General features: G+C 41.8%; 1 protein-coding gene and 1 pseudogene across 2 annotated transcripts; both read left to right on the forward strand.

Annotated features, from left to right (window-relative positions):
* Positions 1 to 32772: 32772 nt before the first annotated feature.
* LOC311140663 (visual system homeobox 1-like) lies at positions 32773 to 34713 on the forward strand (the record flags this gene model as incomplete). Its single annotated transcript, XM_084175830.1, has 5 exons — positions 32773 to 33169; positions 33531 to 33609; positions 33747 to 33870; positions 33997 to 34189; positions 34454 to 34713. 5 exons carry the CDS (start codon positions 32773 to 32775, stop codon positions 34711 to 34713), a joined length of 1053 nt encoding a protein of 350 aa, XP_084031956.1.
* Positions 34714 to 38350: 3637 nt separating this feature from the next.
* On the forward strand, positions 38351 to 60686 carry LOC311116650 (acetyl-coenzyme A synthetase 2-like, mitochondrial; annotated as a pseudogene). The gene is made up of 5 exons: positions 38351 to 38425; positions 40398 to 40501; positions 58622 to 58939; positions 59264 to 59360; positions 60479 to 60686. The product of its transcript is annotated as an acetyl-coenzyme A synthetase 2-like, mitochondrial (transcript).
* The last annotated feature ends 262 nt before the right edge of the window (positions 60687 to 60948 follow it).

The raw sequence follows: 60948 nt of genomic DNA on the forward strand, positions 1-60948 counted from the left end.
TTCTCCAAAAAGTACAATCTTTGTCCTCATGTGCAGTTGCAAAGCGTAGTCTGGCTTTTTTATGGCGGTTTTGGAGCAGTGGCTTCTTCCTTGCTGAGCGGCCTTTCAGGTTATGTCATTATAGGACTCGTTTTACTGTGGATATAGATACTTTTGTACCTGTTTCCTCCAGCATCTTCACAAGGTCCTTTGCTGTTGTTCTGGAATTGATTTGCACTTTTCACACCAAAGTACGTTCATCTCTAGGAGACAGAACGCTTCTCCTTCCTGAGCGGTATGATGGCTGCGTGGTCCCATGGTGTTTATACTTGCGTACTATTGTTTGTACAGATGAACGTGGTACCTTCAGGCATTTGGAAATTGCTCCAAAGGATGAACCAGACTTGTGGAGGTCTACAATGAGATCTTGGCTGATTTCTTTTGATTTTCCCATGATGTCAAGCAAAGAGACACTGAGTTTGAAGGTGGGCCTTGAAATACTTCCACAGGTACACCTCCAATTGACTCAAATTATGTCAATTAGCCTATCAGACGCTTCTAAAGCCATGACGTCATTTTCTGGAATTTTCCAAGCTGTTTAAAGGCACATCAACTTAGTGTATGTAAACCTCTGACCCACTGGAATTGTGATACAGTGAATTATAAGTGAAATAATCTGTCTGTAAACTATTTTTGGAAAAATTACTTGTGTCATGAAAAATGTATGCACTAACTGTAAGTCGCTCTGAATAAGAGCGTCTGCTAAATGACTAAAATGTAAAATGTAAAAATGTGTAATGCACAAAGTAGATGTCCTAACCGACTTGCCCAAACTATTGTTTGTTAACAAGACATTTGTGAAGTGGTAGACAGGGAATTTTTACTAGGATTAAATATCAGGAATTGTGAAAAACTGAGTTGAAATGTATTTGGCTAGGGTGTATGTAAACCTCCGACTTCAACTGTATCATACCCCTTCAGAAAGCCCTGCAACGATTTCCACTGCTACGCAGATGATACACAACTTTAAATTTCAGTGTCACCAGAGGACTGTATTAGTGATTTATATACTTGGAATGCTCACAACTTCCTCCAGCCAAATCAAGACAAGACCGATGTACTTATTGTTGGAGCTAAATCACAGAGAGAGAATCTGGCCGCACATTTTAATTCACGGGCAATAAAGATAAAACACCAGGTAAAAAACCTAGGTGTTATTTTAGATTCTGAACTAAATTTTGAATCACACATTAGGACTGTGACCAAAATAGCTGTTTACCACCTGATGAACATTGCCAAGGTACGGCCGTTTCTCCCTCAGGCTGATACAGAGAGACTCATCCATGCTTTTATTACAAGCAGGCTTGACTACTGTAATGGTCTCCTGTCTGGTCTACCCAAGAAAGCCATTGGTCAACTGCAAAACATACAGAATGCTGCAGCACGGGTACTGATCAAGACCAGATGGAGAGCACACATTACACTGGTTTAAGGAGTTTTATGATTATTTTATTGGTTTTTAAATCAATCCACGATTGTGCACCCCAATTCATGTCAGACATGCTTTTAAGTTATGTACCCAGTAGGTCCCTTAGGTCCTCTGGCACTGGCCTTTTAACTATCCCATAGACTAGGACCAAGAGGCATGGTGAGGCAGCCTTTAGTTATTATGCCCTCAGCCTCTGGAATAGCCTGCCAGAGAACCTGAGGGGGGCCAAAACTGTGGACATATTTAAAAGAGATCCTAAAACACATTTGTTTTTAGCTTTGCTTTTTCTTAGGGTTCTTTTTAGTCTTAGAGTTTTTGTAATTCTTTAGTTTTTTATCTTATGTTTGTTGTGCAGTAAATATATGCTTTTATTTTCATTTTTTTCATTTTTTTTTTCTTTCTGTGAAGCACATTGCGTTGCATTCCATGTCTGAAATGTGCTGTATAAATAAAGCTTGATTTGATTTGAATACCCCATAATGACAAAGTGAAAACATGTTTTTAGACATTTTTGCAAATTTATTGAAAATTAAATACAGAAATATCTCATTTACATAAGTATTCACACCCCTGAGTCAGTACATGGTAGAATGACCTTTGGCAGCTATTACAGCTGTGTGTCTTTCTGGGTAAGTCTCTAAGAGCTTTGCACACATAGATTGTACAGTATTTGCACATTATTCTTTTAAAAATTCTTCAAGCTCTGTCAAGTTGGTTGTTGATCATTGCTATACAGCCATTTTCAAGTCTTGCCATGGGTTTTCAAGCCGATTTAAGTCAAAACTGTAACTAGGCCACTCAGGAACATTCAATTAATCTTGGTAAGCAACTCCAGTGTATATTTGGCCTTCTGTTTTAGGTCATTGTCCTGCTGAAAGGTGAATTTGTCTCAGCAGACTGAACCAGGTTTTCCTCTAGGATTTTGCCTGTGCTTAGCTCTATTCCATTTATTTTTATCCTAAAAATGGCCCTAGTCCTTGCCGATGACAAGCATACCCATAACATGATGCAGCCACCACCATGCTTGAAAATAAGAAGAGTGGTACTCAGTGATGTGTTGTGTTGTATTTCCCCCAAACATAATGCTTTGTATTCAGGACATAAAGTTAATTTCTTTGCCACATTTTTTTTGCAGTTTGACTTTAGTGCCTTATTGCAAACAGGATGCATCTTTTGGAATATTTTTATTCTGTACAGGCTTCCACATTAAAATTATATGCATAAACTACGAAGTTCAGCACTAAATCACAAGAGCATTGGGATATACTTTGAAAAGTTTGAATGAATGACTCATGACTGAGAACTGCTTTGAATAATCTTTATTTTTTGCTCAAATAACTTGGTCTATTGTTGAATTGTGGCATGGGAGTCACTGGAAAGTTGCATCTGAAACACAAAATATAATGTACACATTACTTTTGTGCACTTAACATCTGTAAATGATGTCTTTGAACATCAAATTGATACTTACAGTGTAGATTCCTTCACCTCCATTTTCAGACTCGTTGACATTTACCCTGTTGATAATGCAGAGACAGAGAGTCAGTGAAACAATTCCACACAATATGAAGAATAAATTAAGGGTTAATGTTCATGAACATATTTCATTGGGAACAGGCTAGCTAAATTATACAAAATACTTCTTACATTGGCTAGGGTCTGTCCATTGGCAGCTGAGGCTCCAGACCAGAAGGATCCACTGCAGGGGGGAAAATGTGATTATTCTTTGCTATAAATAATCTAGCTAACTAACTAGCTAGCTAGCCAGTTCTATCAGACACCCAACCCTCACTAAAGCTAGCTAAGTTAGCTAGCTAGCAAGCAACACATTGCTTGTCTAGCCAAGAACATTTAACAATAACTTTGGCAATTAAATTATATCTAATACAGACATGACATTAATTCTACTGAACTCCACTCAATTTCAATGTTCAAAACAATTATTTATTACCTTGGTCAGTCACACTGCATGTTGGTGGCACAATAAAGAAGGAGCTTGTCAAGGGGTGCTGAAGGTGGGTGTGGTGCATGAATCAAGCGCAAGACGCAGAAGCTCAGTCCAAAAGACTTTAGTGCAATATTCACGTAGAAAATAAGCACAATAAGCCCGAAGGCGAAATAACGGCGCACACAGGCGTCAAACAAACGGCGCACTAACATGTGCAAAAAACCTCTCCAAAACACTGGAGGGAAGTACGTAGCTCCAACACGAAACAGAAGAGCAATCACACACAAAGACAAACACACACAACGAGAACTAAATAGGACACTAACGAGGACTAACAAGACACAGGTGTACAACATCAAGACAAAACCAAACGAACATGAAACATAGATCGGTGGCAGCTAGTACTCCGGAGACGACGACCGCCGAAGGCTGCCTGAACCAGGAGGAGGAGCAGCCTCGGCCGAAACCGTGACAGAGCTAGGTAGCTAGCTGTGTTAGCAAGCTCGATGAAAACCTTGCAGTTGAATAAATTATCTTCTTCCTCTGTCACCCACCAGGTTAAAAACACATTTTAATGTTATGAATGTATAATCAAATAAAATGCCCTTATCCACAAGAAAGATTTTAGGCGGTGACAGCTGCTCTTCTTCTGAAGAAATTTCTAAATTGCAATTGCTGCTGTAGTTGCTTACCAATATTAATTGAATGTTCCTGAGTGGCCTAGTTACAGTTGGAGGCGTGTCTGGGGGCGGGGCTCGGGAACATTTCAAATTGTGATTGTATGTAGAATACTATCATTATGTGATCTTGCAGACAGTGATTCAGCTTTGATCTAAGTTTATTAAACGAGCACCTTTCGCCAAAGTAGCCTGTTCTCATATGCGTAAAGTAGAGAATATACACATGCACAGAATGTGATCCACACATGTGCAGAAGCTTCGGGATCTTTAAACCGGCGGACTAAAGATCCCCAAAAAGTTGGATCCACAGCCATGGCCTTCAAGTTATCTAGAAGGGTGAGTGACTGTAACTGTGTACTGTTTTGGCAGAGTGAATGTACAAACGCTTGCCACATGCGAAAACACACACAAGAGACACCTACATTAAACAACCCCCCAATACAACTCTCATCTGGCTTCCGTCATGGCCACTGCATTTCTTAATGACCATGCCTCTCAGATAAATGTATATTCTGGTTGCTTTACCAGAGTATTTTGTTGATGCATTGAGCACCATTAAACCATTACTATAATATCCCATAGATGGTATATAAGCAGTGACGTTGTTAGCATTTAGTCATTGAATTCAAACAAATGTATGGGGCGCTGAGACTCTGTAGACCAAAATCCTTTGGGCTTATATGAAATTCAGCAAATACAATTGGTAAAATAAGCGGCAGTGATAAAGCAGCAATCAAAACTCCCCCAGTTTAATCATGCAGTAGATTTAGGCCAAAAAATTTTTTTTGCACATAGCATATATCCTACGCAAATAATTGAAACAACTTAGATAACAATTTGTATAAAACCAGTAAAAGCATTGTGACCTTTAATATCAGGACAATAACAGAAAATACATTTCACTGGTAAATCTGTTTGAATCAGTTTAAATCAGAAAAGCTGATTAAACTGTAAAACATAACTTTCCCCAGGAAACGTGCTAAATGATTTGTGTTGCCTTAAGGTCAAGGGTCAAATTACAGATCAATTGTCACCCCAAGTGTCGATCAGTATGGGACACTTCCACAATAAGCAAGTGCCTTGACTCAACTTGAAGCCTAGCCCCTTTAAATTTGAGTTGTTTCATTACATGTTAATTTAATTGTTTTTCACTTAAATTACATGATTACCGCAACGACCCAGGGAATCAAATCACTTAATGCATTACTGTCTACAGGATGATGTATTCAGGCCAGGCACTCAACCTCCTTGAGCCAAATGACTGTTGATATTTGCTTTTAATTTAAGCAATTCCAATCCAGTACAAGACTCATTAACGTGCCAGTAGATTAACTCATTCGAAGCAGAGGTTATCCTCCCCTTAATGCCTTTTTCATGAAGGATAATCCGAGTTAACTTGGATTTTGGGCCTACAATGAGATAAGCAGCAAATATTAAGTGATGGCCAAATAAATAAGATGCCTCCTGATGCAACCTGTGGTGTGGGTCCTGGCTTTTGTTGTCTGATCTCACAGAGGATGATTGTTTTTGCAATTTACAGTAATTCCACTGGAGGCATTCAATTTGCTTAATTTGTAATGTGTGTTATTGTCAGTCATTGTAGCTCAGAGCTCAGAGGTGATACACTGTATTTAGGAAAAACATAATGATTTTTGAGGTAGCCATTTCTGTGACATACTAATGTATAGGTTGTGACTTTTGTGTATGCGACATGCTGACTTTACTATAAACTGTGGGGAAATACATGGACTTGAACAATTAGAGTATTAAAGAATGGGGACCCATTTACCTTTCCCAGTGTAAAATGGTGTAAAAAAAAAAAAGTGGTGTTTGAGTGTGGTCTTTTCTTTTCACTATTGTAGCTCCTTCCTTGATAACATAGTCATGACTAAAACACATTTTGAGTCACTACGGAATGAAATAAATTATCATATCATGGATACAACCAATTCTGACCAGGCATCTGGTGGGGCACCGGGAGGATGTCAAGGAGCATATGCATTACATTAGCTGGGAAACAACTGGTTCACCTCGGGGAGGGAGAGGGTCGTAGAACCAACTGTGCTACTTCTGTTCTCCCTGTTCGAGGACTGCATGCCCCACTGCACAGCCACATAGGCTCTAGAACACAGGCCAATGCTACTCTATGCATAGATGGTAGAAGATGGCCATGCACTCTGACATCTGTGTTAGAAAGTCCAGTTTAGCCACAGACAGTGTAATGTGTCTATGGAAAAAAACTTTGCAATAAGAAGGGTAATACGTTATTTCTATTTCTACGGGGAGTACAAAAGAGAGATGTGTAAAACCAACATGATGATAGTGTAAACTCAAATGTATTCTGGAGGAAATGAAATGAGAATGGCAACTGCATTGACAGTGAAGCTTTTGGCCTTCATGTAACAGTGCAAACAATATAATTAATACATGTAATTAACAATGTCCTTTGCAGACTCTTTTCTTTGCAGCATTCATTTTGGAACAGTTTATTTGAAAATGTTTAAAAAAAAGAGAAATACAAAAAAAATCCCATGTGCTCTCATTGGCCACCAAGCATCTATGAAACAGCTCATAGTTGTATTTTAGATTACACAGACTTTTAGGAAATACTGACCTGAACGCCCACTTGGAGGTTAAATTCATTGTCATTAATTGTGAATTAATGTTTGTATTTTAAACCGATTTTCTTCTTATTTTCCTTTCCCCCTCTTTTCCAATCTGTTCTTAGCCTCATTTGCTCTAATCCTGCCACACAGTTGGTGGGGAAGGACGAAGCGGGCCTGTAAGACAGAGACAAACGTTAATGGGAGGCATTACTGCTCTGGACACTTTACACACATCACCCAGTAACCCCCCTCTTCCCCTGCTTCCCTTATCCCCCCCTCCCTCTGGTCTGTATTGAGGTAGTAACAGCCAGGGAATGATGAATGGCTCATAAACTCCCGATAGTACCCACCAAGGATCATCTTCAGTGTCTTTAAAGGTGAAAATGAGCTATATTCAAGCCTAATGTATATTTTGCGCTTAATGTTGTTGTTTTTGAGAGATTTCAATAGTCATTATTGCAAAAGAGAAAAACAAATTCAAGCTCACTTGTACAGAATTCCCTGATCGGTGATGTGGATGTGGGGTAGGGCATTCGTGGCAGGTGTGCCCTCTACCCAACTTGAGGACGTGAGGACGGAGGGCACTCGTGGCAGGAGTGCCCTCTATATAACTATATACAGTGGGGAAAAAAAGTATTTAGTCAGCCACCAATTGTGCAAGTTCTCCCACTTAAAAAGATGAGAGAGGCCTGTAATTTTCATCATAGGTACACGTCAACTATGACAGACAAAATTAGGGAAAAAAATCCAGAAAATCACATTGTAGGATTTTTAATGAATTTATTGGCATATGATGGTGGAAAATAAGTATTTGGTCAATAACAAAAGTTTCTCAATACTTTGTTATATACCCTTTGTTGGCAATGACACAGGTCAAACGTTTTCTGTAAGTCTTCACAAGGTTTTCACACACTGTTGCTGGTATTTTGGCCCATTCCTCCATGCAGATCTCCTCTAGAGCAGTGATGTTTTGCGGCTGTCGCTGGGCAACACAGACTTTCAACTCCCTCCAAAGATTTTCTATGGGGTTGAGATCTGGAGACTGGCTAGGCCACTCCAGGACCTTGAAATGCTTCTTACGAAGCCACTCCTTCGTTGCCTGGGCGGTGTGTTTGGGATCATTGTCATGCTGAAAGACCCAGCCACGTTTCATCTTCAATGCCCTTGCTGGTGGAAGGAGGGTTTCACTCAAAATCTCACGATACATGGCCCCATTCATTCTTTCCTTTACACGGATCAGTCGTCCTGGTCCCTTTGCAGAAAAACAGCCCCAAAGCATGATGTTTCCAACCCCATGCTTCACAGTAGGTATGGTGTTCTTTGGATGCAACTCAGCATTCTTTGTCCTCCAAACATGACGAGTTGAGTTTTTACCAGAAAGTTATATTTTGGTTTCATCTGACCATATGACATTCTCCCAATCCTCTTCTGGATCATCCAAATGCACTTCAGACGGGCCTGGACATGTACTGGCTTAAGCAGGGGGACACGTCTCGCACTGCAGGATTTGAGTCCCTGGCGGCGTAGTGTGTTACTGATGGTTGGCTTTGTTACTTTGGTCCCAGCTCTCTGCAGGTCATTCACTAGGTCCCCCCATGTGGTTCTGGGATTTTTGCTCACCGTTCTTGTGATCATTTTGACCCCACGGGGTGAGATCTTGCGTGGAGCCCCAGATCGAGGGAGATTATCAGTGGTCTTGTATGTCTTCCATTTCCTAATAATTGCTCCCACAGTTGATTTCTTCAAACCAAGCTGCTTACCTATTGCAGATTCAGTCTTCCCAGCCTGGTGCAGGTCTACAATTTTGTTTTTGGTGTCCTTTGACAGCTCTTTGGTCTTGGCCATTGTGAAGTTTGGAGTGTGACTGTTTGAGGTTGTGGACAGGTGTATTTTATACTGATAACAAGTTCAAACAGGTGCCATTAATACAGGTAACGAGTGGAGGACAGAGGAGCCTCTGAAAGAAGAAGTTACAGGTCCGTGAGAGCCAGAAATCTTGCTTGTTTGTAGGTGACCAAATACTTATTTTCCACCATAATTTGCAAATAAATTCATTAAAAATCCTACAATGGGATTTTCTGGATTTTTTTTCCTCAATTTGTCTGTCATAGTTGACGTGTACCTATGATGAAAATTACAGGCCTCTCTCATCTTTTTAAGTGGGAGAACTTGCACAATTGGTGGCTGACTAAATACTTTTTTTCCCCACTGTATGGCCATGCAGGTATTTATATGTGCTTCCTTTCAATCCGGATCCTTCACCCAGACAGAGTTGAGCAATTGAGCACGCCAAACAATTCTCACAACAAGAAACCGATATGCATCATTGAAATAGAAACCATACAAACATACTCTAAAGACCTACCGGCTAGTCCATCCTAATCAAAGCCAACCAAGTCACTATTCAAGACCGGCTACAACTGTTAATTCCATGCCATGTACCATCTTCCTAATCTGAATATATAAAGACATTCATAATTGCATCTCTGCCTCCGCCTGCTCTCTATCCGGAGTCTCACAGTAGATGAGCATCATCATAACCCTCACCTAAACCTCAATCATTTACACTTTTCAGAACTCCCTTGGAGGTTACATTGCTTCACGGTTTCCTGGAGACTAACCCAGGTCCCTGGTAGTCTGGCTGTCTGGCCTTGGGGAAATAGGGGGCTACTGCCTGCCCACTGCCCCACATGGACATATCCAAAGTGGCAGATTGAAGACAGGAGCACGGGTCTTCATTTACTGAGGAGGAGGAGGAGGAGGAGGAGGAAGAGGAGTGGCTGAGTTGGGTCAATGTTTTTAATCATCAAATGATAACACAAGACATCTGCTGCAAGAGCCTCAGTGCCACGGGCCTGGCGTCACGTCGAGGAGTGTGCCAGGCTCCCCTAATCGCACCAAGGAATTGCTTTATTCCTCGATATTCCTGTGCGTTCACAGTTTAATCCCAATACACAGCTCCCCCTCCCCCCCACATACTATTTAATAATCTTGTGTAAATACTGCTGTATATACAGGTATTATCAAAAAATTCAATGACTGGTGCAATCTGTTGTGAAAATAAATCCCCCAACCTCACAGCATCAGTTTGCTCAGTTTTTGAAAAAAGAGAGGTATAAAATATTTTTATCATGATGCTAAGCATAAAGAAACATGGCTTAGTCTTTGCATGCAACCTGATAGATGTGGAACAAAACCCAGATTTGTGTCATTGTCAGAGAATGGAGTATTAGATACTAATAACTCAGTAATCCATCAGAAAAATTGCACTTTTCTATTCTTCTTCACTCGCAACATGGACCATATGCCTGATACTGAACCATATGTGATATTTTCTACCAGACAGAAAAGGGGCAATAGCAAAAAAATCTAACATAATCCGCTGACTTTTTATATCACAGTTATTGTTTGAATCAAGGGCAGATTTTGTTTAAATTTTCTTTGTAATACTCTTAAGGTTCCTCCCTATCACTTTCACCCAGTCTTCACCCAGTTAAAGCTGGACCCTCGCCCTTTGAGCTTGGGGGGGGGGGGGGGGGGGGGGGGGGGGGGCACTAAGCTAACATATTGATTTGTTTTAAGATGATCATACCATGGATTATTTAGCTATTTGGTTTTGAATTTTAGGACCCCTTTAGGTTTATACAGTGGTGTGAAAAAGTGTTTGCCCCCTTTCTGATTTGTTATTTGTTTGCATGTTTGTTACACTTAAATGTTTCAGATCATCAAACAAATTTAAATATTAGTAAAAGATAACACAAGTAAACACAAAATGCAGTTTTGAAATGAAGGTTGTTATTATTAAGGGAAAACAAAATCCAAATCTACATGGCCCTGTGTGAAAAAGTGTTTGCCCACCCCTGTTATAACACAACTCAACTGTGGTTTATCACACCTGAGTTCAATTCCTCTAGCCACACCCAGGCCTGATTACTGCCACACCTGTTCTCAATCAAGGAATCACTTAAATAGGACCTGCCTGACAAAGTGAAGTAGACCAAAAGATTCTCAAAAGCTAGACATCATGCCGAGAAATCCAAAAAATCCTGAAGGAGAATGTCCGGCCATCTGTTCGTGACCTCAAGCTGAAGCGAACTTGGGTTCTGCAGCAGGACAATGATCAAAAACACACCAGCAAGTCCATTTCTGAATGGCTGAAGAAAAACAAAATGAAGACTTTGGAGTGGCCTAGTCAAAGTCCTGACCTGAATCCTATTGAGATGCTGTGGCATGACCTTAAAAACGCAGTTCATGCTCGAAAACCCGCCAATGTGGCTGAATTACAACAATTCTGCAAAGATGAGTGGACCAAAATTCCTCCACAGCGCTGTAAAAGACTCATTGCAAGTTATCGCAAACACTTGATTGCAGTTGTTGCTGCTAAGCGTGGCCCAACCAGTTATTAAGTTGTAGGGGGCAATCACTTTTTCACACAGGGCCATGTGGGTTTGGATTTTGTTTTCCCTTAATAATAACAACCTTCATTTCAAAACTGCATTTTGTGTTTACTTGTGTTATCTTTGACTAATATTTAAATTTGTTTGTGTCACAGATTCAGCTGAGGCTGCTCGTCCTCCTTGCTCGGGCAGGCTTCGGCGTTCGTCGTCCCCAGAGTACTAGCTACTACCGATCGATGTTTTGGTGTTTGTCTTGTTTGGTCTTTATTGTTTACACCTGTTTCCCATTATGATACATTGTATTCCCTTTAAGTACCCCAGTCTCTCATTGTTTATTGTGTGTGATTGTTTTCCGTGAGGTCGGCAGTTGCTGTTTGTATGCGCGTATTGTTCCTCCCTGTTAGGAGGTTTTGTTTTGTATGTTCCTTTACTGTGCTAGTAAAGTACGTCTGCCAGTAGCTCAGTGTCCTGCGCTTGACTTCGTTCACCGCATACACGTCACCTTGACAGAATCACACACCACACATGGAGTCAGCAGGAGCGGCGGTGCCAGCTGGATCAAAGGAAGAACCCGCGGACGTCCGGTTTCAGGGCTGTCCATTCCATCCCCCAGCACTTCCGAGCCGACCCCTATGGAGCTCGGAGGTGCTGGTGCTAGGGAGACCAGGAGAGAGACCAGGAGAGAGGCCGTCCCCTGCACCAACTGTGGCCGCAGAGGACACACTGCTGGTCGGTGCTGGGGAGGGTCTCCTAGGAATCGAGGCAGTAGGCAGCGCACTGATGAGTCATTCCAGGTGAGTAGGCACCCAACTCACCCAGAGCTCTCTGTTGCGCATATGTGTATTAAAGTTGTGTTTCCCAAGGTTTCTCCTCACTCCCAGCATAAGGCGCTAGTAGATTCTTTTTATTATTTATTATTATTATTATTTATTATTATTTATTATTATTTATTATTATTTATTATTATTTATTATTTAGATTCAGGCGCAGCTGGGAATTTCATCGATCGCCAATTCACCTATAAGTTAGGTATTCCTATTGTACCCGTTGATGTGCCCTTCCCCATCCATGCCCTAGATAGCCACCCTTTGGGGTCAGGATTGATTAGGGAAGTCACAGCGCCTCTCAGGATGAAAACGCAGGAGGGCCATGAGGAGATAATTTGTTTGTATTTGATTGATTCTCCTGCGTTTCCCATGGTGTTGGGGCTTCCCTGGTTAACATCTCATGACCCCAATATTTCATGGCAACATAGGGCTCTCAAGGGATGGTCTGATCAGTGTTTCGGGCGGTGTGTAGGTGTTTCCGTAGGGGCAACGACGGTGGAAAGCCCGAACCAAGTTCCCACCATGCACATTCCACCTGAGTATGCCGATTTGGCACTCGCCTTCTGTAAAAAGAAGGCGACTCAATTACCACCTCATCGACAGGGGGATTGTGCGATAGACCTCCAAGTAGGCGCTGTGCTTCCTCGTAGTCATGTGTATCCTCTGTCTCAGGAGGAGACGGCGGCTATGGAGACATATGTCACCGAATCTCTGAGACAGGGATACATACGGCTGTCCACTTCCCCTGCGTCATCGAGTTTCTTTTTTTTTTGAAGAAGGATGGGGGTTTACGCCCGTGTATTGATTACCGTGGTTTCAATCAGATCACAATCAAATACAGCTATCCTCTCCCTCTGATTGCTAGTACGGAGTCATTACAGGGGGCGCGATTCTTTACAAAATTGGATCTCAGGAGCGCGTACAACCTGGTGCGCATTAGGGAGGGAGATGAGTGGAAGACAGCATTCAGTACCACCTTGGGTCACTATGAGTACCTCGTCATGCCATACGGTTTAATGAATGCTCCTTCAGTCTTCCAATCGTTCGTGGATGAGATTTTCCGGGACTTGCATGGACAGGGTGTAGTGGTGTATATTGATGACATTCTAATATACTCTGCTACACGAGCCGAGCATGTGTCCCTGGTGCGTCGGGTGCTTGGTAGACTGTTGGAGCATGACCTGTATGCGAAGGCGGAGAAATGTCTGTTCTTCCAGGAGTCCATCTCCTTCCCGGGACATTGGTTGTCGGCGTCAGGGGTGGAGATGGAGATTGACCGCGTTTCAGCCGTGCGTAATTGGCAGACTCCCACCACGGTGAAGGATTTGCAGCGGTTCTTGGGTTTTGCCAATTACTACCGGAGGTTTATCCGGGGCTTTGAACAGGTAGCAGTACTGTCTCAGCGCTCGGGTACGCCAGCAAAACTCCGCCCCTGTGCTTTCTATTCTAAGAAGCTCAGTCCGGCGGAGCGCAATTATGACGTGGGGGACAGGGAGCTGTTAGCTGTGGTTCAAGCCCTGAAGGTGTGGAGGCATTGGCTTGAGGGGGCTAAACATCCTTTTCTCATTCTGACTGACCATCGTAACCTGGAGTACATCCGGGCAGCAAGGAGGCTGAACCCTCGCCAGGCAAGGTGGGCTATGTTTTTTACCCGATTTGTATTTAAGCTCACCTATAGACCAGGGTCACAGAACGCTAAGGCATACGCCCTGTCCCGACTATATGACACAGAGGAGAGGTCCATTGAGCCCACTCCCATACTTCCAGAGTCTTGTCTGGTGGCACCGGGGGTGTGGGAGGTTGATGCGAACATCGAGCGGGCGTTACGTACCGATCCTACTCCCCCACAGTGTCCAGAGGGTCGGAAGTACGTGCCGCTCGAGGTTCGTGATCGATTGATATATTGGGCTCACATGTCACCCTCCTCTGGTCATCCTGGTATTGGTCGGACAGTGCACTGCCTTAGTGGGAAGTACTGGTGGCCCACTTTAGCTAAGGACGTGAGGGTTTATGTTTCCTCCTGCTCGGTGTGCGCCCAGTGTAAGGCGCCTAGACACCTGCCCAGAGGGAAGTTACAACCCCTACCCGTTCCACAACGGCCGTGGTCTCACCTATCGGTGGATTTTGTCACGGACCTTCCCCCTTCCCAGGGGAACACGACGATCTTGGTCGTTGTGGATCGGTTTTCGAAGGCCTGCCGTCTCATTCCTATGCCAGGTCTCCCTACAGCCCTACAAACTGCTAACGCCCTGTTTACACACGTCTTCCGGCACTACGGGGTACCTGAGGATATAGTGTCTGATCGGGGTCCCCAGTTCACCTCTAGAGTCTGGAGGGCGTTTATGGAACGTCTGGGGGTCTCGATTAGCCTTACCTCAGGTTTTCACCCCGAGAGTAATGGGCAGGTGGAGAGAGTGAACCAGGATGTGGGTAGGTTTCTGAGGTCCTATTGCCAGGACCGGCAGGGGGAGTGGTCGGGATATATACCCTGGGCAGAGATAGCTCAAAACTCACTCTGCCACTCCTCCACTAACCTTATGCCTTTTCAGTGTGTGCTAGGGTATCAGCCGGTCCTGGCACCTTGGCATCAGAGCCAGATCGAAGCCCCTGCGGTGGACGAGTGGTTTCGGCGCTCGGAAGAAACCGGGGTTCTGTCACGATCGTCAAAAGGAGGAGACCAAAGCGCAGCGTGTTGAGCGAACATTGTAGACTTTATTATAAAGAAACCACGATCAAAACAACAAACCAAATATGACGAAAGTGAAGTTCAATACTGATAATGACTAACAGCAACAAGGAAACAAAAACCCACAAAACCAAGGTGAAACCACACAGTATAAATATGGCTCCCAATCAGAGATAACGAGCCGACAGCTGACACTCGTTACCTCCGATTGGGAGTCATATGACTAAATCAACATGAAAACCAAACATAGAAATGAAACAACTAGATCCCACATTGAACTACACCCAAACGAAAATGACAACCCTGGCTCACTACTAAGAGTCCCGGAGCCAGAACGTCACAGTACCCCCCCCTAAAGGCGCGGACTGCGACCGCGCCTCACAACCCCACAATAGGGGAGGGCTGGGTGGGTGTTGCTCCCCGGAGGCGGTTCCGGCTCCGGGCTTGACCACCACCCCACTATAGTTACTACCCGCTTTCTTAACCTCCTCCCAATGACCACCCTCCACTTAAACCCACCTGGATTAAGGGGCAGCACCGGACTAAGAGGCAGCACCAGGCTGAGGGACAGCACCGGACTACGGGGCAGCACTGGACTAAGGGGCAGCACTGGACTAAGGGGCAGCACCTGACTAAATGGCGGATCCTGGCTGGCTGGCTCTGGCGGATCCTGGCTGGACGGCTCTGGCGGATCCTGGCTGGACGGCTCTGGCGGATCCTGGCTGGACGGCTCATGGCTGGCTGACGGATCTGGCTGCTCATGGCTGGCTGACGGATCTGGCTGCTCATGGCTGGCTGACGGATCTGGCTGCTCATGGCAGGCGGAAGGCTCTGGCTGATCCCGTCTGGCGGAAGGCTCTGGCTGATCCCGTCTGGCGGAAGGCTCTGGCTGATCCGGTCTGACGGAAGGCTCTGGCTGCTCCTGTCTGGCGGAAGGCTCTGGCTGATCCTGTCTGGCGGAAGGCTCTGGCTGATCCTGTCTGGCCGAAGGCTCTGGCTGATCCTGTCTGGCGGAAGGCTCTGGCTGATCCTGTCTGGCGGACGGCGCTGAAGGCTCATGGCAGACGGGCGGCTTTGCAGGCTCAGTACAGACGGGCAGTTCAGACGGCGTTGGGCAGACGGACAGTTCAGACGGCGTTGGGCAGCCGGGCAGTTCAGGCGCCGTTGGGCAGACGGGCAGTTCAGACGGCGTTGGGCAGACGGACAGTTCAGGCCCCGTTGGGCAGACGGCAGACTCTGGCCGTCTGAGGCGCACCGTAGGCCTGGTGCGTGGTGCCGGAACTGGCGGTACCGGGCTGAGGACACGCATCTCAGGGCTAGTGCGGGGAGAAGCAACAGGGCATGCTTGGCCCTGGGGACGCACCGTAGGCCTGATGCGTGGTGCCGGAACTGGAGGTACCGGGCTGAGGACACGCATCTCAGGGCTAGTGCGGGAAGCAGCAACAGGGCATGCTTGGCCCTGGGGACGCACATAAGGCCTAGTGCGGAGAGCAGCAACAGGGCATGCTGGACCCTGGGGACGCACATGAGGCCTAGTGCGGAGAGCAGGAACAGGCCGGGCTGGGCTGGCGACGCGCACCGTATCTCTGGTGCGAGAGGCCGGAACAGGCCGGGCCGGGCTGGCGAAGCGCACCGTATCCCTGGTGCGTGGAGTAGGAACAGGCCGGGCTGTGCTGGCGACGCGCACCGTATCCCTGGTGCGAGTGGCCGGAACAGGCCGGGCTGGCGAAGCGCACCGTATCCCTGGTGCGTGGAGTAGGAACAGGCCGGGCTGAGCTGGCGACGCGCACCGTATCCCTGGTGCGAGTGGCCGGAACAGGCCGGGCCGGGCTGGCGAAGCGCACCGTATCCCTGGTGCGAGTGGCCGGAACAGGCCGGGCTGGGCAGGCGACGCGCACCGTAGGCTTCGTATGAGGCTCAGGAACAGGCCGGGCTGGGCTGGCGACGCGCACCGTACACTTAGTGCGAGGGGCCGGAACAGGCCGTACCGTACTGGGGACACACACTACTGACTGTACCTCGGGATTAGGAACGGGCCGGACCGGACTGGTTACACACCCCAGTACCTCTCGCCGTGCCTCTACACCTTCCTTCCCTGCTTTTCCCAGTAGCCCCCTTAACCTGGTAGCCTCCTGAATCCGTCCCTTCTCTGCCTCCGTCAGCCCCCTTAACCTGGTAGCCTTCTGAATCTGCCTTGTGGCAGCCTCCTGCTGCTCAGTCGCCCCAGCCATGTGCCCCCCCCAAAAAACTTTTTGGGGTTGCCTCTCGTCCTTCCGACGATGGCCCTGCCGATGCCGTTGCTCCTCTCGCCGTCGCCTCTCCACCGTCTCGTTCCATGGTCGGCGATCCATACCATCCAGGATCTCCTCCCAAGTCCAGGACCCTTTACCGTCCAACAGTTCCATCCATGTCCAGACCCTTTGCTCCTGGACGCGCTGCTTGGTCCTTTTATGGTGGGTTTTTCTGTCACGATCGTCAAAAGGAGGAGACCAAAGCGCAGCGTGTTGAGCGAACATCGTAGACTTTATTATAAAGAAACCACGATCAAAACAACAAACCAAATATGACGAAAGTGAAGTTCAATACTGATAATGACTAACAGCAACAAGGAAACAAAAACCCACAAAACCAAGGTGAAACCACACAGTATAAATATGGCTCCCAATCAGAGATAACGAGCCGACAGCTGACACTCGTTACCTCCGATTGGGAGTCATATGACTAAATCAACATGAAAACCAAACATAGAAATGAAACAACTAGATCCCACATAGAACTACACCCAAACGAAAATGACAACCCTGGCTCACTACTAAGAGTCCCGGAGCCAGAACGTCACAGGTTCTCTACCATGTCCCCATGCCTAGCCCCTTCTCTGTGATAGAACGTTGGGGAGGCCACCTCTCTACATAAATACTGTTTTAAGGAACATGTAGGGCTACTGTATAGGAAAAAGGTAGGGGGGATTCATTTCATAAAGTTCATAGAAATGAATAACAAAATAAAAATCCAATAGAAATGTCCTAAAAAATAAATAGTTGAAAGCGACAGTTCTTTAAGTGTCCTTTTAGAGCAGGGATGGGCAACTTTGATGTGGGTGGGAGACACAAAAGATCTGAACTCATCATGAGGGGCTGCAGTTGCTGACGGCTCTGCGTACCCACTTTCCAAGGAGTGCACATTTTGTTTCTTATCTATTCCAGCCCAGAACCCCATCTAGCAGGCGTCGCTATTGTCCATTTCTAAGCTTGCCAATCGCTGAAAAACATAAAAAAAGAAGAGGACAACACAGAATTAGAATTGGAGACATGCTGTTTTGATTTTGAACATTCATTGTGTGGACTAAAGATCCATTGAACTGAGTACCCAACTCAATGGTCCACTCAAAATGGCTAAACTCCGGTGTTTGAGTGTGTTTTTTAAATACCTTTTAATGGCGGCTGATATCTTGATTACTAAAAGGTCTCGACATTTCCTGTGACTCTTCAGATAATCAAAATAATGACTCCAGTCACAGCTCAGCCGTAAGCAGCGACCCCGTAGTCCACCATTGGTTCTCTTCACCATTCAACTGACTACCCAACTCAAAGATCCACTCAAAATGGCTAAACTCCAGTCTTTTTTTTTTATGAGCATTTGATGGCGGCTGCCATGGAGTACCATGAGGAGATTGCCCGATCCAATGAGGAGAATAACCGGCTATGAAGATGCTGCGGATCCCACCAGAGATACAATGATGTAGAATAGACTCCCTCCAGTTCTCTCTCGCTGTGTCTGAGGAGGTTACCTCTGAGCAGCAGCACTGTGATAAGGACTGGAGCCCGAGTCTGGTGCAGGAGGACCAAGAGCACACACAAATTAAGGAGGAACAGGAGGAACTCATGACCAGTCAGGAGGAAGAGCAGCTTCAAGGGCTCTTTGACACCAAAGGCTCCATATTCACTCTTTCCCGGGGTGAAAGTTAATGTGTTCAGGAGGACCCGCTTCAGTCCTTTACTCTTCCCCAAACCCAGACTGTGGAGAACAGAGAGTGTTTTAGAGTGACTCTAAACCATGTCATTCTCAAATCTTTTGGCACTGTGACCCAACTAAAGGGTCTCAACATATCCTTTGACCATCCAGATAATCAAAGCAATGCCTCCCGTCACAGCTCAGCCGTAAGCAGTGACCCAGTGGGACTTGACATCAACCCATCATTGGATCTCGACCGACCATTGGATCCCAACTTACCATTGGATCCCAAACCACCATTGGATCCCAACACACCATTGAGGAAACCCAGCACTGAACCCAGCACCACGTTTGACTTTGGCAAATGCTTCACTCAGACTGTCCGGCTGAAGACGCACTCGAGGATTCACTCATAGGATAAAACCACTTAAATGTGGTGACTGTGGAAAAAGATTCAATAGCAAGAAGACCTTGAACAGGCATATACAGGCCAACACAGGAACGAAACCATTTAGCTGTGGTGACAGCGGAAAAAGCTTCAATTGCAAGGGGAAACTAATTGTGCATATACTGACTCACACAGGAGAGAACCATTTAGCTGTGGGGACTGGGGGAAAGCTTCAATCTATAGGCGGCCCTGAAGGCCCTGAAGATGCACATACTAAGTCACACAGGAGAGCAACCATTTAGCTGTGGTGACTGCGGAAAATGCTTTACTCGCAAGGTTAACCTTAACAGGCATATGCTGACTCACACAGGAGAGAAACCATTTATCTGTGGTGACTGCGGGAAAAGCTTTAGTCACAGAGAGTACCTTAACAATTATATACATCCTCACACAGGACAGAAACCGTTTATCTGTGGGGATTACGGGAAAGGCTTCAATAGCAAGGAGTATCTGAACAGGCATATACTGACTCATACAGAAGATAAAAATATTCAACTGTGCTGACTGTGGGAAAAGCTTCAAGAGGAAGAGACACCTAACTGAACATAATGACTCACACAGGATACTTTCTTTTACTGTAATTGTGCTGACGGCGGGAAAAGCTTCAGACACACATTTGACCTGAACAGTCATGTACTGTTTATCCACAAAGACAACAGGACGAAAATGGAAAGAAAAAGAAAAATACAAAGAACGTCTGTCAAGAGATGGAACAAAAAGGCAGGATCAACACTGTAAGGAATGCAAATCAACACCTCTTTCTTGCTGTGGGTTTCAAATAAATTGATGTGTTATGATATTACTTTTGAAAAATGTTCAATGTAAAAAAAAAGTACAAGGATATGCTGGATCCAGCTGGACTGCAAATACAATTTTATGGCCCTATTCAATCAAGATTTTATGATTTCAGTTTTTTGCAACAAAGGACTGCCCCTTTGGATCCATACACTCAAGAAAGTAAAAAATTAATGTCAATTCAAACATGGTAGAATCATTTTATTGGATTTATCCTAGAAACGTACTGGTTTTGAATTGTGTTATTAATGTTAAGCTACTTTTTTGCACTTTTCTTGAAATGCATATGAAAAGTATTATATAATGTGGTTCAGTTTCAAAGGCCAATATAGTTTTAGTTGTGCAAAAATGTGATCCTTGTCTGACGTTTGCAGTTTTCTTACTTGACCTCATTCTAATGTTATGGAAGACAGTTGTAGTAGCATAGTCAGTTTGGACAATTTTTTATTCTACAAGTGGTCATACATTTCCGTATTGTTTCCTCAAATGCCAATTAGTATTTTGCATACATAAATGTTATTCAGACACTTTTGGAGGAAAATGTTGGTTAATTGAAGAGATTGGAAATTAGCATATGTGTGTGCTTTGTTGCTTTTTTTGTCAGACTGGCACGCGTACCAATTATGATTTGTGCACCAACATGGCTCCCCAAAAGCGTGGCTGGACGGTTGCTGCTTGGTGTTTAAGAAATGGCTATGACATGGTGTCAGTACAGTGGTAACCCTTAATCATTAGCCATTACTGCTAATGCCAGCAGACATGATTGTATAGTATGAGTGTGTCATGTCTGGCTTGGCCTCACTTTAAGGGTGAGATTATGGACTATATAATGAAGGGGCACGCCCATTAGATAACTGCACCCAGACTTCCAGACTACTAAGGGTCATTATAAACCATTGTCTAATTGACAAAACTTTAATCCCACTCGAGGAGTTGTTTACATGACCAAATTAGGTTAATCTATCCTGGGCTATTTGCATAAATGTGCATTTATTTTAAATTACTGGGCCAAAGTCGGACTGCGTAGGGTTGATTTGTGGGTGGATGAAGCGTGGCCAGACTATTGTATCCTCTGCCATAGTCTCAGATAAACAATGGACCAGCAGAACAATTAACAACACAACCAAGAAGGCCTGGTGTTCAGCATCCTTTGTGTTGGTGACCTCAGGCATTATCACTGTCTGGGAGGAGAATTATAGGGCTGCAATTGCTGCTATTGCTTATGATGCCCTTTGGATTCAATTATTTCAGTCATATACGGTCATATAGGGTAGCAAAGTAGAATTAATGTGATGAAATAACTGTATGTTAATTGTGTAATTAGTTTATTAAATTGTTATGGTTTTATGTTAATGTGATGCTGTAAACATTGTTGTACTGCTTTGTTGTTCTTTCTTCAAATCCATTGGTGCTTTTCATGTTTTCAATGAACATTTTGGATTTATGTTTTTCAATCATTCTCTTAACCATGCACCCACTGTACTGTATGGGTGTAGCAAGGTTGGAGGAAATCTTATGTAATTTGTCATAATGTAGATATTTTTGTGCCTTCTTCCACCTTAGCCACTATTTCTAACTATTTGAACCACACCACGCAATGAAATGACGAGAGTAAGTCTAAATAGAAACTGCACAAAAATATACTGCACAAATTTGATTAACATCATGCAAAATACAACTCTACCAAGGGTATGACACTTCCAATCACACTTGCTTATACTCTGATACAAATTTGCCTTCAAACAAAATTCACCTATTTGTTATAGATGCACTGAACAGATTACCTTTTCCTCTATTGATATTCTGTGATGTGTAAGCTATGTTCTCAATCCGTCTCAGTCTCTTGTTCCCAGGTGGGCACGTAAAGGACAATGTCTCCATTCTCAGGGGAGACAGCAGCAAGCAGCTTCCCTGCGCTTTTCTGTAACACCCCTTCCTAAGTAACGATTTGCAGTGCTCAGCACAGACTATATACTTTAGTTGTACTGCTGTTGTTTTTGTTGTCATTTGTCTATTACTACAGTGCCTTCAGAAAGTATTCCCACCCCTTGACTTTTTCTGCATTTTGTTGTGTTACAAAGTGGGATTAAAATTGATTTAATTTCATTTTTGGTCATGTCAAAGTGGAAGAAAAATTATAATATTTATTAAAAATGTATTACCAAATAAAACACAAATATATCTTGATTAGATAAGTATTTTCACCCCTGAGACAATACATATTAGAATCACCTTTGGCAGCGATTACAGCTTTGAGTCTTTTTGGGTGAGTCTCTAAGAGCTTTGCACACCTGGATTGTACAATATTTGCCCATTATTCTTTTTTAAATTCTTCAAGCTCTGTCAAGTTGGTTGTTGATCATTGCTAGAAAGCCATTTTCAAGTCTTGCCATAGATTTTCAAGCCAATTTAAGTACAAACTGTAACCAGGCCACTCAGGAACATTCAATGTCGTTTTGGTAAGCAACTCCAGTGTAGATTTGGCCTTGGGTTTTAGGTTATTGTCCTGCTGAAAGGTGAATTCATCTCCCAGTGTCTGTTGGAAAACAGACTGAACCAGGTTTTCCTCTAGGATTGTACCTGTGCTGTATTCTGTTTCTTTTTATCAACAAAAAAAACTCCCTTACCGATGACACGCATACGCATAACATGATGCAGCCACCACCATGCTTGAAAATATGAAGAGTGGTACTCAGTGATGTGTTGTGTTGGATTTGCCCCAAACATAACACTTTGTATTCAGGACAAAAAGTTAATTTCTTTACCACATTTTTTGCAGTATTACTTAAGTGCCTTGTTGCAAACAGGATGCATATTTTGGAATATTTTTATTCTGTACAAGCTTCCTTATTTTCACTCTGTCATTTAGGTTTGTATTATGGAATAACTACAATGTTGTTGATCCATCCTCAGTTTTCTCATATCACAACCATGAAACTCTGTAATTGGCCTCATGGTGAAATGCCTGATCAGTTTCCTTCCTCTCCGGCAACTGAGTTAGAAAGGATGGCTGTATCTTTGTAGTTACTGGGTGTATTGATACACCATCCAAAGCCTAATCAATAACTTCACCATGCTCAAAGGGATATTCAGTGTCTGCTTTTTTTTTTTACACATCTACCAATCGGTGCCCTTCTTTGGGAGGCATTGGAAAACCTCCCTGGTCTTGAAATTCACTACTCGATTGAAGGACCTTACAGATAATTGTACTTGTGGGGTTAAGATATATGGTAGTCATTAAAAAATCATGTTAAACACAACTATCGAACACAGAAGGAGTCCATGCAACTTATTATGTGATTTGTTAAGAACATTTTTACTTCTGAACTTATTTAGGCTTGCCATAAGAAAGGGTTGAATACTTATTGACTCAAAACATTTCAGCTTTTCATATTTTATTTTTTTCGGAAATTCCACTTTGACATTATAGGGTATTGTGTGTAGATCAATTACACAAAATCTCAATTTAGTCAGACTGGAACACAACGAAATGTGGAAAATATAAAGGGGTGTGAATCCATTCTGAAGGCACTTTATATGCTTTTATTGTACTGTTGTTTTTGTTGTTGTTGTCGTCCTTGGTCTTCTTTCTCAGAATCAATAAGAAGATATAGCGTTTATTGTAGATCAGAGTTTGTTATTCAGAGATGGGAAATGAAACTGTTGCTAAAATAACATTTCATATATATATTTGTATTAACTATAGAGCCTAAATATTCTCTGATAAAGTGATTGACGGGATGTCTGTTATGTTTTTGTAAAAAACTAAACAATGGAGAATAAAAAGCAACCATTGAAGGTTGTATAAAAGCTTGTTTACAATAGAGAAAAATACATACATTTATATATTATATATACATTAACGTGAGAGCAAGAAGACAAGATAAATAATGAAATGTGGCCTAATGCCTCCATCACAAATGCTGTGACCTTTTGAGGATGGCCTCCCCTTATTGGTGATGATTACGGACAGGAGCTGATTTTAACAGATGCACGCACAGGCCCCTTTTAAATCTATCATGAAGTCATCCAATGGAATTAATGTTGCTGTGCTTACAGAACACAAGCAATTAATTACAAAACCAAAAACCGAAAAAACTCTAAAAAATGTCAGATATGAAAGATAACAAAGTACTAAACCGACAGAAATCTGGATCAGAATAAAAGCTCTGAAGAGCTAAGAATCTAAAAACCTTAATCTGAACATTATTCATCCCCCAAAATCAATGAATCCTCTTCTTGATATAATTATAATCCATGTTGAAAATTAAATACGACATAGGTTTCTCAAGTGAGCAGCGGCTTATGCGACCTTACCCCATGCCACGCACACATGCACACATGCATGCACGCACGCACACACCCACACACACACACACACACACACACTTTCGTAGATTTTGGATGAGCGCTAAACCTGAACACTGTAAGTACATTTTTAAATCATACAATCAAAACCGAGGTTGACACTTCGTATACCCTTTGTAAATCTGCACAAGCTTAGCAATCGTTGTAGTTGCATCATTGTTTCATTATGATTATACAGAAGATTATACTGTACAAAAGCAAAACAAACAAACAGATGTACAAAATTATTTTGCACTCCATTCATGTGCAGTTTTTTGCTGGCAGCAGGGTGGTGTATTGTGTGTGTGTATGTGTATGTATGTGTGCACTTGCATGCATGCATACTGTATGTGTGTTATGTGCAATAGAGTATGCTTTTAGTGAGGTTGGCACAACTACGACATCTGCTTCGCCATAACCCCTAGAGTCTATTGACGCGCCGGTGTGTCAATCTAAGTAAAATAAATAGAAAATCCCCATCAAAATCCATAACTTTAAGCTAGAGGTATCTGTTTTTTTGCATGGGCTGCGTCTCAATCCACCACATCCGCCTATGTCACCCTTCCACATCTGCGGTGGAAAGTGGCAGAGCTACAGCGCTGTTTGTCAGACCAGGAGACATCCCGAAAATCGGTCTTCTCACGAAAACGTCTGTAACATTTTTTTGTATACCTAAAGGGGTCCTAAAATTCTAAATCCAATAGCTAAGTGATCCATGGTATGACCTTCTTAAAACAATTCCATATGTCAGCTTAGAACCACCCTCCCCAACGGCTTAGACCCTTAGTGGCAGAGTTTCCTGAGATAAAGATTGCTGGAAGGGGAGTCTCAGCCATGTGATTGTGGAGGGTGGGGTGTTCAAAGAGATGTCTCACAGCGTGACTCCACATGTCTTTGAGAGCAAAATAAGCAGTCGCATAAGAGACTGTCCTGATGCAGAGACAACGAGATCAGGAAGAGAACAGCAGGGGATCCCTTACATTGGCTGATGAGGGAATAAGGAGCTCTCTCCATTGCTATGTTACGACAGCAGTGTCTAATGTTCTTGGTGATTACAAATCCTGATGAATCTTAATAGAAAGGCTCAAACATCTGGACTCAGCCCAGTCGGTCTGCTTACACGACACGTTTGTCAAGTGTGCAACATGCGGTCACACCCATCCATCCATGCCCCCACCCCAGAGAAGATTTGTCTGTCTGCCAGATGTGCCTTGTGTATAGTACCAAGGATCCGTGAGGAAGAAGACTGTCCATGGTCAAGAGATTTGAAATACAGTGAGGTCCAGAAGTATTTGAACAGCGACAATTTTTCTGTTGCTTTGGCTCTGTACACCATCACTTTGGATGATACAATGACTATGAGGTTAAAGTGAAAACTGTCAGCTTTAATTTGAGGGTATTTTCATCTATATCGGGTGAACCATCTCGAAATGGTGTATTAAAATAGTAAAAAATGTAGTATTTGGTCCCATATTCTTAGCACACAATGACTACAGTACATCAAGCTTATGACTCTACAAACTTGTTGGATGCATTTGCATTTGTTTGTTTGGTTGTGTTTCAGATTATTATATAGAAATGAATGGTAAATAATGTATTGTGTCATTTTGCAGTCACATTTATTGTAAATAAGAATAGAATATGTTTCAAAACACTTTTACATTAATGTGGATGCTACCATTATTATGGATAATCATGAATGAATCGTGAATAATGATGAGTGAGAAAGTTACAGAGGCAGAAATATCATACCCCCAAAAAATGCTACCCTCCCCTATTACTGGTAATGGTGAGAGGTTAGCATGTCTTGGGGGTATGATCTTTGCGCCTCCTTCACTTTTATTTTTATTTTTTTACGGTGCCTTCTTAAAGTATTCACACCCCTTGCCTTTTTCCACATTTTGTTGTGTTACAGCCTGAATATAAAACGGATTAAATGTAGATGTTTTTGTCACTGGCCTACACACAATACCACAAAATGTCAAAGTGGAATTGTTTTTCAAATGTTTTACAAATTCAAATAAATGTAAAAACTGAAATGTCTTGAGTCAATAAGTATTCAACCCCTTTGTTATGGTAAGCCTAAATAAGTTCAGGAGTAGAAATTTGCTTAACAATTCACATAATAAGTTGCATGTACTCTTAGTGCAATAATAGTGTTTAGCATGATTTTTGAATGACTACCTCATCTCTGTATCCCACACATACAATTATCTGTAAGGTCCCTCAGTCAAGCAGTGAATTTCAAACACAGATTCAACCACAAAGATCAGGGAGGTTTTCCAATGCCTTGCAAAGAATGGCACCTATTGGTAGATGGGTAAAAACGAATTAAAAGCAGACATTGAATATCCCTTTGAGCATATTAATTACACTTTGGATGGTGTATCAATACACCCAGTCACTACAAATATACAGGCGTCCTTCCTAACTCAGTTGTCAGAGAGGAAGGAAACCGCTCAGGGATTTCACCATGAGGCCAATGGTAACTTTGAAACAATTACAGAGTTTAATGGCTGTGATAGGAAATAACTGACGATGGATCAACAACATTATAGTTACTCTACAATATTAACCTAATTGACAGAGTGAAAATAAGTAAACAAGTACAGAATAAAAAATATTCCAAAAGATGCTTCCTGTTTGCAACAAGGCACTAAAGTAATACTGCAAAAAATTTGGTAAAGCAATTCACTTTTGTCCTTAATGCAAAGTGTTATGTTGGGGGCAAATCCAATACAACACATTACTGAGTAACACTCTCCATATTTTCAAGCATAGTGGTTGCTGCATCATGTTATGGGTATGCTTGTAATTGTTAAGGACTGGGGAGTTTTACAGGATAAAAAAGAAACTGAATGGAGCTAAGCACAGGCAAAATCCTAGAGTAAAACCTGGTTCAGTCTGTTTTCCACTAGACACTGGGAGATGAATTACCCTTTCAGCAGGACAATAACCTAAAACGCAAGGCCAAATCTACACTGGAATTGCTTAACAAAAAGACTGTGAATGTTCCTGAGTGGCCGAGTTACAATTTTAACTTAAATCTACTTAAACATCTATGGCAAGACCTGAAAATGGTTGTCTAGCAATGATCAACAACCAATTTGACAGAGTTTGAATAATGTATTTAAGAATGATGGGCAAATGTTGCACAATCCAGGTGTGGAAAGCTCTTAGAGACATACCCAGAAAGACTCACAGCTGTAATTGCTGCCAAAGGTGATTCTACAAAGTATTGACTCAGGGGTGTAAATACTTATCTATACATGACATATTTCTGCATTTCATGTTCAATAAATACGCAAAAAATTCTAAAAACATGTTTTCACTTTTTAATTATGGGGTATTGTGTGTCGATTTAAAACGATTTAATCCATTTTTAATTCAGGCTGTAACACAACAAAATGTGGAATAAGTCGAGGGGTATGAATACTTTCTGAAGGCACTGTATATCTAGGGCACGTGGCCCATCTGTAAGTCAAACAACCACCATGTTCCAGGGATAGCCAGAGAAAATAGATCAAAATGCACGTTTTTGATATTTTGCTCTGTAAGAGATTATACATCTTGGCTGTGGAGAATCGCTTTGAAATATTCTCTGGAAAATAATGAGCAGAGAACATTTACTGATTAGTTTAATCCCATATAATCCCATCTGATGACACCATGAAACCCAGTCTTGTAATCTGGCCTTTAAAATAATGTTTTTTTCCCCCTCCACTCAATTCACTGCAAGTACTCTTTTGAGGGAAATTGGATTTTTTTCCTGAGTATTTTAAGGGAGTTATTTCCATCAAATTAAAGAGGGTGTTGTGTTTATCTAATTTTCCTAAATTTACCCCATGTTAACCCTTTAAAGATTCTGCTATATGGGTTCAGAAACTGCTGAAACAAATTGAATACCAATCCTGGTAGCCTACTAATGCCAGTGTTCAGTATGGGTCTGGGTTTACAGGCCTGCATAGAGTGTTATTGTCCTTATTGTCTTTATTTTCGATACAGTAAGCCTAATAATTGTTACTGCATGCCCACTAGCCTAATGCATTGACTCGTTGAGGCCATTGATGATGATAATGGTGATGGTTTATTCAATTCATATTTAATCTTATGGGATGAGAATAAATCATTTTATGTTACTTACCTCTTAATTGACATTGAAAAAGCTTATCTGATGTTAACTGTGGATCAGCCTGAATAATTTTTTCCTATTTTCTATCATTTTAAATTCGGATAATTCGATGTTAGGATGGCCCAATTCTTATCTCCAATAACTGAATTCGCAGCCTATCATGTTAAAATCCCACGATTTTCCGACTATAAATTAACTATTAGCTATTTACAACCATTTTGATCTAAGGCTGTGTGAAAAACACATACATTTCACATCACATGCTCTTTGATGGATACATTTCACATCACATGCTCTTTGATGGATACGTGCCCTAAAAGCAGATTTCACACAGCTCTGTATTCAAGTGATAGATTAAACAAATGTAATGCATTTGGTTTAATTATCTTGGTTAAGAAGATTTCTCTAATTGCTTTTTAAATCAGAGACCGACTCCATACACTTTCACCTCCTTAAATGAAAAGTCATTGGGCAGACGAGGAAGTTCTTTTTTTATACCTGCAGCAACACACCCCCTCCACTCAATTCGATGGGATTAGCATAATTGGTCCTAATTTCCCGAATTACTTTTGCACATAAGGAGTTTCATTATCTCCAGAGACCTCAGAATTAACTTTAACTGCAGAAATAAAATGATTCTGCTGTCCATGTAAAAACAATCTTATCCTAATATCTATTCAAAGTGGAAATGAACGGTCAGATTACAAACTTTATTTACAACAGCAGATTTTCTCTAAGTATGGTTTTCTCAGGCCTCAGTGAAAGTGTACTAAGAGGCCCACCGGCCACAGATGTCAGTTCAATGTCTAGTTTGGATCTACATTTGGTTGAGTTGTCAACTAACGTGAATTCAACGTGAAATCAACAAAACATGTCACCATGTCATTGGATTTAGGTTAAAAGATGGGTGAAAAATAGACGAAATTTCCCCTTACATTGATTACTTCAGAAGATGGGTTATTCTTGAATTGTGGTGGCATTTTCCATTCCTTTCCTTTGCAAACATGAAAAACACTTTGAAATTACAAATAGTTACACATCATACAGATGTAGGATCTTCATTTTAGCCAGTTCGATACAGCAGGAAAATAATCCTGCAGCAACAGGAAATATGAATTATTATGTGGATTATAATTAATGGACATTTTTGTAGGGGTTGCTAGATTTTTCGTAAGGAACATCTAGTCAAAAATGTCTAAGTGGAAATTACAAACTTCAGAAGCCTTTTTAATACTCTACAAGTTTTATATTTCCTGCATTCTTAGGGAAATCGAATTGGCTCGTCCCAGTGATGTATAAAGTTGTAGTGACATATTTTGGGTTTTAGAGATGTCTATCTATTATTTTGAATGCTAGAAAGTGAAAAAAAAGTATTAAATATATTGCATGGATCAATAAAAGCAAAGAAGGCTATTAAAATACAATTTTTTGGTGTGTCTTAATCCAAAGTGTCACTTGGTGTTACTCACTTTATATGTAGGGAAATAACATTATGAGCAAAATTATTAATCATATAACTTTAGTAAATTATTTTTGCTTGGTTCTAAGGTTAATGACCTTAGAAAATACTCAATAACCAAAAATGTTCTTTTTTTGCTGGGGTGTGGGAAGAGTCTGACTTTCAGGAAATGTCAGTAAAAGAGAAAAACAATTCATTTAGCCTACCAATCTCCAAAAACCTATTTAGACCCAGTCACGATCTCTTCAAAGTAAGTTACTACATATAGTCCAGTTTGTAACATTCTCTATGTAATGGGCTTTTAAATTACATTACATGTAGTGAGCTTTGAAATTATGGATTGATGCCCATTTGAATGTGGTTCAAATTCATGATATTTTGATAACGTTATGGAGTACCAAACCTGCCATAATTATAAATAAATGAATAAATAAATGTACACATACAGTAAAAAGATAAATACATTAATAAATACATAAATGCACATATAAATAAATAAATGCACACATAAATAGATAAATAAATAAATGGATGAATAAAAGCACACATAAATAGATACATACTGTAATTATTTAAATAATTAATCCCACTTTCATTCATTTTATTAATTTATATTATCTCTTCATTTATTTATTTAAGTAAACGTATGTGGGTGGTCTCTAACATCATTGGTTGATCAATGTCATGGTGCACTGCTCAATTGAACAACCTTGAAAAATGGTGTGATTATGGTGGCCCAGAGGGAAATTATCTATGGTGTGCTGTACCATGACTCTTTGTTATCACCTGAACTCTTGTGAAGTCGTCGGGCAACTTCCTCCAAATTGTTAAGAACTAACGGGTTCACCTCTGTGTCTGTTGTAGCAGCTAGCTGACCCAAGTTTTCAATGCCTCCACACAAAAAAGCAGGTAATCTGAAGAGGCATTGTTTTCAGCAGTGTTAGCCAGCACTGCCATGTCTCTGGCTACCGCTCGCCTGATTGCAGCCATACTACCAGCCAGAAGAACTTGGCTACTGTAGCTAGCTACCGGTTGTAAATCTCTCAAGTGTGTGTAGTTTGATTGTTTAATTTTTGGATCATCAGAGCCAGGCAAAAGCAATCGAGTAACAAGCCGTGACATTGATCAACCAATGGTGTGTTAGATCCCACCCACAGACGTCAAAAAAATTTACAGCGATAAACATGTCACGCGTTAACACGTTATTAACGGGTTAACTTTGACAAACCTAATAAATATATAAATGAATACAATTAATGAAAGTGGGAATAATTACATAATAGATAGATAAATAATTGAATGCATACAGATATGTAGAGAAACATTTATGAATTTAGGTCAGTATTTTTTATTTCCTTGCTCATTTATTTGTGGATTTATTTATGTATTTATGTATCTATTTATGTGTTCATTTATTTCGAATTATGGTAGGTTTGGTCCTCCATAGACGGTAGGGTAGTATGATAAACAAAATAAAATTTACATAAAGTTTTTGACATTTTTAAGTGCTAATATTAATTACATTTTAGTAGACGCTTGAGTGACTTACAGTTATTTTTATTTTTTTATTTTTTTTGTACTGGCCCCACATGGGAATCGAACCCACAACCCTGGCGTTGCAAGCGCCATGCTCTACCAACTGAGCTACACGGGACTATTAATGGACAGAAATAGATGCAAAAATGTCATTTCAGCCTCAAGTCATTAAGCTGCCATATCAGTTGATTTAGAATGGGAAGATGTACCCAAATACATTTAAATAAATAAAAATATAGAAAAAATAAGTATTTATTTCCAAAATGTCCTGCCCAAATATCACCTCAATTTAAGAACAATGCAAATGCAATGCAAATGTCCATATGCAATGCAAATGTGCTACGTTATATTTTCTACAAAGGGTAGCCTGTTGTAGGTCAATTTTGTGAGTGGAATGCTGTTAAGCTTCCATTTGTTATCACTTGATTTCACATCTTCAGGTAGGCTAGGTAGGCCTACTTGGTGATATTTGTTATCGACACAAACTTTTTTGGTTATTTAAAGCTGAGTAAATGAAAACAGAGACAAATTACCCTCTAATTCGAAGACCAATTACCCAAATAAAAGTTAGGCCAGAGAACATCTTGTCAGGGAGATTTAGACCTTTCTTTAATATGAAATGTAGCTAAATGTAGCAAAATATTTATATAATGTAAAACATAAAAAAGTATTGAGATGTTGCATTGACAGAAACAAATAACGTTATTTTTTTCCAAATGTGTCAACTGACATCGCCAGGCCACCTTTCCAGGCTATTTAGCTTAAATGTTATTTATTCTGCAGGTTGCATCATTAGCTTGCTGTAGCCTAGTATACAATTATTTGCCAAAATGAATTTAACATTACATTAATTAAATCCCAGAGAGTGATTAGAATAAACCTATTTTCAAATGTTAATATTTTTTTGTATTTTAAACCTATTTCCAGTTGGCTATATATTACGCTAGACTAGTCCTAGTCAAAAGGCTATTCTCACATTTTTACTGCACGGGCAAACAGCGATTTTCGTTAGGTAGTATGTTTTCTCATTTACAAATTAATTTAAATATATATATTCGTATATGTAAGCATCACTGAGCAATGACCATAGCACAACAACAGCATATTGAGATAAAACGAAGGTTGATCATTGTAAAATATGTATAAAACATATTTTTTAAAATAAAGTGTATTTTTACAGATGTAAAGCATGCACTATTGTTTAGCTGGAGACCTACATAAATGATATTTGCCATCAGAGAAAAACACTTAGGACCAGTTCAGATAGAGGGGACAGAGGAGAAAATCCTTATCGGATTTGAGGGAAAATTGGTGGCAATTAATCCTTTAGGATTGAAAAAGGGAAACGCCTCCTTTCGGTTCGACGGGTCCCGTTTGCTCTGATTGGTCACTGGAGGTTATCCGGGATACAACACAGGGATAAATTGTCCTCCCATATGCCTCCCGCCTCATCACCCGAGCTGCAGGGAAAATAGAAGTATAGCGCTTTACAATGACAACCATGACAGGAAGAGAGGATGGCGCTGAGGAGAAGCCCAAAGTCAAGATGCTGGCTCCAGCATTTGGGATCGATAAATCACGACTTCATGGATCTGGGTTTAGGTCTAAAGGCTTTGCCATCACGGACCTACTGGGTCTTGATACGGATCTCCAGCCTCGCCCATCCGGACTTTATGGAGTAGGAGGACACGGGGATGTTCAGAGCGCTGGGATGGGATTCCCTTTCGCTGGAGGATCCTTGCCGCTTGGTCTGGGTTTCCTGTGCAGTTTGGCGGCTCAGCAACCTCCGGGGGCCCCCTGCTTCCTACCGAGTCACATACCCCTCCTTCAGTCCAGGGCAGAGAGCCATTTCATGCAGAATTTGGAGCAACAAAGAGACGCCTACTCTGGTACAGCTCATTTCAAATGGTTGACTTTACAGTTAGGACTTTAGGGGAGCTGTCCACTTAGCAAGTATTCTCGGGGGGTGCTGAAACCTCATGTAGCTCAATTTATTTAAAATATTCAATGCATTCAAGATTGATGTAGCCTAATTTTATCTCTCAAAATTAAGATGTTGATTGAATGTTAAACCTATCCAAATGAACTTATCCCATGTTAGTCTCGCGCTAAATTTGATTAGTCTATATTCCATTTATAAGCTCTCGATTTATTTCGTTTTTCAGCACAATTATAATTTAACATGTATATTTTGGATTTTGGTTTGATTGTTTTGTCTCTAATAGACTATATGTTTCCTTTTCTTTTCAGATGAAGAATGTCTCTCTGGTGAACGAAACGATTCGAAAAACTCCGGAAACTCCCAGAAGAGAAAGAAAAGGAGGCACAGGTTGGTATGACGCAGTTTTATTGCACCCGAGCAAAAAGAGACATTGAGTAGGCTATTACATTAAATAAGTACAATGAGTGCCTTTAGGACGCCTGTTTTATCAATGCTTTCAATAAAATAAAATGAATCCATTACAGAACTGTGTTCACGTCTCATCAACTGGAGGAACTCGAAAAGGCATTCCATGAAGCACATTACCCAGACGTGTATGCCAGGGAAATGTTAGCAATGAAGACAGAATTGCCTGAGGACAGAATACAGGTATGCTATTTATAACAACATGTAGGCTACTACAAGGCTAACACGGGCATGTAAACCTACAATGGCCTTATATAGTTTAATCTGCAAAATTGTCCAAAGATCTAACATTTTGTGCCTATTTTTCAGGTATGGTTTCAGAATCGTCGGGCCAAGTGGAGGAAACGTGAGAAGTGCTGGGGACGCAGCAGTGTTATGGCAGAGTATGGGCTCTACGGTGCCATGGTCCGCCACTCCATCCCTCTGCCAGAATCAATCATCAACTCCGCCAAAAGCGGGATGATGGGCTCCTGTGCTCCCTGGCTTCTAGGTGAGCCAGCAGGTTGTTTGCTTTATTAATAATATAAGACTCAAATATGTATTTAATCACTTGAATACATAGCTGAGATGTGTTTTGTATCCGTACAATGTTTGATAGACATTCAGCCAACATATTTCATAACATAGACATAATAACGATGAAGGTCTAAGTGTTAGGCCTACATTTTCGTTTACCAATAGTCCTATAGGCCTAATGTCGATTTATTTTTGCATTATTTTGCTATAGGCTGCGCCGAGACTGATTGTTTTTTATCACTTTACGCAGGAATGCACAAGAAGTCCATGGAGATAGTAAAGAAATCCCCAGGAACGCCAGAGTCTACCCACTCGGATACTTACTCCGAGGAAACTAAAGGGAAAGACAGCGACATGTCCTGGCCAAACCGCTCTCGTGTTATAGACACTGAGGACATGGCAATAGACCTTTCCAGCACCTCTAAGCAGGACAGCAGCAAGAGCACTTTGAAATCATCGTCGCCCCATAGGGATCCCATTCGCAACAGTGATTCAGACGATGAAAGCTAAATATATGCCAATACCCGTTGCAGACAGTGAGCTTAGACATTTGCGTGGAAATTATGCTCACCTCGAAGACAATTATTTTCCAAAGATGCGCAACGTTCCCATCGGGTGTACAGTGTACTTGTCTTATTTCTTAATAATTGTATTTGAACATATGTTTTATAAAGTTGTTTGGTTTTAAATATAAGATCATATTTAATGTTTTATTCCGTGATATAGGCAACTTTTGTTTTAGTTTGTGTGTTGTTGAAATAATGTTTTAAAAATGAAGAGAGAGGACCACGGAGAAGACACATAACCTCTTCTCCTGCAGGAACGTGTTACACGATAAATCAAAATGTAAATTTCTCTAAAAACAATTAGTGAACATTTACAAACCTTAGGCCTGCATCTTATTTCATATTTTTGAGAGGTGATGGTTAGGGTGTAAGCCCCACCACCTGGATTTGGTATAAAACATAAACTAAAATACACAGATCATTATCAAATGGCACAATTATGAAGCACTTTAGTTGTGTTGATACTGAATGTCATTCAGAGGTCAATTTCACTGTAATGAAAGCAATAATAACAGCACTGTAATAACAGCAATATCAGGAAAACAGTATCTGGATAAATAAATAAAAATATTTATTTGAAATTGTGTATTTTTATTGATTTGAACGTTATTGGTTCCACAAATCTGTCTTAATTGTAGTATTTACATGGGTTAAAAAGGCAGAAGTTGATGCAGTAAGTAATTCTGGGCCTCGTTTCTCAGTTGCGATGTAAATGAAGCATTACGATGATCGTACCAAATGCATCTTTATTTACAAGCCAATGTTCTAAATATTTCCCAAACAAGCACTAAGTGCGTCAGACCATGTGTCCATACAGGATCGAAAGGAAAGCAGCGCTGATCAGCTTTCTCCATTCAAATCTTACCTTAACATTAGAATTATTCCAAAATACTGACCACGGATCAGCTCCTAGAGAAATATGACCACCTATGGCTCCAAATAGGCTATTGATTCATCTTATTCTTACCCAATAATAATGCACTAAATCACAGATTGGGCACATCATTGCGCACATGTTGTCACACATCATTAAACACATTGAGACACAAATTACAGACAGTAGCCTAGTTGCAAAATAGAACTCAATTGATTGAACATGAAATGTATTTAAATATGATTGAAATAGCCTATATAGGCCCATGTAGCCTATGTAGGCCTATCTTTTAATGCCGTCATCTCGGTTTTTATTTGAAGCATAATTTCATCCTTCACTTGTTTATAACAATTGCAAATAGGCTACTTTGGCAACTTTGTATTTAGTCAACTTATTTCTGACGTTATCGGCAGTCACAGACATAAAGATAGCCTGAACATCTTGATTCTACAATATATAGAACCTTTAATATCCAAAGAACCAAAAGTTTCTATATAGAACCCCAAATAACCATATGTTCTAAGAGTGGGTCCATTACACTCACCACTAATATCACACAGTTCTACGTTTGATTTGATTTAGTCACAAAACAGGCAGACCTGTCGCCAGACCTCAGTCTTAAGGGGGGCATATGAATGCATGGGAGGGCAGGGCAAAATTATTATTAGCCTACAGTACATATATTTAATAATAAATTCCCTCAAGTGGGGGGGGCATAAGCATTTTTGGGGGCGGGGGGCGGGCCCACCCGGGCCCACCCATAGCGACGGGTGTGAAAACAGGTATAATCAAAATACAATGTTTTGCTAATGTTGAAAATGTGTTTGTTTTTAAATAGCTCAAATAGAAGAATTGAAGATTCCAAAAACAAAATAGCACCCTGAATGAAGATTGAAAGGCACTTATGAGATTTCCTGTACATACTCTTAAAACATATTTTTAAAAGCACACATAAGATGGTGAAATACACTTAAAGTCACTAACATTTTGGTTCTCTCACCGTCTTATTCTCCCTAAGCATTTTAGGCTACAGTAAATATTTAACATCAATCACATTACATAAAGAAATACAAATTAGCTCAAGATACAGGTATCAAAAGACAATATTTTGCAAAAGTTGTAGGCTGTTTTTAAATACAATAAAACTATAAAAAAGATTCCTAAAACAAAATAGCACCCTGACCAATTTTGAAGATTGAAATGCACATCTATGAAATTTCCTGTACACACATCAAAAACAGGTAACCTTTTTACAAGCATACATAAGATGGCTAAACACAGTTAAAGTCCACCACAAAACATATCCAGTGGATAACAGTATATGTGAACACTTATACCTGTAATAAGATGTGCCATCTTTTACCAGCTATTGCATTCTCAGATTAGTGTGTCACACTTCAACCTGGTTTTTCAGGGGGTGCTGCAGCACCCTCAGCACCCATACTTCCCGCGGCTAAGCCTGCTTCCATCCATTCCCACCCCATCCCTCTGTGGTCCTCCTCTCTCTCCCAGGGGCATCACATCAAGTTCTCGCTCACCGACTCCTGGAAGCCCCCCCTCCACCTGTCTCCTATTGTTCACACAGAACAGTGCACGCTTCAACTCTTGGTTAGGAATCATATAAACAATTGGGTTGATGAACGGTGGCACCATGTGCAGCACCATTATTGTGACATGCTGGATACTTCCTCTCTGAGACAAGTGATAGGACATAGTTTGCTCTTGTTGTAGTATACAGGTTGCAGAGTCCTAGATTATTGGCACCAGCTGAAGTAAAAACATGCAGAGATAGAAGGCTACAGTTCTACAAGCATGGCGGTTGTTCAGTTTAAGGGCCATAACTGCCCTGTGTACCTCATTGTATATTGTATATGTCCATAAAAGGAGCAGAAGATGATGATTGAAAGAATTATGATGGTAATGGGAGGGTCATGAAGCTGTAGAGGTCCGAGGCAACTTCCGAGCCCCCATGAAGACGTCCCAGGGCAGGCTGTGCTGACTTCTGGCAATGAGCATGGCAGAACGGGCTCCAGCCCATGATGGCACCAGTAGACCAGTCAATAAAGGGGTTGTGTCGCTGGAGCCAAGAGAAACCCAATACCACGGGAACCTGAGGAGACATAATTAGCAGGAATTGTATTGTCTCGCTGTGGTTCCCTGATACTCGTAGGTTGATGGGGATGGTATTGTGGGTGACCCGGCCCATAGAGCACCCGTACAGTGCTCTAACATCCATGGGAATGGAGTGAGGCTGGGTGGGGATGCCCAGCTCGGACGCCAGGGTAGCGTCCATAAAGCTCTCATCGGCCCCAGAGTCGATGAGTACCCGGAGCAAGATGGCATGAAAGGGGGTGCGAGTAAGGGGAGAGGATAAGTTATCTGTATGGCCCACCAGAGTACTCGGTCCTACCAGTGAGCCTGGTCTTTTAGTGGACAGGTGGACACAAAATGACCAGTAGTCCCCGCAATACAGGCAACTCTTCGTGTGAAGCTTGTATTGCCGTTCGGCAGGAGACAGCCTAGCTCTGCCTAGTTGCATCGGCTCGGGAAGAGGTGAATCGGCAGACTTCGGAGACTCTCGGGTAGTCTCGGGTTCTCTCTGCAACGGAGCCGTCGGTGACTTCCGGGATGCCTCGGAGGCGAGGTGGAATCCTTCCTCTCCTTCCTTCGTTTCCATAGTCGCCCATCGATCTGAATGGTCAAGGCGATGAGCGAGTCGAGATCCGATTTCCTTTACTTCCTCCGATACTCCATGCAGGAATGTGTCGAACAGCGCTTCCGGGTTCCAAACACACTCAGCTGCCAACGTGCGGAAATCCACTGCATAGTCTGCCACACTGCGGGATTCCTGCCGAATCTGGAGTAACTTCCGGTCAGCCTCTCTCCCGGACAATGGAGCATCAAAAGCCTTCTTTACCTCCTGCATGAACTCCTCCAGACTGACACATACGGCCGACTGTTGTTCCCACACTGTCATAGCCCAAGTGAGAGCCCTCCCGGACATCTGCATGATGAGGTAAGCTATCTTAGAGCGGTCCGAGGGGAAGGAGGAAGGCCGCAGCTTGATGATGAGCGAACACTGAGCGAGAAATGTCCGACAGGTTCCCGACTCTCCAGCGAAGCGTTCCGGGGGAGGTAAGCGGGGTTCTCAGGAAACCGGGGTGGCCGCGCTGCTAACAGCCGGGTTACTGAGGGGCTGGGAGGTCACTGTCATGGTAGGCTGCCTAACAGACAACCCGCGGAATTGCTCCAGCAATGTGTTAAACGCTCGGTCATGGCGTTCGACCAAGGTCTGGAACCCTTCCATGAGACCGTGAAGCAACTCCTCGTGCCTTCCAATTGTGGCTCCTTGGGAGTAGATGGCGTTGCGGAGCTGGTCCGAGTCTGCTGGGTCAGTCATGGCCAGTTCGTACTATTACATTTTAGTCATTTAGCAGACGCTCTTATCCAGAGCGACTTACAATTAGTGAGTACATACATTTTCATACTGGCCCCCCGTGGGAATCGAACCCACAACCCTGGCATTGCAAGCGCCATGCTCTACCAACTGAGCTACATGGAGCCTCAGGACAGGATATAGCTGGGCGCACATGCACACTGGGCTAATTCAGGACACAGATTGTAGTTTTTATGCCCTAATATCAGGAGCTGGCGGCGAAAAGTTTGATTAAACAATTCAGAGACTGAAACGAATACACCAGATGACAAATAGTTAAGGAAAGCAAATCAATATAGTAAAACAAAGCTTAAAACAATGTTTGAGTGAACCTGAATACAGAAAATGAATGGTGAAGTCGCTTCCGGACATTGTAGACTCCTCGTCCTCACCACTCTAAGTGCAATGAATGATACTGTTACACCGCCTGCTTTGAGTGATCACTCATCACAGGAGGCTGCTGAGGGGAGGATGGCTCATAATAATGGCTGGAACGGAGCGAATGGAATGGCATCAAACACATGGAAACCATGTGTTTGATCTATGTATTTGATACCATTCCACTCCAACCATTACCACAAGCCCATCCTCCCCACACTCTTAGAAAAAAGTGTTTCAAAGGGGTTCTTTGGCTGTCCCCATAACATAACTCTTTTGGGTTCCATGTAGATCCATCTGTGTAAAGTGTTGTGCATGGAACTCAAATGGGTTCTACCTGGAACCAAAAGGTTTCTACCTGGAACCAAAAAGGGTTCTTCAAAGGGTTCTCCTATGGGGACAGCCAAAGAACCCTTTTAGGTACTAGATAGCACCCTTTTTTCTAAGAGTGCAATTAAGGTTCCACCAATCTACTGTGTCACTCATATTATGAGTTCAAACAGGTTGGAGGATATAATGAGGTAAGGAGCATGAGTAGCTAGCTTGCCAGCTACAATAACTGAGAAGTGTCAGTTAAAAGTTATGTTCATCAGCTGCACTTGGGTCATTCTACACTCTTAGAAAAAAAATTGCTATCTAGAACCTAAAAGGGTTCTTCGGCTGTCCCCATAGAATAACCCTTTTTGGTTCCTGGTAGAACCATTTTGGTTCCAGGTAGAACCCTTTTGGGTTCCATGTAAAACCCTTTCCACAGAGGGTTTTACATGGAACTCAAAAGGGTTATTTCTACCTGGAATCAAAACGGGTTATCCTATGGGGACAGCCAAAGAACACTTTTGAAAACTTTTTTTCTAAGAGTGTAGCTATCGAGAATAGCCTATTTCTGTTATTATTGTACATCTCTAGTGTTTTACGTTGAATGTCTCATTTTCTTCCTTAGAAGAAACTGCTGTGTTCACTGATGGAGAGGTTGTGCAATGAGGCCACGGACAAGATTATTAAACTTGTGGATGAAGGCACTGCAGAGAAAGAAGACCTGAAGAAGTAGCAGTTGGTGCAGACTGAGCAGGGTTCCATTAAAGACAGTCAGTGTACGGACACTTGCAAAGACTCTCTCCCTCAATCCTGCCTTTGCAATACTTTTTGGCAGTGTATATTTGACCTGCAGAAAATGAATGGTGGGGATGGCGGTACGCCAACTCAATCTGTGGATCAGTAGAGAGAACATGCAGACTTTCATTCTGATTAGTGGGGTCAGTTCATGCACTAGCTACTCATTAGAATAAGATATTTGCATGACAGAAAGTGTTGAAGTGAAGTGTTTCTGTATGACTGAAATGATCATAATATATTTTTTAAAAGTGCAGTCATAAATGCGGACTGGTGTGGATCTCTGGTCAATGTGGAGAATCGTGATGGTGAGCACATCATGGTGAAGGACTTATAAATACAGGCACGACTCCAACACCATCATTAAGTTTGCCGACGACACAACAGTGGTAGGCCTGATCACCGACAACGATGAGACAGCCTATAGGGAGGAGGTCAGAGACCTGGCCGTGTGGTGCCAGGATAACAACCTCTCCCTCAACGTGACCAAGACAAAGGAGATGATTGTGGACTACAGGAAAAAAAAAGAGGACTGAGCACGTCCCCATTCTCATCGACGGGGCTGTAGTGGAACAGGTTGAGAGCTTCAAGTTCCTTGGTGTGCAAATCACCAACAAACTATCATGGTCCAAACACACCAAGACAGTTGTGAAGAGGGCACAACAAAGCCTATTCCCTCTCAGGAGACTGAAAAGATTTGGCATGGGTCCTCAGATACACAAAAAGTTCTACAGCTGCACCATCGAGAGCATCCTGACTGGTTGCATCACCGCCTGGTATGGCAACTGCTCGGCCTCCAACCGCAAGGCACTACAGAGGGTAGTGCGTATGGCCCAGTACATCACTGGGGCCAAGCTTCCTGCCATCCAGGACCTCTATACCAGGCGGTGTCAGAGGAAGGACCTCAAATTTGTCAAAGACTCCAGCCACCCTAGTCATAGACTGTTCTCTCTGCTACCGCACGGCAAGCGGTACCAAGTCTAGGTCCAAAAGGCTTCTCAACAGCTTCTACCCCCAAGCCATAAGACTCCTGAACAGCTAATCATGGCTACCCGGACTACTTGCACTGCCCCCCAACCCCCACCCCATCTTTTTATGCTGCTGCTACTCTGTTAATTATTTATGCATAGTCACTTTAACTCCACCCACATGTACATATTACCTCATCTAACTATTACCTCAGCCTCCCTACTGTTATTTTATTTTACTTCTGCTCTTTTTTTCTCAACACTTTTCTGATGTTGTTTTATTTTACTTTTTTATTAAAAAATAAATGCATTGTTGGTTAAGGGCTGTAAGTAAGCATTCGGCGCATGTGGCAAATAACATTTGATTTTATTTGATTTTATTTTATTTTATTTGATTAATTATTATCATGTTATGATTGCTTATGTTTTTGCTCATCTAACCTCACAGCGGGTACCGAGCCCAGTTCATATGATGGAGAGATGGTCAGTGAGCCTCAGCACCATGAAGAGGGATCAACAGCTCAGCTCACCCCTACAGAGAGCCTGGAAAAACCGGACAAACTGCTGCCTCCCCAGGTCCCACCTCAAACACCAAAGACAACGATAGTAATTCAGCAGAACAGAGCAATAAGAGCAGAAGCAAGACTACAGGAACACGAAAAAATGGTATACATGCAAACTTTGTGGAATGCATTTTTCGGCACAGGTTGATATCACAAATCATGAGCAAATAGTTAGTACACCTCTTTAAGGCGAAACCATTCATCTGTGATTACTGTGGATTTCTTTTTCCCTGGTTGACACAGACATGCTCAGGAAAGTGATATCAGAACTTAAGCCTTCTACCTGCCTTCTCGAATCCTATCCCCACCACCTTCTTCAAAACGGTTTTTAATTGCATACAGTGGCTTGCGAAAGTATTGGCATTTTTCCTATTTTGTTGCCTTACAACCTGGAATTAAAATGGATTTTTTGGGGGTTTGTATCATTTGATTTACACAACATGCCTACCACAAACTATTTTTTATTGTGAAACAAACAAGGAATCAGACAAAAAAACAGAGAACTTGAACGTGCATAACTATTCATCCCCCCAAAGTCAATAATGTGTAGAGCCACCTTTTGCAGCAATTACAGCTACAAGTCTCTTGGGGTATGTCTCTATAAGCTTGGCACATCTAGCCACTGGGATTTTTCCCCATTCTTCAAGGAAAAACTGCTCCAGCTCTTTCAAGTTGGATGGGTTCCGCTGGTGTACAGCAATCTTTGTTCTCAGGGTGATGAGAGGTGTTGGGTTTGCGCCAGACATTTTCCTTGATGGCCAAAAAGCTCAATTTTAGTCTCATCTGACCAGAGTACCTTCTTCCATATGTTTGGGGGGTCTCCCACATGCCTTTTGGCGAACACCAAACGTGTTTGCTTATTTTTTTCTTTAAGCAATGGCTTTTTTATGGCCACTCTTCCATAAAGCCCAGCTCTGTGGCGTGTTCGGCTTAAAGTGGTCCAATGGACAGATGCTCCAATATCTGCTGTGGAGCTTTGCAGCTCCTTCAGGGTTATCTTTGGTCTCTTTGTTGCCTTTCTGATTAATGTCCTCCTTGCCTGGTCCGTGAGTTTTGGTGGGCAGCCCTCTCTTGGCAGGTTTGTTGTGGTGCCATATTCTTTCCATTTTTTAATAATGGATTTAATGGTGCTCCGTGGAATGTTAAAAGTTTTTGAATTTTTTTTATAACCCAACCCTGATCTGTACTTCTCCACAACTTTGTCCCTGACCTGTTTGGAGAGCTCCTTGGTCTTCATGGTGCCGCTTGCTTGGTGGTGCCCCTTGCTTAGTGGTGTTGCAGACTCTGGGGCTTTTCAGAACAGGTGTATATATACTGAGATCATGTGGCAGATCATGTAACACTTAGATTGCACACAGGTGGACTTTATTTAACTAATTATGTGACTTCTGAAGGTGATTGGTTGCACCAGATCCTATTTAGGGGCTTCATAGCAAAGGGGGTGAATACATATGCACGCACCACTTTTCCATTATTTATTTTTTAGACTTTTTTGAAACAAGTTATTTTTTCATTTCACTTCACCAATTTCAACTATTTTGTGTATGTCCATTACATGAAATCCAAATAAAAATCCATTTAAATTACAGGCTGTAATGCAACAAAATAGGAAAAACACAAAGGGGGATGAATACTTTTGCAAGGCACTGTATCTGAAGAAGTGCAAACTATTGTTAATCACTCACAGTTCACAGGTACTTTCCCCATTGCACTAAAAACTGCTATGGTGAAACCCCTTCTGATGAAAAGTAATCTAGATTCTTCAGCTCTTAGCAATTTTTGGCCAATCTCAACCTTCCATTCTTAAGCAAAATTCTGGAGAAATGTTTAAGTGCAAACTGTATTTTTTTTAAAATTCCAATCTGGTTTCGTGCCCACCACAGCACAGCACAGAGACAGCCTTAGTTAAAGTGGTAAATGATCTTAGAGCCAACACAGATGCCAAACAGCTCTCTGTCCTTGTACTATCCTTGACCCTATCCCCTCCTCTCTTCTCCAGACCATTTCCGGAGACCTTCTCCCTTACCGCACCTCGCTCATCAACTCATCCTTGACTGCTGGCTATGTCCCTTTCGTCTTCAAGAGAGTGATAGTTGCACCCCTCCTCAAAAAACCTACACTCGATCCCTCCGATGTCAACAACTACAGACCAGTATCCCTTCTTTCTTTTCTCTCCAAAACTCTTGAACGTGCCGTCTCTAGCCAACTCTCCTGCTATCTCTCTCAGAATGACCTTCTTAATCCAAACCCGTCAGGTTTCAAGACTGGTCATTCAACTGAGACTGCTCTTCTCTGTGTCACGGAGGCTCTCCGCACTGTTAAAGCTAACTCTCTCTCCTCTGCTCTTATACTTCTAGACCTATCTGCTGCCTTTGATACTGTGAACCATCAGATCCTCCTCTCCACCCTCTCCAAGTTGGGCATCTCTGGCGCTGCTCACTCTTGGATTGCGTCCTACCTGACAGGTCGCTCCTACCAGGTGGCGTGGCAAGAATCTGTCTCCGCACCACGTGCTCTCACCACTGGTGTCCCCCAGGGCTCAGTTCTAGGCCCTCTCCTATTCTCTCTATACACCAAGTCACTTGGCTCTGTCATATCCTCACATGGTCTCTCCTATCATTGCTACGCAGACGACACACAATTTATTTTCTCCTTTCCCCCTTCTGATAAGCAGGTGGCGAATCACATCTCTGCATGTCTGGCAGACATATCTGTGTGGATGTCGGATCACCACCTCAAGCTGAACCTCGGCAAGACGGAGCTGCTCTTCCTCCCGAGGAAGGACTGCCCGCTCCATGATCTCGCCATCACGGTTGACAACTCCATTGTGTCCTCCTCCCAGAGTGCAAAGAACCTTGGTGTGACCCTGGACAACACCCTGTCGTTCTCCGCTAACATCAAAGTGGTGACCCGATCCTGCAGGTTCATGCTCTACAACATTCGCAGAGTACGACCCTACCTTACACAGAAAGCGGCACAGGTCCTTATCCAGGCACTTGTCATCTCCCGTCTGGATTACTGCAACTTGCTGTTGGCTGGGCTCCCTGCCTGTGCCATTAAACCCCTACAACTTATCCAGAACGCTGCAGCCCGTCTGGTGTTCAACCTTCCCAAGTTCTCTCATGTCACCCCACTCCTCCGCCCACTCCACTGGCTTCCAGTTGAAGCTCGCATCTACTACAAAACCATGGTGCTTGCCTACGGAGCTGTGAGGGGAACGGCACCTCCTTACCTTCAAGCTCTGATCCTACACCCAAACGAGGGCACTATGTTCATCTACCTCTGGCCTGCTAGCCCCCCTACCTCTACGAAAGCACAGTTCCCGCTCAGCCCAGTCAAAGCTATTCGCTGCTCTGGCACCCCAATGGTGGAACAAGCTCCCCCACGACGCCAGGACAGCGGAGTTACTGACCACCTTCCGGAGACACTTGAATCCCTACCTCTTTTAGGAATACCTAGAATAGTATAACAGTAATCCTTCTACCCCCCCCCCCCCCCCCCTCCCCCACCCCCCCATTAAAAAAGGGGGGGGGGGGTTGTCCCACTGGCTATCCTAAGTTGAATACACCAGTTTATGTATTTTGAAACAGTATTTTTATTTCATGATCCTACTTTTAGATATCTGTTATTTGACTTATTTTATTGCTGTTTTCTCACAGAAAAAAGTATCTTGTTGACATTGCTTTGCTTAGCCTCATTGTGATGGCTTGAGTGAGTAATGAAAACGCAAAATACTATCACCGTTGCCCTATTCGGTTTATGGTTCTTAAGATTCACAATATCTAGTTGTTTTTCATGTCTAGGTTAATCTTTAAAACCCTGCTTAATCACATATAATTCCCACTTAATGGTTCACAAATCATATAATTGCTCTATTCCTTTCCTTCATTTTCCACATTATAGTCTAATGGCTCACTGCCTTTAATCTGAAATTGTTTTGAGATTACAATGTTTTGAATAGCAAATAAGCTAGTAGATTTCCAAATAAAATAGTATTTTGAGTTGGGTTCACTAATAGTTTATTTATCCTGTAACATCAACAACAACAGCTTTAATATGATACATAACACACATTTCCAAACAATAGTACAATAATAATAATACAGTATAATAATACAGTATAAACAAATTAAAGCTGCAAGCAGCGTTGCCGGGATTCGGCTGTATGCCCACTGTGCCACCATCAGGACAAATTGGACACATTTCCCTAGAACGAGCTACTTCTGTAGTATTTACAACACTTGCCAAATATCAGAACTCAAAATCAAACTGATCATGCAATATAATATTATTTTGATGTATTTTGGACCATTTTCAATGACGAGATCACATGGTGTGCTGGGCGTGAGCTTTCAATATTTGCATTTTCAATAATTTGTTATAGCGCCACCATCTGTCCAATTGGCATGGCATTGCAGAAGGTGTGGCCCATGGCTCTTTACCATCATGCACATTTTCATCCTCCTAGGCCTTGTTACCTCACGGGAATTTGCATGTGAATTTTGGCCTTACGGAGGAATAATGGTCCCTCTTTAAATTATGATAATCTTATAAAGGCTTCATGAAGCCTTCATAATGCCTTCATAAGCACTACATAAATGTGTTACAAAGTATCTATAACCGTATATCATGCTTTATAAATGTGGCATAACTGTGTGATGTAATCACCAATGTCAAATGTGACATAACCCACTATTTTGAATATGATATAAATATGTGCTTTATAAAGGGTGACATGTTGTGCTGAAGGATGGCATACGCTCTAAAGTGAAGTCATGTTAGTCACATTACACCTAATCTCGTTCCCAGACACTACTGCCGAAATGCGCAGAATGTCTGGTGGACCAACGCATCAAACTTGGCCTTCGTTACTTAGAGTTAAGTTTAAAATCTCATTTTATGAAGAGAAATTGTGGAAATGGGCAGGGTTTAACCATAATTAGGACTTTGTGTCTGTGTTAACTAGTGGTGACCAGGGGGAATGTTTTTGCTAGCAAAGGACATACAGTTGAAGTCAGAAGTTTACATACACTTAGGTTGGAGTCATTAAAACTTGTTTTTCAACCACTTCACATATTTCTTGTTAACAAACTATAGTTTTGGCAAGTCGGTTAGGACACCTACTTTGTGCATGACACAAGTCATTTTTCCAACAATTGTTTACAGACAGATTATTTAACTTATAATTCAATGAATCACAATTCCAGTGGGTCAGAAGTTTACATACACTAGGTTGACTGTGCCTTTAAACAGCTTGGAAAATTCCAGAAAATGATGTCATGGCTTTAGAAGCTTCTGATAGGCTAATTGACATCATTTGAGTTAATTGGAGGTGTACCTGTGGATGTATTTCAAGGCCTACCTTCAAACTCAGTGCCTCTTTGCTTGACATCATAGGAAAATCAAAAGAAATCAGCCAAGACCTCAGAAAAAACATTGTAGACCTCCACAAGTCTGGTTCATCCTTGGGAGCAATTTCCAAACGCCTGAAGGTACCACGTTCATCTGTACAAACAATAGTACGCAAGTATAAACACCATAGGACCACGCAGCCTTCATACCGCTCAGGAAGGAGACACGTTCTGTCTCCTAGAGATGAACGTACTTTGGTGAGAAAAGTGCAAATCAATCCCAGAACAACAGCAAAGGACCTTGTGAAGATGCTGGAGGAAACAGGTACAAAAGTATCTATATCCACTGTAAAACAAGTCCTATATCAACATAACCTGAAAGGGCGCTCAGCAAGGAAGAAGCCACTGCTCCAAAACCGCCATAAAAAAGCCAGACTACGGTTTGCAACTGCACATAAAAGATAAAGATCTTACTTTTTGGAGAAACGTCCTCTGGTCTGATGAAACAAAAATAGAACTGTTTGGCCATAATGACCATCGTTATGTTTGGAGGAAAAAGGGGGTTGCTTGCAAGCCGAAGAACACCATCCCAACCATGAAGCACGGGGGTGGCAGCATCATGCTGTGGGGGTGCTTTGCTGCAGGAGGGACTGGTGCACTTCACAAAATAGATGGCATCATGAGGAAGGAAAATGATGTGGATATATTGAAGCAACATCTCAAGACATCAGTCAGGAAGTTAAAGCTTGGTCGCAAATGGGTCTTCCAAATGGACAATGACCCCAAGCATACTTCCAAAGTTGTGGCAAAATGGCTTAAGGACAACAAAGTAAAGGTATTGGAGTGGCCATCACAAAGCCCTGACCTCAATCCTATAGAACATTTGTGGGCAGAACGGAAAAAGCGTGTGCGAGCAAGGAGGCCTACAAACCTGACTCAGTTACACCAGCTCTGTCAGGAGGAATAGGCCAAAATTCACCCAACTTATTGTGGGAAGCTTGTGGAAGGCTACCCGAAACGTTTGAGCCAAGTTAAACAATTTAAAGGCAATGCTACCAAATACTAATTGAGTGTATTTAAACTTCTGACCCACTGGGAATGTGCCTGCTGGAGGTACTGCATGTAGGTTCCAACCTTAAAAGTAACAACAAAGAAAGTTACCAGGTCTGTTAGAAAATGCCTTTGTCTCACCATTTGGATAAGGGCATTTATGTACTGCACCAGAAATACTCTAAATGGGGAGATGGGAAACTCCATTCAATTCGTATTAGTATATTCCTCTTTCATTTACAAATCTCATGACGTGACTATGAGGCATGGCTGTATCTCGGGGGATCTTTATTGAGCTGAGTCTGCTAGCTAGCAACATTTCTGCTAGCTACCAATTGCTGTGAAGTCACTGAAATTATTTGAAATAATGATTGAGGTAGCTACAGTATGTAATCTAACTAAACACTTAACTACTCCAAACGAATTTAAATTACAACAAATAAAGATTAATTTACTATTTTCTTGCTGTCCAGTGGCACCACAAGTGGGCATTTGATTTGCGATCTGATCACGTGTGTGCTTACTGCGTTACCGAAACGCCACCAACCAAACAACAGTGCAGGGCATGTGCACTGAATTAAAGTGCAACTACACTAAAAAACCTAAGTTTCTTAGATTTTTCTCAGACCTCAAAAGTCATCCCCTGATGTGGTTTAAGCATTGTTATGAAAACAGAAATTCCAAATTTGTTGTTTTTCTATTAAGAAAGTGTTTTTTTTAAACTGGGGGAAAACCAGAAGAAAACTTGGAAAAACTGAAATTGGGAAGAAAATAAAACATAATTAGGCACACAAAAAAAACAGATTTTAAAGGCCCTACCAATGTTTATTTTGCTGTACATGACTGCACTTTAGAGTGTGTGTCATCCTGCAGCACAGCATTTTGAGGTCAGGTCTAATATTGGCTATGCACCCAAGAGAGAAAGAGGTTGGGCCAGCCTAGAAATGTTTTAGAGTAATATAATATATACAATTTAGCAGACGCTTTTATCCAAAGTGACTTACAGTAATGCGTGAATGCATTTTTATGTATGGGTGGTCCCAGGAATCGAACCCACTATCCTGGCGTTGTAATGCTCTACCAAGATGCATGACAGGGTTATAAATGCTTTGTAAAGCCTCAATTTATTAAGAAGTGCTTATGCCACCCTTTATAAACCACAGGTTTATGTCATATTTGACATAGTGGGTTATGTTACACAGTTATGCCATATTTATGAACCCTTTATAAAGCATGGCATACGGTTATAGATGATTTGTAACACATGTATGTAGTGTTTATGAAGGCTTTATGAAGCCTTTATAAGCTGCACGTAATTTAAAGCGGGACCAGAATTTTTTATTAACAATAATGAACCAGAAGAAACACAATAGGGTTTCACCAGCTTCGCTGCTGAACCCCTAATAATACTCTGATTGATCATAGCATGATAAGGAGGGTGTCAACACATCCTGCATTTGAGTAATGGCGAGAATTAAACATTTCACAAGCAAATATTTTACAATGATTGCTTGTAAACAAGGTTCTCTTGGAATTAGTATTGTAGGTATGCATAACCAGACTGTTTATCTGTTTCTGTGTACTATCCAACAAGCAGAATTTAATGTTTAATTCACCATCATTTACATTTACGTATTAGTCATTTATCCAGAGCGTTCATCTTAAAATAGCTAGGTGAGACAACCACGTATCTCAGTCATAGTAAGAAGAATCTTCCTCAATAAAATATATCAGCAAAGTCAGTGATAGAAGGAAAAAGTCAAGTGCCAGCGTTAGTTCACAAAAGGCAAGGATGTTACTATAAAAACATACTATTATTTTGTATCATTATGTAATGTTTAACTCCACAGCCTCATCAATCTAGAATACCTCCCAATTTTAGCTAACGTACAAAAACAATACTTATAATAAACTACACAGGCTGAATAACTCAGAACAATATTATTTAGTACAATTACAATCATTAGTATTAAACTATTGATAATGCTCAGTGAACCAATCGTAGGTCACATTATGTGAGTGATTGCTTTTCTCATGGATTGAACGAACAGATTAGCAGCAGGGGAAAAAACAAAACACAAAGAGATTATGCAGGGTTCTCCAACCCTGTTCCTGGAGAGCTACCCTCCTGTAGGTTTTCGCTCCAACCCCAGTTGTAACGAACCTGATTAATTTTATCAACCAGCTAATTATTCGAATCAGGTGTGCTAGATTAGGGTTGGAGTGAAAACCTACAGGATGGTAGCTCTCCAGGAACACGGTTGGAGAGCCCTGGATTAGAGACACAACAGTCAGAGGCATTTTTAAGAATGAGGGCTATTAAATCTATTAAAATGCCATCAATCGGAATTTATCCCACAAATCCATGAGCCACTTTCATACCTTTACATCCCCTCCCCCGAACTACATGATGGTACTACTTTAAAGCATTATAGATTAACAGAGCAAATAAAGCTGGCCTTTTGTTGGAATTGTCTCTTAATGGAAAACAGTGTTAGTTTATAGAACTTAATAATAATATCTGTTGTTGTTTTGTCAAGCAGGAACCTCCTGTCAAATGTTTATTTGACTCCGTTCATGAGCATTAATATTTTATGGTTCATTATTCACTAGCATATATATATAGAGTGGGGAAAAAAAGTATTTAGTCAGCCACCAATTGTGCAAGTTCTCCCACTTAAAAAGATGAGAGAGGCCTGTAATTTTCATCATAGGTACACGTCAACTATGACAGACAAATTGAGAAAAAGAAATCCAGAAAATCACATTGTAGGATTTTTAATGAATTTATTTGTAAATTATGGTGGAAAATAAGTATTTGGTCACCTACAAACAAGCAAGATTTCTGGCTCTCACAGACCTGTAACTTCTTCTTTAAGAGGCTCCTCTGTCCTCCACTCGTTACCTGTATTAATGGCACCTGTTTGAAATTGTTATCAGTATAAAAGACACCTGTCCACAACCTCAAACAGTCACACTCCAAACTCCACTATGGCCAAGACCAAAGAGCTGTCAAAGGACACCAGAAACAAAATTGTAGACCTGCACCAGGCTGGGAAGACTGAATCTGCAATAGGTAAGCAGCTTGGTTTGAAGAAATCAACTGTGGGAGCAATTATTAGGAAATGGAAGACATACAAGACCACTGATAATCTCCCTCGATCTGGGGCTCCACGCAAGATCTCACCCCGTGGGGTCAAAATGATCACAAGAACGGTGAGCAAAAATCCCAGAACCACACGGGGGGACCTAGTGAATGACCTGCAGAGAGCTGGGACCAAAGTAACAAAGCCTACCATCAGTAACACACTACGCCGCCAGGGACTCAAATGCTGCAGTGACAGACGTGTCCCCCTGCTTAAGCCAGTACATGTCCAGGCCCGTCTGAAGTTTGCTAGAGTGCATTTGGATGATCCAGAAGAGGATTGGGAGAATGTCATATGGTCAGATGAAACCAAAATATAACTTCTTGGTAAAAACTCAACTTGTCGTGTTTGGAGGACAAAGAATGCTGAGTTGCATCCAAAGAACACTATACCTACTGTGAAGCATGGGGGTGGATACATCATGCTTTGGGGCTGTTTTTCTGCAAAGGGACCAGGACGACTGATCCGTGTAAAGGAAAGAATGAATGGGGCCATGTATCGTGAGATTTTGAGTGAAAACCTCCTTCCATCAGCAAGGGCATTGAAGATGAAACGTGGCTGGGTCTTTCAGCATGACAATGATCCCAAACATGCCGCCCGGGCAACGAAGGAGTGGCTTTGTAAGAAGCATTTCAAGGTCCTGGAGTGGCCTAGCCAGTCTCCAGATCTCAACCCCATAGAAAATCTTTGGAGGGAGTTGAAAGTCCGTGTTGCCCAGCGACAGCCCCAAAACATCACTGCTCTAGAGGAGATCTGCATGGAGGAATGGGCCAAAATACCAGCAACAGTGTGTGAAAACCTTGTGAAGACTTACAGAAAACGTTTGACCTGTATCATTGCCAACAAAGGGTATATAACAAAGTATTGAGAAACTTTTGTTATTGACCAAATACTTATTTTCCACCATAATTTGCAAATAAATTCATAAAAAATCCTACAATGTGATTTTCAGGATTTTTTTTTTCTCATTTTGTCTGTCATAGTTGACGTGTACCTATGATGAAAATTACAGGCCTCTCTCATCTTTTTAAGTGGGAGAACTTGCACAATTGGTGGCTGACTAAATACTTTTTTTCCCCACTGTATATATTATGTTTACATCATTTATTTAGAGGTTATGGACCTAAAGCTTTTTTAGTAGATATTCAGTGTGTTGATGAAGAACTGATTTCTGTTAAAATTAACTTTGGTTTAATTCCAATTTATACTTAATATTTATTCATGCAAGAATTGGAAATGACTGTCCGTAGTATAATAGGCCTATATTAGCCTTGGCCAGGTCAATGAAGACGGCTGCACAGTACTGTCTTTTATCAATCGCGGTTATTATATCGTTTAGGACCTTGAGTTGCAGCGGAGGGTGCAGAGCTGATGGCCGGGTAGGGGTAGCCAGGTAGAAAGCATGGCCAGCCGTAGCAAAATGCTTATTGAAATTCTCGATTATCGTAGCTTTATCGGTAGTGACAGTGTTTCCTAGCCTCAGTGCAGTGGGCAGCTGGGAGGAGGTGCTCTTATTCTCCATGGACTTTACAGTGTCCCAAAACCTTTTGGAGTTAGTGCTACAGGAAGCAAATTTCTGTTTGAAAAAGCTAGCCTTTGCTTTCCTAACTGATTGTGTATATTGGTTCCTGACTTCCCTGAAAAGTAGCATATCGCGGGGGCTGTTCGATGCTAATGCCGTACGCCACAGAATGTTTTTGTGCTGGTCAAGGGCAGTCAAGTCTGGGGTGAACCAGGGGCTATATCTGTTCTTAGTTCTGAATTTTTTGAATGGGGCATGCTTATTTAAGATGGAGAGGAAAGCACTTTTAAAGAACAACCATGCATCCTCTACTGACGGAATGAGGTCAATATCCATCCAGGATACCCAGGCCAGGTCAATTAGAAAGGCCTGCTCGCTGAAGTGTTTTAGGAAGTGTTTGACAGTGATGAGGGGTGGTCGTTTGACCGCGGACCCATTACGGATGCAGGCAATGAGGCAGTGATCGCTGAGATCCTGGTTGAAGACAGCGGAGGTGTATTTAGAGGGTAAATTAGTCAGGATGATATCTATGAGGGTGCCCATGTTAACGGATTTAGGGTTGTACCTGGTAGGTTCCTTGATAATTTGTGTGAGATTGAGGGCATCTAGTTTAGATTTTAGGACGGCCGGGGTGTTAAGCATATCCCAGTTTAGGTCACCAAGCAATACGAACTCTGAGGATAGATGGGTGGCAATCAATTCACATATGGTGTTCAGGGCACAGCTGGGGGCTGAGGGGGGTCTGTAGCAAGCGGCAACAGTGAGAGACTTATTTCTGGAAAGGTGGATTTTTAGAAGTAGAAGCTCAAACTGTTTGGGCACAGACCTGGATAGTATGATAGAGCTCTGCAGGATCTCTACAGTAGATTGCAACTTCGCCCCCTTTGGCTGTTCTATCTAAACTGAAAATGTTGTAGTTGGGAATGGACATTTCAGAATCTTTAGTGGCCTTCCTATGCCAGGATTCAGACACTGCTAGAACATCAGGGTTGGCTGAGTGTGCTAAAGCAGTGAATAACTCAAATTTAGGGAGGAGGCTTCTGATGTTAACATGCAAGAAACCAAGGCTTTTGCAATTACAGAAGTCAACAAATGATAGCTCCTGGGGAGCAGGAGTGATACTGGGGGCTACAGGGCCTGGGTTAACCTCTACATCACCAGAGGAACAGAGGAGGAGTAAAATAAGGATACGGCTAAAGGCTTTAAGAACTGGTCTTCTAGTGCGTTGGGTACAGAGAAAAAAAGGGGCCGATTTCCGGGTGTTGTAGAATAGATTCAGGGCATTATGTTCAGACAAGGATATGGAAGGATATGAGTACAGTGGAGGTAAACCTAAGTGTTGGGTAAAGATGAAAGAGATAGCATCACTGGAGGCACCGATTGAGCCGGTCTCCGCGTGTGTGGGGGGTGGGACAAAGGATCTATCTGAGACAGGTTGAGCAGGACTGGGGGCTCTACATTGAAAAAGTACAGTTAGAACTAACCGATACAGCAATAGGCAAGGCATATTGACATGGGAGATAGAGTTTTACATTTTTAATGAAGGACCTACATGAGATGAAGCTGATGAACAATTCCAAGGAAAATGTATTACCACACATTAGGCTATATGCAGGAAATCAATAGGCTAATCATGAATTATTTCACACAAATATCGTTTTATTAATATTATAGGTTTTGACATGTCTGCTAAATACCACAATCTACTTTATAGGACATATCAATTATTAAAGTGAAATGGAATGTTGCCCTAGCTGAGCCACAAATTGCACCCCAAAAATAATTAGCAGAACTTGACTATTGCAACAAAAATATAAAAATGAAAATAGTGTAAAATACAGTTGGCTGCTTATCATAGGCTAAGCTACACTTCAGTGACAGTGAGCGCTGTAACTAACTTTCCTCTGCACGTTTCATCATAGGATATGTTTGTTCAGTATGTACAGTGCATTCAGACCCCTTGACTTTTTCCAAATTTTGTTACATTACAGCCTTATTCTAAAATGGATTAAATCGATTTTTTTCTTCTCATCAATCTACACACAAAACCCCATAATGACAAAGTGAAAACAGGTTTTTAGAAATTTGTGCAAATGTATTTAAAATAAAAAACAGAAATACCATATTTACATAAGTATTCAGACCCTTTGCTATGAGACTTGAAATTGAGCTCAGGTGCATCCTGTTTCCATTGATCATTCTTGAGATGTTTCTGCAACTTGATTGGAGTCCACCTGTGGTAGCAATGCAAAAAGCAAAAACATATTTTTTTTGCACATTTATAAAAGAACAACAACTGAAATATCACATTTACGTAAGTATTCAGACCCTTTACTCAGTACTTTGTTGAAGCACCTTTGGCAGAGATTACAGCCTTGAGTCTTCTTGGGTATGACGCTACAAGCTTGGCACACCTGTATTTGGGGAGTTTCTTCCATTCTTCTCTGCAGATCCTCTCAAACTCAGTCAGGTTGGATGGGGAGCGTCGCTGCACAGCTATTTTCAGGTCTCTCAAGAGATGTTCGATTGGGTTCAAGTCCGGGCTCTGGCTGGGACACTCAAGGACATTCAGAGACATGTCCCGAAGCCACTCCTGCCTTGTCTTGGTTGTGTGCTTAGGGTTGTTATCCTGTTGGAAGGTGAACCCTCGCCCCAGTCTGAGGTCCTGAGCGCTCTGGAGCAGGTTTTCATCTAGGATCTCTCTGTACTTTGCTCCGTTCATATTTCCCTCGATCCTGACTAGTCTCCCATTCTCTGCCGCTGAATAACATCCCTACAACATGATGCTGTCACCACCATGCTTCACCATAGGGATAGTGCCTGGTTTCCTCCAGACCTGACGCTTGGCATTCAGGCCAAATAGTTAAATCTTGTTTCTCATGGTCTGAGAGTCCTTTAGGTTCCTTCTGGAAAACTCCAAGCTGTCTGTCATGTGCCTTTTACTGAGGAGTGGCTTCCGTCTGGTCACTCTACTATAAAGGCCTGATTAGTGGAGTGCTGCAGAGATGGTTGTCCTTCTGGAAGGTTCTCCCATCTCCACAGAGGAACTCTGGAGCTCTGTAGAAACATCTCAAGGATGATTAATGGAAACAGGATGCACCTGAGCTCAATTTCGAGACTCAAAGCAAAGGGTCTGAATACTTATGTAAATAAGGTATTTCTGTTTTGTATTTTTAATACATTTGTAAAAATTTATGAAAACCTTTTTTTGCTTTGTCTTATAAGGTACTCTACCCACATGTACATATTACTTCAATTACCTCGACTAACCGGTGCCCCCGCACATTGACTCTGTACCGGTACGCCCTGTATACAGTGGGGGAAAAATGTATTTAGTCAGCCACCAATTGTGCAAGTTCTCCCATTTAAAAAGATGAGAGAGGCCTGTAATTTTCATCATAGGTACACGTCAACTATGACAGACAAAATGAGAAAAGAAATTCCAGAAAATCACATTGTAGGATTTTTAATGAATTTATTTGCAAATTATGGTGGAAAATAAGTATTTGGTCAATAACAAAAGTTTCTCAATACTTTGTTTTATACCCTTTGTTGGCAATGACACAGGTCAAACGTTTTCTGTAAGTCTTCACAAGGTTTTCACACACTGTTGCTGGTATTTTGGCCCATTCCTCCATGCATATCTCCTCTAGAGCAGTGATGTTTTGGGGCTGTCGCTGGGCAACACGGACTTTCAACTCCCTCCAAAGATTTTCAATGGGGTTGAGATCTGGAGACTGGCTAGGCCACTCCAGGACCTTGAAATGCTTCTTACGAAGCCACTCCTTCGTCGCCCGGGCGGTGTGTTTGGGATCATTGTCATGCTGAAAGACCCAGCCACGTTTCATCTTCAATACCCTTGCTGATGGAAGGAGGTTTTCACTCAAAATCTCACGATACATGGCCCCATTCATTCTTTCCTTTACACGGATCAGTCGTCCTGGTCCCTTTGCAGAAAAACAGCCCCAAAGCATGATATTTCCACCCCCATGCTTCACAGTAGGTATGGTGTTCTTTGGATGCAACTCAGCATTCTTTGTCCTCCAAACACGACGAGTTGAGTTTTTACCAAAAAGTTCTATTTTGGTTTCATCTGACCATATGACATTCTCCCAATCCTCTTCTGGATCATCCAAATGCACTCTGGCAAAACTTCAGACGGGCCTTGACATGTACTGGCTTAAGCAGGGGGACACGTCTGGCACTGCAGGATTTGAGTCACTGGCGCCGTAGTGTGTTACTGATGGTAGGCTTTGTTACTTTGGTCCCAGCTCTCTGCAGGTCATTCACTAGGTCCCCCCGTGTGGTTCTGGGATTTTTGCTCACCGTTCTTGTGATCATTTTGACCCCACGGGGTGAGATCTTGCGTGGAGCCCCAGATCGAGGGAGATTATCAGTGGTCTTGTATGTCTTCCATTTCCTAATAATTGCTCCCACAGTTGATTTCTTCAAACCAAGCTGCTTACCTATTGCAGATTCAGTCTTCCCAGCCTGGTGCAGGTCTACAATTTTGTTTCTGGTGTCCTTTGACAGCTCTTTGGTCTTGGCCATAGTGGAGTTTGGAGTGTGACTGTTTGAGGTTGTGGACAGGTGTCTTTTATACTGATAACAAGTTCAAACAGGTGCCATTAATACAGGTAACGAGTGGAGGACAGAGGAGCCTCTTAAAGAAGAAGTTACAGGTCTGTGAGAGCCAGAAATCTTGCTTGTTTGTAGGTGACCAAATACTTATTTTCCACCATAATTTGCAAATAAATTCATTAAAAATCCTACAATGTGATTTTCTGGATTTTTTTTCTCAATTTGTCTGTCATAGTTGACGTGTACCTATGATGAAAATTACAGGCCTCTCTCATCTTTTTAAGTGGGAGAACTTGCACAATTGGTGGCTGACTAAATACTTTTTTCCCCACTGTATAGCGTCCCTACTGTTATTTTATTTTACTGCTACTCTTTAATTATTTGCTATTTTTTAGTTTTTACTTATCTATTTTTTACTTTTCTTAAAAACGGCATTGTTGGTTAAGGGCTTGTAAGTAAGCATTTCACTGTAATGTCTACACCTGTTGTATTCGGCGCATGTGGCAATATATATATTTGTTTGATTTATTGTATTTAGATTGATGAGGAAAAAAAATAATTGTATCAATTTTAGAATAAGGCTGTAATCTAACAAAAGGTTGAAAAAGTTAAGGGGTCTGAATACTTTCCGAATTCACTGTATTACATATATATAATATACAGTGTACTGTATATTTAATATATACTGACTATTATTTTCATTTTTTATTTCGCTGCCTCTTGGGCCACCACGGGCCTGGGCCCAGGGGCTTCAGCCCCGGTAAACCCCTGCATTAATCCGACCCTGTCTGTACCAACAGGAAACTTGAAAGAAAAGTATCGGCTCTGGTCAAGTTCTTCGTGCAGAGAAGCAGAATGTGGCTGAACACAAAGTTTGATGCATTTAATAAATAGAGCCAGTGTATTTTGCAAGAAAGGCAGCTACCAAAATAGCATCTTATTTACCTCTCTGAAACCTGTTCAGTGTCAGAGGTGATGGGAACACAAACTTGCCACCGCACTTGAGCTCACATCTCGCTGGGCAGTCATACAAGGAGTTATACGAATTGTCAGTGAAAGACCCAGAAACCTTTTGGGGATCAATTGCTAAAAAGAGGCTTACATGGAGTAAACCATTCGATCAAGTGAAGGACTGCGAAATGACTAGTGGAAATATCTATTGGTTTCTTGGGGGACAGTTGAATGTTCCTGGTAAGAATTGCCATCAACCTATTATTATTATTATTATTATTATTATTATTATTATTATTATTATTATTATTATTATTATAGGCTACACAAAAAATATTTCCTACCCCATTGCATAATATTTACTTAGCATCCTACATATACTGGAAGTATATGTATATACTGGATCCTCAAGCCTAATTCTCTTCTAGGATGAAGTTGTTATTGTTTTTGTTTGTGTCAATCTTGGTCAGGTTATCTAACTATGTTCAATGTACATTATGCTTACTGGACAACCCCCCAAATACTGGACAGTAAGTTGCATTATTTCTTTAATTTGATTGGCTGTGAATTGTTTGGATGTGCATGTTGCCAAGCATCCTGACAGAGTCGCCTTGGTCTGGGAGAGAGATGAACCAGGGACGACGGTAAAGGTCACCTATTGGTAAGTTCCTGCCTATGCAAGGACCTACAGCAGGGTGGGGGACTGGCAATCTTTCTTTTTTAACATAATGCTTATCTTGGAAAGCTTGTGATATGATATAGAGTTCTCTGAATGAACTTCTCCACAGCATTGAGCAAAATAGCTGAAATCTATACTTTTCTGTGCAATAGAATAGGAGGTATAAAATAAAAATACTTCACATTCCACACTGATGTCAACCAGAGATGTATGCCTATCTTGTTAAGTCAACATCTTGTCCTCTTTCCAGTATCCATGTTAAGTTCTGTTTTCTTAGTGTATTCTATACTGTAAAGGGTAGGAGGAAACATGGCAGAGATTCAGCAGTAATACTATACCTAAATATTTACAATATTCCAAATGGTTCTCTGGAGATGCACAGTGAGATTTGCAGCTGTGCCATAGAATAACTGGATAAGAAACATGTTCTGGATCTGAATTAATATATTGTTATCTTTAATGTTGTACATTACATAAAGAGCATGACATTTAACATTTATTGATACAGGGAATCCCAATTGAGACCAGGGTCTCTTTTTCAATGGCTCCCTGTGTTACAGCAATCAACAAATCATGAAGTCTTTAATAGTCCCATTGTACTTCGCATTATGAATGAAACACATGTACTTTATTGTTGATATGACATTAAATCATAAGGAAGTGTTGTTGAAATTGCTAAGGAATTTACAAAATTGTTGTTGGTTGGGTGTCACAGTTATTGTGTAATGCGGTAGAGTGAGATTTCTAATTGACCATACAAGATGGTAAGAAAATGAGACCTTTCTGCCATAATGACTAAAGCTACTTCCTGTCGCACTGAATGTTCACCAGACATGAAACTGAAAGTGTACTGGAAGGTCATTTCAGTCCACCTGAAGATGATTAATTGAGAATATCCATTGTTCAGCTGTAAATAACAAAATACTTTCATAATGTGTAGTACCCAGAAATCCACCCATTAGTTTTCTACACTTCAGATACTGTTTGACGGAATCAATACAGTACTCATACTTTTACTAACTTACACATGCAACAACAGTTGAGGTAACTGCGGCTCCAAGTATTAACTTTTGTCTGAACTTTACACAATTGTTCTACAGGGAGCTACTTGAGACTACCTGCAGCCTAGCCAACACCCTGAAGAGGCATGGGGTCAACAAGGGTGACCTTGTGGCCATCTATATGCCAGTGTCGCCCATCGCCGTGGCTACCATGCTTGCGTGTGCTCGTATTGGTGCTGAGCACACGGTAGTGTTTGCTGGGTTCAGCTCAGAGGCCCTGGCTGGGAGGATTCAGGATGTTGAGTGATACTGGGCCTGGACTCATGTTTTACTGTGATTAACTCTTAATTTAAGCTTTAGAAATGTTAGGTCAAGTCACACTAGCCAAGTTGCCAACACGGTTGGGGCAGGCTGTCATTCTAGTTAGCAACCTTGGGCATGTCACAAGATCGCATGGTCCAGTTGGTAGCCCAAGAATGCATTTCAAGGATGTTTGTGTTTTGTATACAGTTGCTGTATACAGTAGCCCAAACATAATATTTGAATGGTTGACTGAGCACAAGGGCAAT

The sequence above is a fragment of the Coregonus lavaretus genome, assembly GCF_964263955.1.
Source record: "Coregonus lavaretus genome assembly, chromosome: 1".
Taxonomy (NCBI): Eukaryota; Metazoa; Chordata; class Actinopteri; order Salmoniformes; family Salmonidae; genus Coregonus; species Coregonus lavaretus.